This window comes from Pogonomyrmex barbatus, unplaced genomic scaffold (assembly GCF_055798465.1).
Source record: "Pogonomyrmex barbatus isolate J1 unplaced genomic scaffold, ASM5579846v1 scaffold4, whole genome shotgun sequence".
NCBI classification, from domain to species: Eukaryota; Metazoa; Arthropoda; class Insecta; order Hymenoptera; family Formicidae; genus Pogonomyrmex; species Pogonomyrmex barbatus.
The window spans coordinates 4805369-4877457 of NW_028297138.1; the positions used below are offsets into that span (position 1 = coordinate 4805369).

The following is a 72089-nucleotide window of genomic DNA, read 5'->3' on the forward strand; positions in this document are numbered from 1 at the left end:
TAAGACGGCGAACATCATGACTGTTCAAAATATATTACATATAAAGTAAGCAAAAAATATCAGACCGAATAAAATGTCGTAATAACAAGATTTAAAAATTATATAACTTTATATACTTTTTTACATAATATGTTCAGGCACGGCCGAAGACTTAAAGCGCACAGTAACAATTTCGCAGTTCGCCTAATTCGCGAAGCGGCGCCATCCTCTGGAACGATCAGTCCGCGATAATTCGATCAATAGCGCACTGCGGCGCGGATTACTTCCAAAAAGGGAGCGCTGCCGCTTATTGATAACGCGCCTGCCCCATGTCGTCATCCGTTCATTTTCAGCTTCTTCTTCCCGGCTTCTCTCTCGAACACTCGGAGCATTAACAATGCTCTCATGCTCCCGTGCTCCAATTTCGAGACAATAAGTAAAATTCGTGCTCGTGGTTATGCAAGCCGATTCAACGCGAGTATCTGTTTTCGCCGATCGTTCCTCGCAAGCTCTCGAGGAAAGGAGAAACCGAAGCAATTTGACCATGCAATCTCTCCTGCCGCGTACCAGGAGAATTATTTGTATATTGGCCAGTGGCGTTGGAGGGTGCACCACTGCAATCCGACTTGCATCCATCGAGAGAATAGGACCATCATCTCTCTGGAGTGCGGGTCGTGGGGATTCAAGAGAATATACATGTACGAGGGTAGTCTGAAAAGTTTTGAGCCTTAACATGAAGATGACGTTACTCGTCAAAATCATTCTAGTACTACAATAGTATATGCTTTGAAAGACTTTTGTGAAAATTTCAGCCATTTTGGACGCTCAGTTGTTGTTTGACAGTCGTTTGTGTCAGTCGATGTCAGTGTTTTTGTAAAAATGGAAAAAATTGAATATATGCCGTGCCGTGATTAAATTCTTACATTAAAAGGCAATACGCCTGCGTAAATTAAAATCGAGTTGGATGCTGTTTACGGGGACTCTGCTCCATCATTTGCCATCGTAAAAAGATGGACAGCTGAATTTAAATGTGGTCATACCAGCTTGGCTGATGATGAGCGTTCGGGATGGCTAAAAACTGTGATCACCACTGATAACATCGAAAATGTTCACCAAATAGACTGGACGACCGTCGAATCAAGGTTAGAGATAGCAGAGGCTATGGGCATATCGAAGTACGCGTTTGTCATATATTGACTGAAGAATTGAATATGCGCAAGCTATCCGCGCGTTGGGTGCCGCGCTTGCTCACTTTGGACAAAAAACGAATTCGAATGAACATTTCCAAGGCCCTGTTGGAGCGGTTCAAGCAAAACGAGTCAGATTTTTTGCGTAATAACTGTAAATGAAACTTGGATCCACCACTACACCCCAGAGACAAAAGAACAGTGGACTGCAAAGGATGAACTTGCTCCGAAAAAGGTGAAGACGGTTCCATCAGCTGGGAAGGTAATGGCGACTGTTTTTTGGGATAGTCACGGAATTGTGTGTATCAACTATTTTGAAAAAGGTAAAACAATAACGGGAGCGTATTACTTGATAAGCTGAAGACAGACATTGCAAAAAAAAACAGCCGCATTTGAAGAAGAAGAAAGTGTTATTCCATCAAGACAACGCACCTGCTCACACTTTCGCCATGGCCAAAATTCACGAACTGCACTTCGAATTGGTTAATCATCCGTATTCACCAGATCTGGCCCCCAGCGACTTTTTCCTGTTAAGCTTAAAGTTTTGCTTAGAGGACAGAGATTTTCATCGCATATGTAAACGCCTATTTTGCAGAGCAAGACGCCAACTACTATTTGGAGAGGTTAAAGAGGTTAGAGTATCGATGGGAAAAGTGTATCGACTTAAAAGGAGATTATGTTGAAAAATAAAACTATATTTGACCGAAAAAATACTTGTTTCTATGTTAGGCTCAAAACTTTTCAGACTATCCTCGTATATATGTATATTGTAATATATGTATGTATATATGTGTATCATTGTATTGTTGACGTGTTATTCTAAACATATTATTTGCAATAAATCATCACATGCCTCTGTAGTCGAAAGAATAAGATGCCGATAAGCAGGAGATCCAGGTTCGATTCTTGGCTGAGGTGATATTTTTCGCAAAATAATTACGAATTTTTCACGACTGGTTCGTGGTCGGGCTCCGCCGTGACGCACACCCTCCCTTCTTATTTGGATCTAATTGCTCTCACTTTGTCAAACGATTTTCTGTCAATAAAATCGATCGCGTCACGTGGATCGATATCTCGCTGTCGTGCTCCCGCCGCTGCGTCTCGATCAAGATCTCCGTGAGTTCCTGTAAGATTTCTGTACTCATGGAATTGCAACTAAGGCAATTCTCGTAAGATTTCCCCCCCGCGATCCCTAGTGCAGCGGCGTGTTATGTGCGAGATTTCCGTTCGCGCTTTATCGTACACCCGCCATTGCCACGCGGTCGGAACATTCTCGAACATTTTTGTTCATCTTGACAGCATGATTAATTCTGTTATGCAATAAACAATTGATTTTGTGACTTCTGTGAATAGAAGAAGTGGTCATTTGTCTCATTCTTCACCGATCCTACGATTCTTATCGTTTCAATCGAGTAGCGCCTATACTCTCCATCTCTCTCTCTCTTTTTCTCTCCTGCTGAGTGTCGTTGTTCGACGACATTCGCGCCTCTCGAAATCGGAGTGAAATCGGAGTTTCTCTGCTTCGGTTTCTGGTCCTTTGAGCTATCCCGAACATAATATAATTCTTGTAATTATTCTACACATAAAAATATTAAGGTAATTATCGAACAATCGATAATTTACGAGATATTTTATATTTTATGTTAAAATACAACAGAATAAAGTACAGTATAAAATATCTCGTAAACAATGGATTTTTTGACAACTCTACCTTAATACTTTTATATGCAGAATAATGAGAAGAATCGTATTATGTAAAAAAAATGATATAATTCCATTATAAAAAATAATGATGATTTTCATATGATCTTAAAAAATTGATTTCTTTTAAAAATTAATTTTATTTTTTTGAAATTATTTATTCTTTTCCAGATTATATAGCTTTTCTATGAAACTTTTTTTTTAATGTGTTTTTTTTAATGTGTTGTTTTCAAGATGATCTATCAATCCAATATTTTTTGCCTACGCTATATATTACTATTACATTTGTTAGATTTAAACTGTATTATATGTAAAGATAAACCATTTTTTATGCGAGAACATACATAAATATATATAAATATACATGATTACATACGAAATATCTATATTATCAATACTTTAATAAATAATTTATCGAAAATGACTTTTAAAACCAACGTCGGTAAATTGCATCTTCGACATAATTTCTGCAATGTATTATTGCTATTCTTGGTATTTGTTTGTAATAATTATATATTACTTCTGCTAAATCTGAATTGAAATTTGAATCACTAGATTCTTTGCTAGAATCAATTGCTAGCTTTAGAATAGTTTCAAATAAGAATTTCTTTTCTGTACATTTTTGTCCATATTTTGAGATCAAATTAATTAAGCTGTTATACTGTTTATTTTCGCTGCCATCACTCAAAATATCATTCCAATTTAACATCCACATTTGCAGCAATAGCATACTTATTAAAATTAGAACGCTACTGGTAGCATGCTTTTATGGGTGCATTTGGGGAGCACGCTTACGTGCTATGAGACGCTAACGCCAATTTAGACGTTCATGGAGGACTATTGTGGTACTACGTGGTACTAACAGAGTGCTTTCCAACAACGTACACAGGCGATACCGTGTAACACAGTGTCTACACTGGTGCTTTCCATCTATGACACAGAGAGACACAGAACGACACTGCGAAACACAGCTCAATCCTAAGTTTGGCCGTGTCGGACATCAATAGTGCCAACATATCGAGCAAAATTATTTTTTTTAAGTGGTATTAATATACATTCCGATCATTATTGTCATTTTGAATGCGTTCCGTTCCGTATTATTTATCCTTGTTTAATGTATAGTGATAAGGATAAATGATACATCATGCGCATCATGCGAGAAACGGAACGCATCCTTTATCTGCAAAAAAATGTCGTCGCGTTCGAATAATACCGAACTTGGAATTCTTAGATAATCAATATTCAGTTTTTTTTTAAAGAACTATGTAAGCTTAAAAACATTACGTATTTGTTGATGACCCATTATTAATACATATTCTATTGGATTAATTTTTATTACAGATATATTCTTTTGTCGGCATTGTAAAGGAATTATTCCTACATTAGATGATGTTAAGCATCATGCTTGTTTCAAAGGAAAAGAAGTTTTCCTTGAAGGAGAAAAGGAATTATACTCACCTGAAATGAATGAGTTCCATGTAATGTTAAATCGAAAAGATCATAGTTATTTCATAAATATAAAATAAAGCGCTTTGTAGCCAGGAATGAAATAATCAATACATATAATTTATTTAAATTTATTTCAGTATGTATTAATAATTCTTCAAAAAATGCACTGGCAATGGATGAAAACGGATGATAATGGATGATAATGGATGATAACGAAAAAAATGCGCTCATGTTTATGGTCTTCTCCTACGTCACAATTTTTTACGCTCTTTAGTGAGCGTGTTTAGTAACTTATGTGTTCCAATTAAACTCTATAACTGTGTCTTACAGTGTCTCTCTGTGTCACATTGTGTAACACCAAACTCCGCTTGTTGGAAAACACCCACAGTTACGGGCTCCTCGAACGACTTTTGTTGTATTATAAGCGTGGCAAATATGGACGAAGATAATCGCAATGAGTTGATATCGCAACGGATTGCAATTTTGCATGAAATTGTAATAGAATGGAAGTAAATATTAATGGACCTTGTTGATTTTATATCATCATCAGAAAGTGAAGAACGTGAAGATGAATTGGAATATGTTATGCATGTTGCGGAAAGAAGAAGGAAGTTGCCAAAATTAAAAAACTACGTAAATATTGTATCTGCCTACAGTAATCAACAATTCAAGTCACATTTTAGGTAATTTGAAAATAATAAATTATATATTTTTTATTACATGAATTATATGTACCTAATCTTAGCTATTTTTGTACGTGTTTTCGTGTTTATATTTACTAAAAGGTTTATTTGTGTTTCTTTCTTATGGCAGAATGTAGATACATTTGAATATATACTTGCTATTATCGTTTCAAGATTGAAGAGAATAGCTGCATTCAGCAGAGAAACCAGATCAGTGAGCGTTCAGTGATTCTTTATTACGATTGGTTTCTACACTTCCATTCAACGAAGATCTAAAGGCAAGAACTAATCATATTGAAAAATCACTGAATGCTTACTGATCTGCTTTCTTTGCTGAAGGCAGTCAATATATACAGGATTGCCAATGATTTCTTGTGAAAAGCAATTTCTGCCAATGATTTCTCCTGAAATGCAATTTCTGGCGCATGGCAACTCCCGATTCCTATAGGTGAGCGTTTTTCGTTTAAAATTGATATTTTTTAATCTCACAACTGTAATATTTCTTATAATTGTCAAATGTTTTTCTTTCAGGGTCATATGTGAAAAGTTTGATTAGTTGAGCTACTGCTCTTAATGCCATATGAAGAGTAGTAAGAGTTTTATATTATTTGGCACCAACTGTCATCAAATGGCCATCAGGTAACGATGTCAATGAAGTCTGGACTAGATTTGAAACTGTTAGTAGTTTTCCGAAAATTATTGGCGTTATAGACGGTACTCATATAAATATTCCAGTTCTTCGTATTCAATCTGCATCATATGTGAATCATAAAGGACACCATTCTATTCTATTCAAGTATGTCATGTTTGTCTGAAATGAAAATATGACAGCTCATTGCATACTTAAACTAAAGTTCTATATTAATATAATGTAAATTAATGTATAAATACTTTTTTATTTTTTCAGGCAGTATGCAACCATAAAGCACATTTTATTCATTGCTTCGTGGGACAGGGTCTGTGCATGATCAGCGAATGTTTCGATTGTCAGAATTGCAAGAGTGGTTAGGGAATCCTGAAAAATTTCCGGATGATTGTCACATTCTCGGAGATGCTGCATATAAAGATTAGATCAAAATGTCATTGTTCCCTATCGTGACAATGGACACCTCATTCCTAAAAAAACTTCAACTTCTGTCATTCCTCTGCTAGAATAGTGATTGAAAGAACTTTCGGACTCTTGAAGACAAGATTTCGTAGCATAAAAACTGTTCTTGCAATGGCTAGATGTGATTGAATCCCTACGTTTATAATTGTATGTTGTGTGATGCATAATATTTGCTATTAAGAAGAGATGAGATTGACTTTGATGCAATCGATAAGACAGAAGCTAACAATTATTTTTATCAAGATGCTGTACCACTTGAATGAGTAGATATTGCTAAAAGGGATTTATTATAATTTGCGAGAGATTCCCTATGTGAAATATTTAGTGTACAATGTATAATTTTATGATAAATATGTTTTATTTAGATAATAAGATATTAATGTAAACATTTATAATCTCATTAAAAATAAATATACTGCTTCATATTTTTATAAAATATAGTATTTTTTTTCCGTATGTTAATCGACAATATATAAATCAATTCTTTAATTATATAATCATTTAATAATTTTTAAAAATAAAAATAATTTTTATAAACATTGAAAAATAAAAACATGAAAATAAACATGAAAGTAAGCTATTCGCAACAATAAAAATATATCATTTTAGTTTTTATCAAATAAAAATAAAAATATCTGTAATTATTTTATCCTATTTTATTCTACTTACTAAAGAATATTAATTACTGTATCATTATGTGGCGGTCACTGCCACGCGATCGCACCATGACCGTCGCGCGCAGCCCCGCGCAGCACAGTAGTTCGCGTGCCCGCCACTAGATGGCGAGTCGGGGAATCACTTTCTCGTGTTCTCGAAACTGTGCCGCTCTTATATAGATGGGGCTATATAAGAGCGGTACTCAGCACCACTCTTCGCCTCAGTCGCCTGTTAAAGGCTAAGAATTGTACTGCGACGCCCTCCGAGCTCTGGAAGCCAGCTCTGGCCTCAAACTACACGGCAGTTTTTTTTTCTGCTGGGAAAACCGACCAATCTCCGGCCGTACTCCCCACGGCAGTAAACGCGGTAATCCGTCCGTGTCTGGACATATCTTTCTGACGGCCGTTAAAGCCGCAACACCAATCCGTCCTTACCTCCGGACGCATCTCTCTGACGGCCATGAAAGCCATCCAGTTCGTCTTGTCTCCGGGCAATCCTTCCTCCGCAGTTACCGCCGCGACCTTCTTACGCGGCCGTGAACATCACGTCCAGGAAAGATTCTCGCGGCCAGAGACGCCGCCCAATTCGCTCGTGTCCGGACGACCCGATTAGAGCCGCGGCCTCCGCGCAGCCTCTGTCGCGCCGATCTCAGCCACCTCGAGAAGATGCCGTGCAGCATGCGGATCTCCGCAGGCGTGCGTCCTCTTTAGAGGCCAGCCGCGACGACTCGTCTACTCCATCAGGATGACCGATATTGTCTGCCGCCCGGCAGTCACCCGCACCGCGGCCATCCACGTCGCCGCCTGATCACGTGTCGCCTCCGGCACGCACGGACGCAGAAGGACGATCTCCCGGATATCGAACTAGGCGCTCTTCTCTCCGGTTCAAACAGCGGCTCTTAGACCTTTTTGGGTCAGCTTCCTCCCCGAAGGATAGTCCGCCGCGACCGCCGACTCCACAGGAGGATAACCCGCCGAGACCGTCGACTTCACAGGAGGAGCCGACAACGCTCAAGCGACCACCCATTCCGGGTAGCTCTCTGGAGCTCGGTACCATTCAAAAAGGGCCGTGGCGCCTCTGCACCATCGAGCTCGGCCACGTCCACAATCGACCATCGCGCCACGACTCTCGCCGCTTTTACGCGGAAGCCACCACGCAGACCGAGGGCCTGCCGCCGGCCCACGCTACTCCGCGGATACGCACCGCTCGGTCACAACGAGGAGGAGTCGGGGCCCGACAAAGGCGCCAAGAACGGCTCTAGAAGCTTGCGCGCCTGCGCGCAGAAGTGGACACGCTAGACGCACCCACACGTTTTTCTCGCGGGACTCAAACGCAATTCCCGTTAACCAAACTTTCTGTATCTGCCATCATATAGAATATATTATATATCATGGCTTTTGATTAATTCTGCAATTCCTTGATTATTGAGCGTGCGTGCAACCTTCATATCCCGCACGTCCTTCAGCTTGCGCTACCTGCGAAACACAGCGACAATTGGCTACTTATCTTTCCGCTTTGCTTGGCACCGACGCCTGCACTGTTGGCCTGCCACATAGCTGGTCGAGGATCGGACATCATCCTAAAGAAAAATCACCGACTATCATCAGCCTGTTCAGCCAATCGCGGGCGACGCAGTACAACAGGTCGCATACACACACATACACTCGCTCGTTGCTCGCACATCGAGTCTCCGTCTCCTCCCGAGACGCGTAGTACAACACATCCTCATTATACCACCCAACTCCATAATTATAAAAATAAAATACTGAAATTTATCACAAAAATGAAATTTGATATCACAGATTGTTCCATAGTATTCCTATCTTATTTCTAACCAAAAAATCAAAATCAAATTAATCTAAAAGTAGAAGAATTAAAGATTAATAACTTAAATAAGAAAATATTACATATACTTTTAATTTGTCAATAAGCTTGTTTAAAGTATTTAAGATTAAAGTATTAAAATATTTAAGATTCAGTTCGCTGCTTCATTGTCTGCTGATGGCATTTTAGTTTATTTTCTTCGGCAATCCTTCGACTTTTTATAATAATTTCTGCAATTTCTGAAGTCTTTCTCTTGAGTTTAAAGAGCCAACAGAAACATCACTGTCAAGTGAAGAGACATCAGTATTCTCATTCTCTATGCGAGCTCGATGCGAGGAGGAAGCCAGAGCAATGGGATTCATAAAAGGTTTCTTTCCTGATAAAGATTCCATCACTTCCATCACATCCATCATTATTCTGTTGGCGCTACGAAGCGGCTACACGAACGGTCAGAGCGCGCTCATAGCGCCAAAAGTGCGCTTCTTGAACGCAGTCTATGACGTGCTCCCAGTACTGACAATCAATTTTGGAACACAGCCATAATATAAGTAATGGCTGTGTAACGTCCGCAGAAAATTAAAACTTACGGACGTTCATTCGAAATGATGTAGATACAGTCGAGCGGTATTTTAGGTTAACGCATGCGCGATTTTAAATATTAAAACATATAACTTTTCATTTAAATATTAAAACATATAACTATCATTTTATAGTTTTATCATTATATATATATATATATATATATATATATATATATATTTCCTTTTTTTATATAACTTTTATTTATTATTAAAGTAATTAAATTAATAATAAAGCGAGAACTCATTTTCTTTCGTCTTGTGATAAAAGATATAATTTTATTTTATTCCTATTATTATTGCTTTTTTTGGGAAATATAATTTTATAACGTAATTTTCTTTTTCTCGAATCGCTTCTTCTTCGGTTCTCGATGCTGCAACTGTAGAACAAAGTAGAGACAAAGGAGCGTTCGACGATTTTAGTTTATACTAAAGGGGAAGCTTATCGCACTCAAAATATTCCTAATATAAACTTTCCAATGAAGAGCTAGCTCGGAGAGTCTTTCGTTGCACAACGAAAATTTAACTGACGAAAATGTTAAATTTTCGTTTTGCAATAAGATTTATTATTAAGCATTAACGAATATCTCCGAAAAATATTAGATCTTAGCTTTATTTTTCTTTTTTTCTTTTCCACTTATCTTTTCCTATTTTCGCGTAAATAACCGTAGCACGAAATAAAATGTTCAGTCGAGGGGTGCTTTACCCCTCCCCTTTGCATCGGGCTCTATCCTAGAGATACGGCTTGGACGCAGACGCGGCAGTCGTTACCAAATCGTCAGAGAGTGCAGTCACTGTCTCAAACCACTGAATCTTATAATTATAAAGGAAAAGTAAAAGGAAAGGAAAAGGAAATCACTAGAATTCTAATACGTTTAATAACTTACTTCTGACAACTTAAGATAATCATTGCTTCTAATATTATTTGGAATATTATTTGATTTCCCTATATTATATTATTCGATTTGCTAATATTATACTACTGATTTTCTTATATTATATTATATTATTATATTATATTATTCTTATATTATATTATATTATATTATTTGATTTGCTTATATTAGATATGATTGATTTTCATCTCGTTTTAATATCACTACTTATATAAATTTCAGAGATAACTTAGAATTTAATTATCATATTTACATCGTATCTCATTATTATTACCATTTGGTATTTTTATATTGATTGAGCTGCATCATTCATATTATTACATCTACGTCAATCTATGTTCAACGTCAATATCTCTGTTTTTATATATATATATATATTAATATTCTTTAATCATATATCTTTGAGTTTACACATTATTTTCTTATCATTCCTATTTAATATTTTCTGATTTGCATCTCCATTTTCATATATAAATAAGTTTATACCACCCTCATCTTTTGCATCGATCAAAATATTCACATATATGTAAACCTGTATTTCTTATATTATGGCATTATTTTATTCATCACTATATTTCACCATATAATTCTCATTAATATTTTCATTACTATTATCATTATTATTATTATTTTCTTTATTATTATTTTAATATACCTATTTATTCGTATTACATAATAATATTTTACATACATTTAATATTTTATAATAATCAAAGAAATCATTTCTTTCTGTCATATTAAATAACTTTGAATCACAATTTTACAACCAATTACATCAACAATCATAACTTTACAATACAATATCATATCCCGATTATTATATTAACAAATACATAATTATATTAACAAAAACATATTTCCCTGCGATTTCCGCTCGGTCGCGGGTTCCAATCCGAAAATATAGTTTAATCATATCCAGTATCGCCATTAAACATAAATACACTAGATATCCCTTCCCAAATTCCATTAACCGTTCTACGCCATCTCGGGACGTAAGCTGCATTCAGCTTGCAGTGTTCCGATCATAGATATAGTATACCTAGAGCTGTGTTGAGGAGTGAGGGTTGAGGTGCATGTAGAAAAAGATAAACTCTGTTTTATATATAAACCTTATATGTATGGACTGGTAATACAGATATGATTATGTCCGCGGGAGATTGGAGAGAGAAATGTCTCTCTTTTTCTAAAAGTGTCCGGAAATACGCGTATGCTTGACATATACTATACATTAATGCATTCTTATTGGTGTATACTTATGCAAGTTAAATATTTCTAAAAAGGTATATTTCTAAAAAGAAATAATGGTTCGAAAGTGTGTTTGCAGAGTGAATTATTCTGCAGAAAATAATGTTTCTTTTCATTCGTAAGTAATAATGAAGCAGGACTTATTGTAAAGTAACATATATTAAGCATACTTTAATAATTGTGGAAGCATTTGTGCAATTTTTTTTATTTTACAAATAAATAAATAAATTTTATAAATTTTGAGAGCTTTAAATTATAAAATCAATTCAATTATCATATTCTTAATATATTAGGTGTACAAAAAAGTTCTGAGCTTTAGATTTCATACCGAAATAACAATTTAAATTTTATATATCTTCCCGCCCTTTTGCGGTTTTAAAGCGTTGACATTTGGCCTTCTAAAATGTCATACGGTTTGGCATTTGATGCACATAACCTTAAAAATCAGTAATGTTCACAATGGCAATAACAAAAGAGCATATTCGATTTTCCATCCACTTTGCGTTTCATCTGAAGAAAAATGCTGCTGAAGCCACTGCAATGATTTGTGCTGCATACGGAAAGAACGCTGTAAGTCATACTACACGTAAAAGATGATAAAAAAATTTCGCCAAGGAGATTTCAGTCTTGAAGATGAACCCTGTGCTGGACGTCCTCAAAAGATTGAAACAGACGAATTGCAAGCACTGCTGGATATAAATTCTGCGCAAACTGAAAAGGAGCTTGCAGAACAGCTTGGCGTTACGCAGCAAACTATTTCCGTATGTTTACATACGATGGGAAAGGTTCAGAAGGAAGGCAGATGGGTTCCGCATGAATTGTCCGAAGACAACAAAAATCGTCGGCGTGACACTGCACTCACTTTGCTTTCAAAGTTCCGGAAAAAAGATTTTCTGCACAAAATCATTACAGGCGATGAAAAGTGGATTCTTTATGATAATCCTAAACGTAAAAAATCATGGGTTGACCTTGGTCAACCTTCGACATCGACGCCAAAGCCCAATATCCACGCCAAGAATGTTTTGCTCTGTATCTGGTGGGATTGGAAAAGTGTGTTGTATTACGAGTTGTTACAACCGGGTGAAACAATCACGGCAGACCACTACCAACAACAATTGACCAATTTGAGCGATGCATTAGAAGAAAAGAGGCCATTTACTGGCCAAGGACGTCGTAAAGTGATCTTGCTTCATGACAATGCTCGACCACATGTTGCGAAAGCGATTCAGGACCATATCTTTGCGTTAGGCTGGGAACTTCTCCCACACGCGGCGTATAGCCCAGACATGGCGCTTTCCGATTACTACCTATTCCGGTCGCTGCAGCATCATTTGGCTGATACACATTTCGTGAGATTTGAAGAGATACGAAAATGCATTGATGACTTTATCGCTTCGAAGCCGGTGAGCTTCTATGGTTAAGGAATTCGCAAGCTACCCGAAAGATGGCAAAAGGTCGTTGATGCAAACGGGGAATATTTCGCTGATTAATATTTTTTTGTTTGTTTTTGAATAAAGATTGAATTTTACAAAAAAAAGCTCAGAACTTTTTCGTACACCTAATATATTTACGAAAAAAGAAAATAATGTTGGCATGTATGTGTCTCTTTAATAAGCATAATTATATATAAGTTTATTATAATATGTTTTGATTAAATATTAAAATATTACAATAATTTAGATAACATTTTATTAATTATGTGACAATAATGCTAAATATAATTATAAATATATATAAGATAAATATAATTATAAATATTTTAAATTTGCTTTGTGTCTAAGAAAATTTGATCAGTAAGTCAAGAACTATAACATATTAAAATTTCAACTAATTTCACAGAGAGTCAAAAATACGTGATTTTGTGCGGGATTCTTTATATTCGAATAATTAAAATGTAATAAAACTTTTTTTTTGTATAAAAGATTAATATTTTTATTGATATTAAATTTAATTGATATAAACAATGGATATTATAAAAAATATTTAACTTATGAATTTCATTTAAAGGTTAAATATTAATTTTTTTGTGAATTATCTTATTATTCTTATTTTTTACTTTTATTTTTTCTTATTTTTATTCTTACTTTTTTATTATTATTTTTTATTATTTTTTATTTTTATTCTTATTTTTCTACTTTTTTTTATTTTGTAACGAAGCGCCCCTCCGCTTTATCTTAAAATTGCTTTCCCTCGATCTAAGAATGACGTATCGAGAACCGTTAGTCCGGGTGGAGTGCGCAGAGTCGCAAACTAGCGCCAAATTTTAATCGCAAACGGAAGATTCTTTGAATTATCTTGGAGAATTTATACAACGAACACGTGTTTATTTTCACGGAGCACATTCCTCGTGTCATGCCGAATACCGTACCATGAAATCATTACTCTCCCCGTACCGCGCCAAGCATCGCGTCACCGAGCAAATCACATTCCCTGCTCCAATTCTTATTCCTACTCCCGATTTTCCTATCACCCCTGTGGATCTCCCCTGAGATCCACCCAATCCGAATCTGTTCCGTACCAAAATGCCGTGGCCGATCTCGAATAAAAGGAGCTCACTTTCCACAGAGAGGACCTGTTCTGCTCTCGATATCTCGAGCACAGCATCGTGCGAGAGAAGCCGAGAAATATTCCGAATCCGAAAATCAAATCAAATCAAGAAGTACTGGGGCACATCCCAGCACGGCCGAGTACGCTCGACCACGATTTATCATCCCGTCTATCTCCCGGGGAAATCAAGAAGTACTGAGGCACACCCCAGCACGATCGAGTATGCTCGACTATAAAAATCCTCCGTTCCTAATATTTTCCGAAACATTGTCGAGGAGCATCTCGACACAGCCGATAATCTTGTCAGGACTCTCCCTGACAACAATCAAAACACCAGATCTTCCTGGTGGCGTCGAGCACTTTCGACTATCTCCGAGTATCAGGATACTCCCAGGGTCCCGACGAACCCTCCGCCTTAGTCGACGGGATAAAAGTGAATCGGAAACTCCCGATATCCAGCGATCAGATTGACGGCATCCCAAGACGAATAGAAAACGCTCTGCGTCGCATCAAAATCAGCTGAACCGAGACAGATCGTGTAAACCTATCACGCGCATGCCGCGCATGACGCGTGCTCCGAGAAAGTCAGCTGATCGCGCTGACTCGTGCAAAAACACATCGACCACGCCCTGCGCCGCGAAATACACACGCATATAAATAGATATATCGCAGCGCAAAGAATACAAGTTTTATAAATCTATCGATCACATTGTCAAAAAGATCTTTCGCAAGACATCGCGAATACTATTTATTACTAATTATTAATAAATATTTGTTTCACCAAATCTCTATCGCTCTCACTTCCCCACCTGTCTATCCGACTGAATATCTATTCGCGCGCGGAAATGAAACCATTATAATTTTATCTTATTATTCTTTATTTTAATTATATCTTATTATTCTTTATTTTAATTATATCTTATTATTCTTATTTTATTTGGATCGATTATTTGTTTCTGACTTTTTCGTTTTTTATTCTAATAAAATTCATTTTGTTTACGCAGTACTGCAAGCAGAGCATCCAAAGCAGGACTTCCGAAATAGTTGAGCAGATGAGATACACTCCTGTATGAACAAACGACGAAATGCGCTATAGTCACTTTCGTAGACGGAGTAAACGAACGACATCTGCGATAGTGATTGCATAAATAAATGCACCCATTATGAGTGCAATGACGCGACACGCGATGCGCAATATCCAATAAGGATACAGTTTTTCCAAACGTCATATTCGTCGCACTATGATTCGCAATGTCCCGACAAAAGTTAATCAAGTTTGAAGAGTTGTTCGCATACGACAAGCGACACGACTTTCTTCCACATGGAACGCGAGATAGAGATTGTATTTATGGCGCCCTTGCCAGCCGCTTCCGCTCTGCCGTTTGACGCGCCCGCCGCCGAGCGCCATTGTCCTCCGAGGAAGCAGACGCTCACACCACAACTAGAGTGATAACTTCCGCTTTCTTCCCCGTCGGCCACGTTGTGTCGAGTAGCCATTACGTGTCTCTTCGTGCCAGCAATCGAAAACGCGCAGGTAGTCACGTGCGGAGTATGAGAGGGAGAACCAGGTGTCATGGTCGTCGTCGCGACGTTCAGTCTTTTGTAACCGCGCTCAGTGCAGTGTCAAATGGTGTGTCCATGCCGGGTTCTGTGCTGTGTTGCCGCGCTTATCGGCGGTGTGCAGCCACGTGCGGCGTGCCCCACCTGTTGCGCCGGCTTGTTCGCTATCACTCTCGCTCTCCGCCTCCACCTCTCTCGCCTATGCACGAGACGCGAGTGCACCCGTTCTTTCTGTCTCGCTCGCATATGCCGCTTTTCTCTTGCTCACGTGTGATCCGCCGTTCTCTCGCGTGCAATCGGTTATAGTTCTCTCTCGCTCGCGAGCAATTGCATCATCCACGATCAGCGTGCGTTTTATCCGCGTCCTGCGTCTGTTCCATTTCGTTTCGTCTGCGTTTTAGCCTGTTTTTTTACTCGCGTTCTGCGCCTTTCTCATCTGCGTGTCATTCTCGTTCGCGTTGCGTTTCATTGTCGTCCGCTGCGTCTTATCATTCGTTGCGTCTGTCACATCTGTCTAGTTGTGTCCACGTGCATCAGTTTTACGCGTTAGCGTGCGTTTCTGCGTACGGCAGCTGCCTGCGATTTCCTGCGATTCACGAACGTTCTGCGTGGCCATGCAGCGTGCGTTAATCTCCGCCTCTTTTTGTGAGTGATTATCTCAGCGCAATTCTGCGTCTTCAGCATTTTCTAGTCTCGAACATTCCTTCGTATTCGCGGTGCCCTTACGGGCATTGTACGTTCCACAAAAAAATATTTATCACACACATTCTTCATGTTCGCGGTATCTTTGTCGGCATTGTACGTATCCGATCTTTCTTTGTCTTTGTATGATAGCTGTAAGTCATTGTAAATATCGCGTTCCGCGTTTTGTTTGTTAACAGTGCGAATATTCTATTGAGTTGTCGGAAAAGTCATGACATATTTTTGAAAGGTCATTTATTTATATAAAGAACAAAGATCAATCAATGATATATTGCCCATTTTATTCAATAACCTTTTGCCATCTTTCAATGAGTTTCATAATTGTTCGTAGAAGGATCTGTCTTTATCAGCGAAAAACTGAACAAGGTGCTGATTTACAGCCTCATCTGAATTAAACGTTATACCATGCAAGGAGTTTTGAAGAGAGCGAAATAAGTGGAAGTCTGACAGCGCAAGATCAGGTAAGTATGATGGGTGTGGCAACACATCCAAGCTGCAATAATTTTTGATGGGTGGTCAAACTTGTGTGTGGTCTCGCGTTGTCATGATGGAACACAACTGCTTTACGATTAACGAGCTCTGGACGTTTCTGGATGATAGATTCGTTCAAACTGTCCAATTGTCGACAGTACACATTCTAATTGATTGTTTGGTTCCTTGGTAGGAGCTCGAAAAACACGACACCTTTAAAATCCCAGCACACTGAGAGCATAACCTTCCTCTGATGAAGTTTGCTTTTGATGTCATTTGAGACGAACCATCACGTCGGGACCATTTGCGCACCACATTGTTATAAACAATCCACTTCTTATTACTAGTTATCAATCGTTTCAAAAAAGAATTGTTTTCCTTGTTTACGCGCTGTCAAATGAACTTCTTTGAATTCATGAGGAACCTAAATATTGAGCTTGCTTATGTATCCCAACTTCTTCAGGTGATCGTGAACGCTTGAATGATGGATATTCAATGTTTCTGCAATTTCTCGTATTGTGTAACATGAGTTTGACTCGATCATTATTTTTTCGTCATCAACCTCGGCTTCCGAGGAGTGTCGTTGAAGTCAAAATCACCAGCACAGAATTTTGTGAACCATCATTGGCACTGACGTTCTTGTAGAGCATTGTCACCGTAAATTTTACGCAACTTTTTACAAGCTTGACGCGCCTTCTTCCCTTTACGGAAGTAAAACAGTAATATATGGCGAAAATGCACAGTTTGATCTTCCATCTTCAACTTATTATAAAATCTCCAAAACTCAACCAAATCACTCAATTTTTTTTTAGAATGAAACTAGAATTGTCAGCTGTTAAATGACATAGCAGTAACATAGATGCGAATGACTCTAGTACTTCCAAAAATGGATTAGCGCCTGTTACAAAAATGCGTCATGACTTTTCCGACAACCCAAGATTTTCTAATCGTTGACTATTCAAAATAAATGTAACCGAGTCAGAATTCAGCGAGTCCTTGCGACGGTCGAACATTAAAACTATGATAAAATATAATCAGTTGCCTTGAATCTTTCCTGCTTCTCCGACTTTACAGAGATCACCCGCTACATATTCTTTGTGATCTGGTACAACTCTACAGATCTAACTGCATCATATATTCTCTACACTACGGAGTTGGCGATAATACTCACATCGCCCACATATTCTTGAAACATATCACATACAAAAATTCTATAATATACATGAAGTATATTATAAAATTTTGGTGATATGCTTCAAGAATTAAAAGTAAATTGAATTGAACGCAATTAAGCTACATTGTAACAAAAATTGATATAAATAATATATTCACAAGATTGTGAATATATTGTGTATTGATTGTGATTATTTTTTACTTATTTTATCTATTCTTTTGAATCGGGCATACCAAACAGCTAAAAATAGCTTTATATTTGCATCAATTTCTATATTTTTTGTTTGTAGAACGTACAATAAAAGTAAAAATTGTTTTTGCTGTTTGCTGCTCATTATTATTGCTACTCTAAAAAATATATTCTAACATGTAATAATATAAAAATAAATAAAAGTTAATAAACATATTATGCAAAATAATGTAAGACAAATAGGACCAAAAACGAACAAAATAAGATGCTATAAAATGTAAATGTTGTTCATGTACCGCCGTATACATATCGCATCAAAACGCTATCACTCTTCGTGTCTGTGTGAACAGATGAAAACCTTTACTCTTACGATTCGTTGTACATCCAGAGTTGCCAGATTTAGCTACTTTGCGCCAAATTACTACTACTTTTATCTTTATTTGGCATCAAATACTTCAATTGAGCGTTTTGGCTATAAGTTGACTATTTCTAATTACTTAAGTGGAACAAGAAATCATATAAAAGTCAAGATGACTTAAAGTGATGACAAAAACTCATTTTTCGATCATGATGAAAAATTGATGAAATTATGATTGTGGAACTTAGCATATTACTTTAAATATCTACATATTTTATATATTGTATATGTAGATCTGCACATAATAATGTTTTATGTATACACTATGTATATAGCTTACAATTGTTCAATTATATCTCTCACATAATTATATTATAAATATATTATTAATTAATGACATGTTAACAATCTAGTTTAGTATAGACATCTGTGTTATCGAGATAGCGTGGCTTGCGTCCGACAAGATTTCTAGTGTATGCGAGAAAATGGCCACTGCCGCCACATATTTAAAATAGTTATTGCGTGTGATATTCAACAAAATTTTGTAATAATTATTGTTTCAAATAAATTGTAAATTACAAAAATAATATTTATTTTAATTGTTGAGTAATCAGAAAGCTCATTTAACTGTGATAAATAATATTTAAAAAACATACTCTAAACTTAACATATATTAAAATTATACAGGATGTTTCATTTTAAGTGATATGATCGATTATCTCGATCAAATCGATGATTTTATTAAAAAATTTTTCGAACGAAAATAGCTTATAACTATCTCGAGAGCTTTTCAAAACACTATAATAACTATAAACACTTCAAAACACTATAATAAGTTAGGTTTCATTGAGTACTTTCCGAGTTATGAAGCTTGAAAGTTACAGTACCGCCGGCGTTATCCATGTACACATGCGTCTTAGTTGGCTGGATCAGTGATCGGTCTTATCTTATAACTTAACAAGTACTTAACGAAAAGTAACTTTATTATGGTGTTTTGGAAAGCTCTCGAGATAAACTACAAGAGATAAGCTATAAGAATATGTAATAAAAAATAGGGTTTTCATTTAAAAAAATATTAATGACCTTGACCTGATTCTGATAAGGTCACTCAAGGTCAAGTCCACATTTCCATCATGTGTCTCCCTTCGAGCCAACTTTCGTTTGAAAAATTTTTCAATAAAATCATCGATTCGCGAGATAATCGACCATATCACTTAAAATGAAACACCCTGTATATCACGCTAACATTATATATATTTTTATAATACAAAAGGAACATAAAAAACTATGAATGATTGTTGTCATGAAGAGTGCAGAACATAAAAGAGTTTGCAGAACATAAAAAAATGTAGTTCAACATAACAAAAAGAAAAATAAGAAAGAAACAAAATTGTTGAGAATAGGCAATGAGAACTCTTATATTTTGCTGTCTACATGTATGCGGTCGACAAATTATAATACGTCACATCTTTTTTGCGTCACGAGTTGCGCGCGTCGCTAGATGTCTAAGTATCATTATTATTAATATAAAATTAATATAAAAGGTTATAACGCATGTGTTCGCCTAAAGTGTAAAGTGTACAATAAATTATTGTGCAATCATAACTGTTCTATTAATAAATATTGTAACAAAACAACAGGTTATGTTGTTCAGCGGGCCACATGGATAAAGGCACTTATATGCCCAAAAGATTATGACCACGAGTGTTGAAGACACACAGTTACTCCACATTATGAACTGCAATAATTCTCAAGAAATGTGGGACAAATTACATTATGTGTATGAACAAAAATCCCAGACTGCAATACACATTTTGCAACAAAAGTGGTTTTATCTGTCGAAGAGCGAATCAGATAACATAGCAACACATATTGCTAAGATGGAGGATTTGGCGCACAGATTCAAGAGTCTCGGCAAAGTAATGTCTGATTCAATGATAATGACAAAAATATTGATGACGCTCCCTTCGAACTATAATCACTTCGTCACTGCCTGGGAATCCACTCCGATAGCCGACCGTACGTTAGGAAATTTGACGGAAAGATTGCTGGTAGAAGAAATTAGAGCTCAAGATCAAAATAAGGAACAAGATGAGGCATTAGCGGCAGTAAGATATTGGAACAAGACTAATGATAAGAAGAAAGAAAATGAGAAAACGATGTCAAGTAAGAAGCCAGGAATATGCAACTATTGTAAGAAGTGCGGTCATTGGAAACAGGATTGCTACAAATTAAAAAAGGTTATAAGTAAAACTAAAGGCGAAGCACTTATCGATGAAGTAGCGATACTTACCGAGGCAGACCAAATACATAAGGACATTTAGTGTGTAGATTCGGGAGCCACAGACCATATGTCAAATCAAATGGAATGGTTCGATGAATATCAAGTTTTTGAAAAACAGATACCGATCAAGATCGGCAATAGCGAACAGATTTACACAATCGGGAAAGAAACAGTCAATGTACTGGCGTACAATGGCAGCAAATAAAAACCAAAATATCTGTCTAATGTACTCTTAGTACCCAATCTGCCTTTTAATTTGTTTTCAGCGGGAGCTGCGTTAGATAAAGGAATGCAACAGCTCTCGGACTCAGATGATTGCAAATTCATTCGTGACGGGAAAGTAGAAATAATAGGTATCCGGAAGCATAAACTATGTGAGATACAAATCAAGATAAGGAATTTGTCAGCGTCGAAGAAATCTAGACAGGAAGAAAATGTAATTGCTGGCATCGCCACACAAGACAGTTATAAAATCTGGCATGAGAGATTGGGCCAAAATCAGGCTTACGTGCGAGACTATCTGAAGACTAGAGGAATTGAAGTTAAAGTAGATAAGGATTTTACCTGCGAAGGTTGTATATAACGGGATAAAATGCACAGACAATCCTTTCCAAAACGAGTCAACGATGAATCTAGAACAACTTCGCCAGGTGAATTAATACATTCCGACTTATGCGATCCTATAGGAATCGTCCATTAAAGGATCGAGATATTACCTACTTTTTAAAGACGATTATTCCCATTATAGAACTGTTTTCTTCATCAATAGCAAAGAAGAAGTTGTACGATGTTTCAAGGAGTAAAAGCTATGCAAAATGAATTTGAGAAACCAATGAAAACCTTCAGGACAGACAATGATTTGGAGTACACCAATCACCGACTTCAGGAAGTAATTAGCCACCATGGAATCAAACATCAGAGAACAGTGGTATATACACCGGAACAAAATGGTTCGGCCGAAAGAAAAAACCGAACCATTATGGAATCAGCACGTACTTTACTGCTATTGCTGTAAAAACTTGCCAAAGGAACTTTGGGCTGAGGCAGTAAATTTTGCAGTTTTTATTTTAAATCGCACGGGCAAAAGCAGCGTTCCGGATAAGACTCCATATGAGTTCTGATATGGAAAGACACCTGAGCTAAACAAACTGATAATTTTTGGAGCCAAAGTTTTTGTGCACATACTGAAAGAGAAAAGGAAGAAATTAGACTGCAAAGCAAAAGAAGGAATTTTTGTTGGCTATGGTGAGAACGTAAAAGATTACAGAATCTGGTTCCCGACACTAAACAAAGTCGAATACGCACGAGATGTTGTCATAATTGAGAAACATGAAAAGGAAGAAAAGAAGACTGGAAAGGAAGAAAAGAAGACTAAAAGGAAAGAAGAAAATACTAAAAAGGAAAACGTCGTCTATGTTCCTCTCACTCTGGAACTAGATGAACAAATTGCTTAAAACCAAGAGCAGAAAAATGAACCGCAGAGGGAACGTCCTCGCTCAACTTCATCGGAAGAGGAAGAAGGTTTATGTCGATGGTTTATGCGGAAGAACTACCTGCTCGACAGCTGAGATCTAGGGAAAATATCAAGAGACCTAGCAGGTATGATGACTAATGTGATCCTGATTCAGTTTTGATAATCACCTTACAGGAACCTGAATCCTTCGAGCATGTAAGAACTGACCTAAATAAGAGAAAATGAGTTGAGGCAATGGACGATGAAATAAATTCTTTGATGAAGAATATGACCTGGATACTCACCAAACCACCTGCTCACCAGAAAATCTTAGATAATAGATGGGTGTAAAAAATAAAAAGGGGAGCAGACGGCGATGTCACAAAATTTAAGGCAAGATTAGTGGCAAAAAGCTTCACTCAAAGATACGGTGTGGACTACGAAGAAACGTTTAGCCCCGTCGTAAAATTTGATTCAATAAGAATTATTTTGGCCTTGGCAGCAAATGAAACTCTGCCAGTTTGACATCAAGACTGCCTTCTTAAATGGCGAGCTGACTGAGGACATTTATATCAGCAGCAACCCCAGGGTTACAACGATGGAACTAGTCGAGTGTGCAAACTGCACAAAGGGCTGTATGGCCTAAAGTAGGCATCCAGATGTTGGAATCACAGCTTCACTCGATTTCTGGAGAAGAATAACTTGAAGCCTACCAAATCAGATCCGTGTGTTTTTATCAAGACCGGAAGGGATAACACACTGATACTTGCAATATACATTGACGATGGACTTATCACAGCTACGAATGAAGAAATGGTTCGATAACTACTAACCTTACTAAGTACCGAATTTGAAGTTATCACGAACGATTTAATCTTGTTTTTTAGGATTTCAGATAGATATCATGGCACGATAGCTTTTTGACCAAACAGGGTATGCTCGGAAAATATTGGAAAGATTCGACATGGCCAACGCAAATCCAATCTCAGTTCCTGTAGACAAGCATCAGGAACTGTGTGTTCAAATCCATGGGGATGATCAACTGCCAGCTACTCATGTACCATACAGAGAAGCCGTAGGCAGCTTAATGTATCTAGCTGTAGGAACACGCCCTGATATAGCCTTTGCGTTGAATAAGTCAGTACCTAAATGATACGTATAAGATACGATTGGAATGCGATGAAAAGAATTTTAAAATACTTAAAGGGTACGGTAGATTATGGATTAAAGTTTTCGAGTGAAAATAACTTAAGATTGTTAGGCTACAGTGATTCAGATTATGCAGGTGATTTACAAACCTGCAAATCGATTACTGGTTACATATTCACAATAGATGATGCAATAATAACGTGGAGCTCGCAAAAACAAAAGGTGATTGCCTTATCGACAACCGAAGCAGAATATTTAGCAGCAGCGCAGGCAATTAAAAAACTAATATGGTTAGATAGATTGCATAAAGAAATCATAACTAGCTGTAAAGAAAAACCTATTCTATTATATATAGAATCCTAAACTATTATATATAGATAATCAGAGCTCTATTAGATTATTGAAAAATCCGAGTTCCATAAAAGATCAAAACACATTGATATTAAGTACCATTTTGTCAGAGCAAATTTCAGATTGGGACTTTTCGAATTAGAGTATATATCAAGCGAAAACCAAAAGGCTGATATCTTAACAAAGTCATTGCATCGCGAGCGTTTTATATATTTAAGAAAACTGTTAAATATTGTAAAGTGCGATCAGGAACACATGTGATTTTGATAGATTAAGAAAAAGATATTATTCTAATAGTATAAAATAAAAAAGTGATTTAAAAAATTAAGATAAAAATGTAAAGAGTACTCATTGAGAGAGAATATTGAGAATAGGCAATGAGAACTCTTATACTTTGCTGTCTACATGTATGCGGTCGACAAATTATAATACGTCACATTCTTTTTGCGTTACGAGTTGCGCGTGATGTCTAAAGCGCCATTATTATTATAAAAGGTTGTAACGCATGTGTTCGCCTAAAGTGTATCATAAATTATTGTGCAATCATCAACCGTTCTATTAATAAATATTGTAACAAAACAACAAAAATATAAAAAAAATAATAAAAATTATTACAAAAATTTAAAAAGTTAATTGTTCTAAAATAAAATGAGTTTGGTCAATTGATAACGTTGATTAATTGGAGTAATTTCCTTATTCAATTTATTCGAGTATGAAAACATTCTTATTGTCAAATATTGCCTACATATCGCAATTATTAATTAGAACACGGTGTGGAGTATTTATTCCAATTTCTAATTCGTCGAAACATTTAGTATCTAATGGAAATACATTTGTATTTAATACAAATTTTCTTGTTACTCTAGTAACAACTTCATTATATATATATATATATATATATATATATATATATCTCTTTCTAGAATCTGCATATGGCTGTCTTTTGTTAAAACGAAAAATTTCAATATTTTGAAGCCATTTTTTTCAAATAGTCTTCTTTTTTAAGTAAAAATCTAAAATATTAAAAATTTTGTTTTCACCATAATCTATAAAATTGCATTACCATTTATATTTCATGAAACATTTATATATTTATTATAAATGTAAAACTTACTTAAATAGACTAACATCATCTTTTTTTTATTACGACACTTTTTGATATAACAAGATACTGGCATTTTTACAGAAATTTAATGGCCGTACACATACTGTAAGATTCAAACAAGTATCACGTCATTTAATGGCCATACCAGGACTGCCGCCATTTTTTCGCATACAATCGGAAAGCGCATGTGACATAAGTCCAAAGTCCTAATTAGCAGTTTAGTTTAGTATAAACATCTGCTCGATAATGACATGTTAATAATCTAGTTCAGTATAGACATCTGTGAGTAGTCAATGAAATGTAACGTCATTGAGTGATTGATAAACATTGCTAATCGCAGAATAGCGATGGTACAACATGCGATGCATGATAATCCAATGAGCTTTCCTTAATCTGTCGACATAAGCTGTGTTCATTGGATTGTTGCGCATTGTCATGTTGTCTGCAGCCGACAAGTCGCTAATGCTGCTAAACATGGTATAATGAATCACTCTCATTTTTTGTTCATGATAAGTTTTGTTCAACCAATCAGTGATTAAAGGTTATAGTGGCAGTCATGGCAGCTGTATTTATTAACATCGTGTTGCGACATTCAATAATAAAAAAATATTGTATTTTTCAGTGATTAATATATCTTTTGGAATAATATGGGAAAATATGTGAAAAATAAACGTAAAAAAATGGGAATCAAATGACTGGGCAAAAAGTTTATAATAAATAAATAAATAAATATATATATATATATATATATATATATATAATTAATATATATATATAGGGTGTCCCAAAACTTCCGCATTTGGAATACACTACGTGATTCTTTATGCTAAAAGAAACAACTTTTTCCTTTAGCAAAATTGCGTGCAATGAATAGTTTTTATAGTGGATCAGATTAAAAGTGACGAATGAACGCGCGTATGTGCATAGCGATCAGGGCTGACGCGCGTTTCTCAGGCCGGCGCAGTCTGATACTTAATCTTTGATCTTTGACTTCACGTACTATATTGTTTAAAATATGATAAAAGTTAACAAAATAAGTATTGTTTTCATCCTTTAATGATTTAATAAAAAAATTGTCTGATTTCGTAGCATTATCTCGAAATAAAAATAAATGTAAATACACTATGGTGTATAAACTTCAGCATTCTATTAATTTAATTACTGCAATATAATAAAAAAATATACTGAATTTAACGAATTATTTAGACACTATTATAAAAAAATCAATTTTTTTACTTTTTATGATTACGTACACACACACACACACACACACACACACACACACACACACACACACACACACACACACACACACACACACACACACACACACACATATTTACAAAACATACAAATATATATATAGAATGGGATCGTCCCAATTGACCACGTTGCGATTGGTCACGTTGCGATTGACCACGTTGATATTGACCACGTTGCAATTGACCACCGTCCGATTGACCACAGTCCCGATTGACCACCGTCCCGATTGACCACCGTCCCGATTGATCACAGTCCCGTTTGGCCACAATCCCGTTTGATCATTGTCCCGATTGACCACTGTCCCGATTGACCACAGTCCCGATTGACCACCATCCCGATTGATCACCGTCCCGATTGACCATTTTGAAATTGATAATATTCAATATACTGTTCTTATCACTGTGTTTAATAGCATTTTTTATTTTATATCAAGTAATATGTGTAGTCTATTGCAATACGCGGGATATTCGTGTTCTCCTAACTCTTTCGAATTTTACATATTGCAATCATACATAATAATTAACCTCAAATCTTGATAATATATAAAGAAAGATTAGCTTTCCGGAGGTTATGATATATATCAGATACATTATATAATTGTCATTATGTCTATATTATTAAAATAATTAATAAGTTAATCAAAGTATTTGTATATATATATATATATATATATATATATATAATATAATATAATATATCTGACATATTTCATAACCTCTGGAAAACTACTTTTCTTTACGGAGCAACGCATTGCTCAGTTAATGCGATCGACTCACAGATGGATAGCAGATTCAAACCAAGTTTCCCATATATTGCTTCACTATTTTTGATAGTTTCTTGTGGAAACTTATATCCAAATTAAGAGAAGTACTTAATTGCACAAGAGATTAAAAGAAAAGCTAAATAAATAGCTTGTTGAACATAGTGTGCAGTTGGAATCGACCGGATTTGTTGCATGAGTTTTCAGAAAAGCTCGATGAAAATTTGTGGATTGTGTATGTCTTTGGAATCAAACAATTCTGTTGGAATTCTAAAAGGTTTTTCATAAGAAGTTCTGCAGTTGATGCGCGGATATCTTCTTTAAAGCAAAAGTGTAGAAGAGTACTATTGGTAATGCGTTAACTTGGCAATCTGCATTAGCTTGGCATATGATTGTTACTTTTAAGGATTTAGCCAGCGTTCTATTAATCCATTACATTCAGGATAATATGCTGTAGTTCTGGAGCGTTTTGTTCTGACGAGTTTGATTAAAGCGTCGAATAAGATTGTCTCGAACTGCGAGCCTTGATCAGTAGTAATAACTTTGGGCGAATCGAATCTTGAAATCCAATCCGTAAAAGAGAATTTTGTAACAGTACCTGCTGTTGTGTCTGACGGAATTGCCTTGGGCCATCTAGAAAATCGGTCTATTAAAATTAAACAAAACCTAAATCCTTGCATAAGTAGCAGTGGTTCGATAATCTAAACATGATCAAAACGAACATCTGGCATTGGAAGTTTCTCATGACTTAGCTGGTTGTGACAAGTGATTTTCGCATGTTGACAGTGGAGGCCTCCTTTGTCCATGCTAAGATATTCTTGTTTATTCCAAACTTTTATGCAATTTGTTATTTGGTGGCTCTTCCACTTAGATGCGACATTCTGTGTACTATATCGACAATGAAGTGACGCAAAGAAGCAAAAACAAATAGTTAAATATTATCCCGAGAACAATCGCAATAAAGACTGGCGTTAGTTTCCGGTAATAGCAACTTATGAAGTTTAAGATTAGATGAGGGAGAATTTCCGTCCCCGCAACTTTGAAGTTCTCCGTCCGATGCTTGTTCACATGCCAATTCCTCGGTGTCAACGATAACTAGCATTGTAGTGAATATACTCTGGATAGTGTATTTGCGACTATTTTGATCGCCAGGAACATGACGGATGTCTATAGTAAATTCAGAAATACGTTAGTTGACTATACTGTTTAGATGACGCATGATTGAGCTTTTAAGAGAAGTATATGTAACGATGTATCTTTCCCAACGTCGCGGATTAGCTCAGTGCCAGGATTCGGGAAAAGGAGAAGAACCGAGCTTACTACACATTGATTAACAAAAAGATCACATTTATTGAATCACCAATCAGAGAGTAAGCGTGTGCGTTAGTGTGTGTGTGTGAGTAGTGTCGTGAATCGCGACAATGATGATAGTTACAGAGAGATACAGGACTGAAAGAATAATGGTCGGTTTGCAGTGCAAGCAGGGTACAATCGTGCGGAGGATCGATTTGCAACGCAAGCGGGATACAATTGTGCAGAGGATCGTATAACGGTACAAGCAGGATACGATCGTATGAAGAATCGTGTAGCGGTCGGTATGCGATCCAAGAGGAACTTACATGTTAGGTGATGCTATCTACATGCAGACTATTATATTATTTACAAGTCGCCAACGATACCCAAAGCCAGAGTGATCACACGCGCGCACACACGCTACCGACACCGGGAGCTCCTGGCTTCGGAGAGATAGCACTCTTCTCCGCGGTAGCCGTAGGAAGTCGGGAAGACCAACGTCGGTAGCACCCTGGCTTCGACGACGTAATACCTTTCTCGTTCGAGATGGGAACTAGTCTGGTGCCGAATCATCCACTCTGGCTTTATTTATCTATACGCTCAAACATTACGTAATGACATCATCCGACAGAAGCGTGATTCTGAGGAATGCCGGTTGGGATGCGCATACTAGCGTGGATGGATATTTTAACTTTTGCGTACCTCTCTACGCACTGTTGGGATTTTGCGAGGATTACAGACGCGTGATAATCAACGCTCGTCACGAATTGATCTTGATACGATCTCGTAATGACAACAATTGCCTGATGGAAAATTCGGCGTTGGATCCCGTAGTCGACTTATTCAAGATACAATGGCGAATCCCGCACGTGTTATTGAGCGAGATAAAAAAACTATCGATGCTGCGCACTTTGGAGAGCGGACGATACTTGAGCATCGCTTTTCGCTCGTCGGATCTGTACGAGTTTCCGCTGTTACAGCGTACAACCAAGCATTCGTGGGCCATCAAGACCGCTACTCAGCTCGAAAAACCGCGATACGTCATCTTTGCTCTGCAAATAGGTCGCAAAAATGTCATGGCTGAAGACACGAGCCGATTCGACGACTACAACTTAACCAACGTGAAACTCTATCTGAACTCGGAATGTTATCCGTACGATGATATGAATCTTGATTTCGACAAAAACAGATGGTTCGTGTTGTATGAAACGTACGCGCGTTTCTGCAAGGATTACTACGGATACGAGTATCTCGAGCCGAGTCTCACCGTCACGTCTTTTCTACATAACGGTCCATTCGTAATCATCGATTGTTCTCGACAAAACGAATCGGTCAAGAGCGCAACCGTGAACGTGAGATTGGAATTTGAGACTAAGGAGAACGTACCGATGAATACCACCGCGTACTGTCTCATTATACACGATCGCGTGGTTCACTATAATCCGTTGACCAATGTTGTACGCAAGATCACCTAAAAGCATCGCTGGCACATGAGAGAGAGAGAGAGAGAGAGAGAGAGAGAGAGAGAGAGAGAGAGACAATAAAATCTATGATACATCAAAATCGACCGCAATCTCGAAAAATTGCTCGTCATGGTGGTGCCAACGTTCGTAGATCTGCAAGGTTTTCTCGTTGGAGGACAGTTTGTTGTAAAGGAATTTGCCGCTCTCAGAAAACGGACCGTTCTCTCTTACTATATTTTCGCAAGCCCTATACCATGGCATTTCCTCGCAAGTACTGACAAGTCTCGCGCACGCTGGGTGATACGTCATCACCATAGACTGCGATGGGGCGACGGAACGATTTCATACAGCAAAGCTAAGAGTTTGATTACAAAGGCTGTGCATGGAACGGAAGAAGACGACGACGACGATGACGACGACAATGACAACGATGCTGTCGTATATGTCAAGGGACACGAAAAACGACAATGGCTGTGGAATTTGCTTTTGGACGATGAGCGCGTGTACATCGAGACTCTGGATGCTGATTACGAAGACGTAGATTCTCTAAACAATCTGGACGCTGATAATATTATGCGATGCGGATATCACTATACTAATTGCGCATTACAAAATGTATTCAAATTATTTAATGGTGGTCAGATAACCATGAATAAAATAAATATGATATATGAATTATGTTTTTTATTTCTTTCCCATGCGTTGATAATTTTAACGATCGACATACCGCTTCTTATCATATAACGCCGAGAAGTTTATCTTGCCGGGGTGACTCGCGCGCGTCCAGCAGGAATGTAGGTCAGTGTCAGTCATGGACATGACAAAGAAATTGAATCACGATTTAAAAAAGTGAAAAATTTTTTTAATATTTATTTAATGCAAAAGAATAACTCATACAATGCACTTTTACTTATTGTATATACATTCATTTGTGGATCTTTATTACTTATGTAATTATTCAATTATGTAATTATTCAAAATAATGAGAATATCCTGTAAAAAATGTTCACCACACTTCTTCATCTTCATATGGATGTACACCAAAGAATCTCTGCAAATCAAATACGTCCTCGCGAGTAATTTCTTCCCATAAAAAGTATAAATACTCCTTGTGTTGGCGACGCTGATACCGTATCCACTGCCGATGATTAATATTCATAAAGCCATTAATTTTGATATCATATATGCATAAATACTACAAAAAATAATAAAAAAATCTCAATTTCACACAATACATTACATATCAAATAAAGGAAAAAAGACAAAAGAGAGAAAAAAGAAAAAAAGGAGAAAAAGTTACGCACTCCATTCGGGTGGCGTATCTGAATTTTTATAAGATTCCGTACTTGTACAGTTTCCACAACTGAGATGCCATCGAAATATAATGTCAAATTACAAAAATATTGAGTTTAATATTTTTTACAATATTGAGTTTAATATTTTTTACAATATTGAGTTTAATAATATTTTTAAACATTAGAAAAATACATGTGAATAAATATACTTCAGTTGGATAAGTAATTTTTAATAAATCTCTAATATATGCCAAATAATCAAATTCCTGCGATGTCTTTTCACTTGCCATTTCTTCTCATTGAACGTTAGACACTACGCGATATTTTTGCGTTTTTTTTTGTATGCACGTCAGCTTTTCTTTCTTTCTCACATTAGACTTCCATCTACTGTGATCCTGCATACCCCATGACCCATTATATATCATCGACAATTTCTTTGTCTAAATCAGAACATCATCATCATCATAGGTCTCCCCGATTTGTTTATAGCAGCCGGAGTATCGGCGCTTCTCTTGACTCGCCGCGACACGTACGTCGATTTCTACGAAAAAAAGCCATCATAGGTCTCCCCGATTTGTTTATAGCAGCCGGAGTATCGACGTTTCTCTTGACACGCCGCGTTCAGTCTCATGCAATGAGTCTTGTGGAGGCATATCATTGAAACGTCTTCGTGGCCTCGATAATAATTTTGTGCGCGAAGAATCACTGGTGCGCGAAAAACAATTGCTTTTGCTTTTGTGAAGAACTTTGAGTGCAACGTCTTCGCAATGGCATTACCACGCGTCATTATCTGCGCAAGATTCAACGGGGCAGAATACCGTGGTAACTTTGTGGTATATGTGGAGGAACAACTTATTTATTACATTGACAACAACCCTCTCGTTGGTGTTGCGCAACTGCCATGGGCAATACCCTTGTACGAATATATTCGTTCATTGGCTTCGGCACAGGAAGAGGAGGAAAAGGAGGACAATTATTTAGAAGTCCCCTCCGCGGGTTAATCCCGCGGTATGTGGATGAAGTCCCCCTCCTGCGAATAATCTGGAGGGAGTAAAATTATTTCATGGATTATTAACATTTTTCTTTTTTGTGTGTATTTTGTTAAAGTGACTGAGTGCTTTTTTTTCTTGGATTTGTTAAACATTTTTTTGTGTGTATTTTTTTACGTGACATTTTTTTCTTGCACATTTCTTTTTTGTACTTTTTAAATGACTTTTTTAAAGTGACTTTCTACCTTAACCTGGTGAGTCTTTTTTTTAATTTTTTTTCTTTTTTATTTTTTACTCGGCGGCGGCGGCGGCGGCGATGGACGCGACGGCGCCCCCCCCCCCTCTGATGTCATATCCACGCGCCCTGTCCAATTTTTTATATCATCTTCGTTATTTATCTTTTCGTAATTATTTATCACGGTGCTGAAGGCATCAATCGTCGATTCAATCGCACGCTGTTTACGTTCAATGGTACTGGGTCGTCCAACACGCGCCGTCCCCCTCTCCCCCCTCTCCGGAGCTCCTTGGTTACGCGCCGTTCCTCCCGCACACCCGCACCTCCCTCAACGCTTCTGAGTTAGAATCGGTGTAGTATACCTACTGTAAATGTTGTCAAGTATTTTATATTTTAATATCTCATATTTTATATTTTATATTTTATATATATTTTTTATAAATTTTAAAAATTGCAATATTTATTATTATTCTTAAAAATTATTAAAATTAAAAAATTCATCACATTTTACAGTATTAAATAAATTGTAAAAATATGTTGTTATAATTAATTTGATATAGAATACATTTATAATAATAATGCAAAATATTAAAATTAATAAATTGTTATTTATGAAAGAAGTTTAAATTTCTTTTTAGTTGATATTTAATTTGAAAATGACAGATCATGTTATTTCCACTAACGATAGATTTCTGAGATCATTTCGAGTAAAAAATCTTAATATCTATGAAATACAAAAATCCTAAAAATGTCAATAGTTTTCAAATGAGAAGTTTAAAGTTTATTAATCAAACTGTATGAAATTTGTATACCTAATGTGAATGATATATTGCATAATAATAGATATTTTCAAATATCAATTTTATTCTCTAAACTGAATAATTCTACATATATTATTGATGGAATCGCTTCTTATTTTTATTTTCTTACGCAGCTATTAATTAATGCTTAATTCATATTAATTAATAGCTTATAAGCTATTAATTAATTAATTAATTAATTATGAACATGATAACAGTAAAGTAAAAAATGTGTTAAAATGCGATATGCATCGAACTATCATAGCTGTCATGTATAAATACTATAAATACCATAAATACCATAAATACGAGGGTAGTCTGAAAAGTTTTGAGCCGTAACATGAAGATGACGTTACTCGACAAAACCATTCTAGTACTACAAACATATGCTTTGAAAGACTTATTTTCATCAAAACTTGCTACAGAATTGACAACAGCAATTGCGACATCATAAAATTTGGGATCATATAACGAAGCAAAATCAGTAATTTCACTTTTTATTCTGAGAGTTACTAGATAACATCCTAACAATCGAGACCGAATCATGTCGTGTTGATGCTGTAATCTATACTTTAAGCAAAGCTTATTCCCATATAGAATTATTAATTGATCATATCTTATTGCACGCGTTATTTCATCGTCTCGTAATACAGGGAAGACAACTGTTTTGAGAATTTTATTAGCTATTTCGTGAATTTTTGTAACAATTGTACAACCCAATATCATTATTGATTTACTATGTTTGCTATTACGTCCAGTGCAACGACGAAAATGATGACGAAGAGACAATTTTGAAAAAAATCCTTTACATTTAACATAAGGTAAGAAATCGCTTGTAGATTTATGTAATTTTTTGTTTAGTCGCCTACAAACGATAAATTCTCCATTGTTTATTGCTTTTTTAGTGTTAAATTGAAAATTGCCATTTCGTCGAATCGTTTCTATTATTTTTTTTTCTCGGAATTTCCTTTCAGTAATATTGTAAATTTTTTAACTTCCTCTTCATTAGAATACACGGTTTTTAAGTGTTTCTAAGGGTTTCTAAGCCGTGGTATTTTACTCTGCGGTTTTTTGCAATAAAAACAGTAATTTTTTTTGTGTACGTTTGTTTTCCTGATGATTCTGTGACATACATTTCGCTGTCGTCACGTTTTCGTTTCTGGTGAATGAATTGGATATGTCTAGGCCACTAGACGTATTGGATTTATTAATAGAAACGTTTTTTCTATTATTTTTTGTGTTATTATTTTCACCCGAATAAGCTGATGAAGGACTTGCAGAACGTGAAGGAGCATATTCAGAAGTTAGAATATAAAAAAGATAATACAATTAAGATTTAGAAGTCTATGCATCTTTTCTCCAAAACATGTTTTATTAGATTCTTCATTTTTTAATGCATTATATAAATACAAAATTCTGATATTGAATAGAGGCAAAATAGTAGTGTTTAGAAAAAAAAAAAAAAGAATGTAAATATTTTATCATTGTTTTTATTAATATAAAAAAGTACTACTGTATAACATATTAAAAGTAAATATTATTGAATATTATTGATTGAACTAACATATTAAAAGTAAATATTATTAAATATTATTGATTGAACTACACATCAATTTCAACATTATTAAAATTAATTTGTCTAAGCAAAAGAATAAATTGCCAAGACAGCATAAAAAATAAACTCTAAAATAGAAGTTTTATAAAATTGCTATTATTTTTTGTAGCTTATCTCTCTAGAAAATGTTCTAAAAATAATAAAGATAATAAATAGTTTATTTCATTAAGATAATCTAAATAAATTGAGTTATAATGAAAGAAATTTATAATAAAGAAATTAAATAATACGTCATCTAAGATCTATAAGAATATTATTAGATATTCACGTTCATCTTCATCAGCATACAGGTACTTGATTTAGTCATATCTGACATATCTGAAAAATAATTTTTGAGTATCCGATTGAGTATCTGATTTCTTTATTATTGTTTTAATATTCTTAAAATATAAATTAGTGGATGACTGAATGTTATTCGTTAATAGTGACACACGATTTGAAAAATTATTATCTATGAGATTCAAATATACAAAAAATAGAAATTTTAAAGAAAATGCTAATGCATATGACATGTATGGTGACTAACATTATATATTAGATATTAATTTTATAATACTTTTCTTTTAGAGTTTATTTTTCATGCTGTCATGATAACTTATTATTTTTGCTTAAAGAAATTAATATTAATAATATTGGAACTGATGTAGATTTCTATCAAATATTATTTATTTTTAATATTAATAAAAGTACATAAAATTATTAATTCAGTGTCAGATATAGATCTGCCAATTAACGATTAATACATAAATATTCTAATCTAAATTATAGATATAATATAGATTTAAAAGATTCTTTATTGAAAAAATTATAAAAGATATATTTCTTATTTGAATAATTAATCTTTTTATCTTTTAAATTTATCTTAAAAACATATTTTGCTCCTTGTCGAATAATTAATTTTCTTATTTATTCGACAAGGAGCAAAACATGTTTTCAATAACTTTAAAACAATATATGTTTTTGCAAGAATATGAAGGCTAATTTGATCAGTTAAAATATATTTCACAAAATGGTACTGAATGCATACTCACTTTTATTCGTGTTAATACAGTCTAATTTGTACTCATTGCAGTTTGTATTCTCTGTATCAACTAACATATTCAAACATACATCTTGTTTATCAGTAAAAGGTACATTCAAACATAAGGCATCTTCTAATTCTTTATTATTAAGAAAATCTGTGAAAAGAGATAAATCTATATTTTTGAAACATTATATATAATTTTATTTTGAAACAATTATTAAAAAACAAATGATTTACATATCTAATATTTTTTTAAGTCAAAATGAATTATTATTATTTGTGTAATACAATTCAATATATATATATATATATATATAATAAATATATGTTATATAATTATGATTTATTTACTTTTATCTACATTGAGATAGTCTTCAAGTTCATTTGAATTTTCCATTGAGTAGCATATTAAAAGATTCCTATTGATCCTGAGTAAAGGGCATTAATTCTAAAATATCTTTTAAATTTGTATTAAGAAAATCTGAAAAGATAAAATTTTATCTATATTCTTGAAATATTATATTAGGTGTACAAAAAAGTTCTGAGCTTCTTTTTGTAAAATTCAATCTTAGGTAGTAATCGTAGGTAGTAATCGGAAGGCGCCATGTCTGGGCTATACGCCGCGTGCGGGAGAAGTTCCCAGCCTAACGCAAAGATATGGTCCTGAGTCGCTTTCGCAACATGTGGTCGAGCATTGTCATGAAGCAAGATCACTTTACGACGTCCTTGGCCAGTAAATGGCCTCTTTTCTTCTAATGCATCGCTCAAATTGGTCAATTGTTGTTGGTAGCGGTCTGCCGTGATTGTTTCACCCGGTTGTAACAACTCGTAATACAACACACCTTTCCAATCCCACCAGATACAGAGCAAAACCTTCTTGGCGTGGATATTGGGTTTTGGCGTCGATGTCGAAGGTTGATCAGGGTCAACCCATGATTTTCTACGTTTAGGGTTATCATAAAGAATCCATTTTTCATCGCCTGTAATGATTTTGTGCAGAAAATCTTTTTTCCGGAACTTTGAAAGCAAAGTGAGCGCAGTGTCACGCCGACGATTTTTGTTGTCTTCGGATAATTCATGCGGAACCCATCTGCCTTCCTTCTGAACCTTTCCCATCGTATGTAAACGTACGGAAATGGTTTGCTGCGTAACGCCAAGCTGTTCTGCAAGCTCCTTTTCAATTTGCATACAGTTTATATCTAGTGCTTGCAATTCGTCCGTTTCAATCTTTTGAGGGCGTCCAGCACGCGGTTCATCTTCAAGACTGAAATCTCCTTGGCGAAATTTTTGATACCATCTTTTACATGTAATATGACTTACAGCGTTCTTTCCATATGCAGCACAAATCATTGCAGTGGCTTCAGCAGCATTTTTCTTCAGATGAAACGCGAAGTGGCTGGAAAATCGAATATGCTCTTTTGTTATTGCCATCGTGAACACTACTGATTTTTGAGGTTTTGTGCATCAAATGCCAAACCGTATGGCATTTTAGAAGGCCAAATGTCAACGCTTTAAAACCGCAAAAAGGCGAAGATATATAAAATTTAAATTATTATTTCGGTTGTATGAAATCTAAAGCTCAGAATTTTTTTGTACACCTAATATATAATGTTATTTGGAAACAGTTCTCTGATAGAAATATTTTGCTGCAATTTTCCTTCAATTGACCTTTCATTATTATCCTATATATATAAATTTTCATGATGTAATATTTCAAAAAATTTTAACAATATTCTTTAATTTCCCTTATATTACATTAAATTTTATAAGGACAGACATGATAATTTATTATAAAATCAATGAAAAGTGAAATGAAAGTTATTAAAAAATTTCTGAATATATTTCAAAATAAATGTTAATCTTAAGAAATTTATTGTAATACTGTGAAATATAAGGAAAATTAATGCATACAGTTGAAAAGTAATAAAACATTTTAAAATAATAAAATGGAGTTAATTGAGAGAGAATTTCAGCATAAAATACTTCTGTCAGAAAATTCCTAACTGATTAAAAATCAAATAATTTATGTAAATATATGTTTATTTTATATAAAAAATAACTTTTAACTTTATAAAAATTAACTTTTTTTCCAGAAAAGGAGTGTTTCTCTTACCCGAATTATTATTCTTATCATTCTTGTTTAATAAAACTTTTGGTTTTTCTTGATGCAAATCTTTTTCGACTATTTTCACTTTTATGGATTTTAATATTTCCGATTTAATTATTCGAGGTTTCCGATTATCTGTTTTGTATTTTGAGCATAGATTTATATCTTGTAATTATATTTTAAGTATGTTCCAATTCAAATTTCTTTGTATTTCAGAAAAATGTTCCATATTTTCTGTAAATACATAAAAGAATTTCAGAAATCTATTCTTTTCTTCACACAGTGTTAGAAATATTACAAAATGTAATATTGAATGTAACAATTTTCAATGTAACAATTTTTAACATGATGAAAAAAATATTTATAAAATAAAGCAGATATAATTATAAAGCAGAATTAGAATTATAATTATAATTGATGTAACTGTCTTTTCTTATAAAATTAAACCAAGAATTATAAATATTAACAATTATAAAATTAATATTATTTTGTGAAAATTAAATATTGAATAATATGACTGATCTTTGACAACATAAAATCGATTTTGGATTCATTTTCTGTTTTCCTAAAATAGATTGACGAATTAAAATGATACTTTTACAAGATTTTTTTATAATAATAATTAAAATGTTTAAAAATGTTTAACATATTATTAAAAAAACTATATCTTAAATATTGAATCTATTCATAATTCCGTAGCGAAATTCCGACAGATGTCGTTCGCAGTTGTTTTTCCGCTCGCACATGTGTCAAACATATGAAGTATCGTACATTAAGTGAAAGCTGAAATTTGTGCCGACATTTTAAGAAAGTATTCATCAAGATCCGTGACGTATACGAAGTTTAATTATATTTTGAACATGGAAGGAAAAAACGTGTATTTTCGGTGTATTTCGGTGTTTTTTATTTCCGAAAAGGCAAAAACGCGTCGCAAACTCACAAAAAGATATTTGTCGTACGGAGAGAATGCCGTAAGTGAAAGTGTGTGTCGGAAATGGTTTGCGAAATTTCGTTGCGGAGATTTTGATCTCCAAGATGCTTCTCACTCTGGTCGGCTAGTCACTACTGATGTCGATCAAATCAAGGACTCCAACCGGCATTTGACGATTACAGAGATTGGCATAATCTCAACATTGATCAATCAACTGTTTCGAGACATTTACTCGAAGCTTGGGATGATAAATAAGCTTGATGTTTGGGTGCCGCACGAACTGAGCGAAAAGAATTTAATGGACCGAATTTCAGCTTGCGATTCGCTACTTAAACGCCATCAAAACGAACCATTTTTAAAGCGGATGATCACTGGCAATGAAAAGTGGATTGTCTCAACAATGTCAATCGAAAAAGATCATGGTCGAAACGTTCAGAGGCTGCTCAGACGCAAAGGCTAGATTACACCCAAAGAAGATCATGCTTAGTATCTGGGATTGGAAAGAAATCGTCTATTATGAACTCCTGCCACCCAACAAAACGATTGATTCGACCAAGTACTGCTCACAACTGGGCCAAATTAAAGCGAGCAATCGATCAGAAACGGCCTGAATTGGCGAACAGAAAGGGCGTTGTGTTCCACCAGGACAACGTTAGACCCCACATTTCTCTGATGACCCGGCAAAAATTATTGCCGCTTGGATGGGATGTTTTGGTGCACCCACCGTATAATCCGGACCTTGCACCTTCAGACTATCACTTGTTCCGGGCGCTACGAAACAATTTGAATAACAAAACCTTTAGTTCCCTGGATGTCTTTAAAAATCATTTGGATGACTTTTTTGCCCAAAAATCTCAGGACTTCTATGAAAGAGGGATAATGAAGCTCGTGAAGAGATGGCAGAAAGTCATTGAACAGAATGGAACATATTTAGTTGATTAAAATCGCTTTTTTTGCTAAATATTTTGCGTTTGAAATTTAGTCGATTTTCGCTACGAAATTATGCATAGACCCAATAGTTAAAGAATTATATTAAGTATTACATTAAGTAAAAAATTAAGTAATATTATGTAAAAAAAATATATGTATATATTTTCCTTACATAGACAAAATAAAAAAAAATTATCAATAAGCCCTATAGCAACAATAGTGCTAATAGTATATATGCTTACCGTTAATAGCCATTATGAATGCTTTTGTCCGCGATTTTTATTTCTTTAACATGCATTTTTTAGCATAAATATCATTTAATAGACACACATAATATGTCATCAGAAACCATTACTAAAGCAAACATTGCGATTTATATTTATTTTTACTTAGTATGCATGGTATAATATTTAATACTGTTACATATATTAAAATTCTTTATATACTAAATAATGCACTCAATTAAGCCGATATCAAACTACAGATTGAGAATTAATATAATTGGAATTTCCCCATTGGATCAATCCGAACAAAGTTCACTAAACATGAGATTGATTTTCTTCTTTCTGATTGGTTAAATTCCAATCTAATCTCAATCTCAATCTCCGTCTGATACCAGCTTTAGCCTTTTCATAATATCTTATTCAAAAATAGAATATACATAGTAAATACATCATGGTTTCAGCATCTTATAAGATGTTATGACATATTTTCTAACCTCTGCAGATTTCTCCATCTTAAAATAAACTATTATTGTTCTTATCAGGTTGTAATTCTGTTGTAAATTCTTCATTTTTATAATAAATTGCATACATTTAATATTGTACTGTTGAAAAGCAGCCCTGAAGAATTTATAACGATTTGATAAGAACAATAATTTATTATATGATAGTAAACCGAATGTTAGATAATATATCATAACAACAACGTTTGCAAGACAAAAATGCTTATATAATATTATAAAAATGCTTATGTAATATTATATTATATGATTATCATGTGTGTTCTTTGATATCCTTGAATAACTTGCCTATGAAAATTGATTGGGTGTATGGATCCTATATATAAAATTCTTATGTTGTACTATGTATGTTACAATTTCTTCAACATTATTTGAGATATAAAATTCTATTCTGCAAAACACATATGTATTGTATATGTGATATGTGTCCTGGAAGGTCCGTCCTTCGTCTGAAGGTCCGAAGGTCGGACGGAGCCGAAATCAACAGATATTCAGTGGTTACACTCACATGTTGTTTATGGATCCTTTTCCATTGGATTAAGAAGGTAAAACTTCAAGATTAGATATTGCGATGATTATGGGTGGTAGTGATGTTAGGGTGATTTTTATTTGGAGAAAAAGTTTAAATTTAGGAATAAAGAGTGAAGATTATACTTATTGCATCACAATTAGGATTTATTTATAATTGAAATTTTGGTATATACACTTTGGTAAATCCATTCCAGAACTTATCTTATTATGGAGTGCGATACGCGATTACAATGGTCTAAATTACATTGTTCGTAAAATGGCGAACTGATCAGGCACTAACTCTGAGTAAGTGCGCGAGATTATCGTTGTTCGGGATTTTTATATGTTTCTAAAAATACAGAAGTAGAGGTGACCTAAATTCCAATGTTGTGACCCTATAGGTTTGAATAAGGTTTGTTACCAAATGTCCTTGGCACAGTTTGCTGATATTACCTTTCTTTCACCTTTGAGTCAGCTATAACTCGCGTGTTTAGAACCTTCTAATTGTCCTTGATATAGTTTTCTATTGGTTAGCTTGGCCTTTCGCTGTGAATCAGTGATGACTCGTGGTACTAAAATATTATGGCCTTGACATTTAACGCTGGCCTACTTTCGCTTACAGACTGATCATGATTCATACTTGTGACTATTCGATTTATTTTTGCTTTCAGAGAGTTATACTTTGTTATAACAATTTTTATATAGGTAACAAATATATCATTTACTCATTTATAACATTTTTAAATATTGATCTTTATAATGTTGCTTTTTGATATACTTTACAACAATAATTATAATATCGATTACATGCCATATGATTAGTATATCTAAAAGATATCAGTATAACTCTCTTTAGCTTTGTAATACATTATTTATTGAAGGCTATGAGGTACAGATTTTATTGTAGCCATAGGTTTAATGTTAATAATAAAATAGAAGCAACAATTATAAGCATAAGTTTAGGATGAAGATTTCTAGAAGTTAAACCAGTTTATAGGGAGATTTAGTTGCTGATTTGGGTTTTTGAGGTAAGTGTATGTAAGTTTTTAATTATTCATATATCTTTAAAACGGTATATCTTTAAAACGGTAGGAGTTAGATAAGTATGTGTAATGACATGAGTTGCAAGATTTCCAATGTAATATCCGAATTCCTCATAATATTTAATTGTTTATATAATAATTTATTTATTTATAATTTTTATTAAATAAAATTTAAGTCGTAGAATTTCCCTTCTAAGACATAATATGTTTCTATTAACATTCTCTACATGATTTTACAAAAGAAATTGTACCTTGTAAGGAAACGTATATATGTATGTACATATATACTTGTATACACACATATACGGATATACACATAATTTTGTTTATAACTCAGGAAAGATGATAGACACATACTATATTTATGTTTTCGAAAGGGTTTTCATTGAAGAATCAATCTATACAGAGAAAATATATTCTTATGAGGACATCGACAAAATTGGTATTTGGAATTTGGGAAGTGCAGAGGTTTCGTTTATTTAAATTAATTAGGTGTAGAGGTTAAATGAAAAATATAATTTTGATGTAAATTTGTAGGGAAGAGTTGAAGCTTTGTGACGGTATATCATAATTTTAGCGGTAATAGTTTAGGAGATAATAAAAAAATTAAAATTTGAGATCCGCAAAGAAAGCAATTCACAAGTATTGAAGTATTTGTCAATTGCACTGATTGCAGACATTTTGAATTATCCGGTGTCTTTCTTTTTGGATTTTTATAACAAGTTATTTTGAGGTGTTTCGTTGAAATGTTAATAATAAAAAGTGTTTGACTATATCAAAGATATAATATAAAAATATTATTACTCTTTGTTAATTGTTTAATTTAAAATTATTTATTTCTTTGTTTTAGGAAATGAACAATCGTTGAGTAAATGTTTTTTCATGGATTTTGTTATTTTGTCATTACCTTTACAATGATATATAACTTTTCTTATCAACATCCTTCTTATTAATTTTATTAATTTTTCTTATTAATATTAATTAACAGTAGGTATACTAGGCGGGTTCTAACCCAGAAGCGTTGAGGGGGGTGCGGGTGTGCGGGGGGAACGGCGCGCAACCGAGGAGCTCCGGGGAGGGGGGAGGAGGGGACGGCGCGTGTTGGGCGACCCATTGAATGTAAACAGCGTCGACGATTGATGCCTTCAGAGCACCGTGATAAATAATTACCAAAAGATAAATAACGAATTGGACGCGTGGACATGACGTCAGAGAGGGGAGGGGGGGGCGCCGCCGCCGCCGCGCCCGCCGCCACCGCCGAGTAAAAAATAAATATCTCTCTCGTATTATCTCTTCCGTTGCGGCTCTCTCTCTTATGGAGAATATTATTGTTCTAATTATTTTATGGTGGGGAAGAAAGAAATGAAAGAAATACATGTTTTTTTGCATATTATATATGTTTATATTTTTAAACAAATTGAATACATTTTTAAGTGTGAAATTTTTTTATTCACATGTGTTTTTCTTATACACTAAAAACTAAAGCTAACAGCTCGCAATCGACGAGTTGGCGTCTATCGAAGATATCGCAATCGCGTATCGCGTTCGGCACTTCCTCGGGATCTGTTACAACAGACGCGATGTTGGAGAATCGCGTATACTTGGTATCGATCGTATCGACGAATCTAACGAGTCGATCGAACGTCACATCGATACATTCGTTCAGAGCAAACATTCGACGTAACGTCGATTCGATCATCGTTACGCGTACGTTCAAAGATTCAAGACGTACGAGTGTAACGTCGTTCATCAGACAAATTCTGACGGTTAACGGTCCGACGCTTATAAAATTGTCTTTGTAATCGTTTAGCAGCAATTTATAGATATTCCATCGCTGCTCGTAGAGTCCCTTCCACGTTTCGAGAGACAGTATCAATTCCTGTCCCCGATGATCTCCCAGAGCGATCTCCACGTAGCTCGGTGGACCAATGTTGATTCCAATTTCCAGAAATTTGTAACCCGTGGCCGTCAGAGTGTAACGTCTGCTCAGTAAGCGCACCGCGCGACGCTCCACCGAAATACTGTGGAAATTAAATATATAATATTGCACAATATTGAAAAAAGAGAAAAAAATAAAAAAAATGCAGGTGAAACTTACGCGTTACATTCCTTCTTTTGTTTTTCGCCATTGTACGGTGCACTGTTTCCTTTGGCGGAATACATTGCGTGTTGTTCGAATGATGGAGGAACGGAGTACCATTTTTGTCGTGCAGATCGTTCGATGGAGGAGGACTGATCGCGTAAATTTTTTGACATGGCAAACCGTTAATCCCCCCACCTTCCCCCCCTTTTTTTCTAGGAATTTCATTGTTGCAATCAAACATGTAGCGACATGTTCGCAAAGGAGCGCGATGACGTTCAAATTTTGTTTTCTAGGAAGAGCTCGTGAAAAGATAGCTCTTCGTAGAAATCGACGTACGTGTCGCGGCGTGTCAGGAGAAGCGCCGATACTTCGGTTACTATAAACAAATCGGGGAGACTTATGATGGTTTTTTTTCGCCGAAATCGGGGTACGTGTCGCGGCGTGTCAAGAGAAGCGTCGATACTCCGGCTGCTATAAACAAATTAGGGAGATCTATGATGATGCTCCGACAAGGGACAAAGAAATTGTCGATGATATATAATGGGTCATGCGGTGTGCAGGATCACAGTAGATGGAAGTCTAATGTGTGTGAAAAAAAATAGTTGACGGTGAAAATGGATAATGTGTTAAATATAAAAAATGTGTTTAATATGGATGAGGAAGACTTTGTGAACATAGTGGACGAAGTGTTTGAAAATGAAGAAGAAATAGAGATTGACAATATTGACAATATTGACATTGATATTGAAGACGAAGAGCACGCATTGTCTGACGATAGTAATTACATAAGTGATCAAAGTGATGATCTTACGGATTATGCAAAAAAAATTGTCACCGGAACTCCTTGCGTTGAATAATAATAAAAAGTATTGTTCAATACAATTTTATTATTCAACGGGTGGTGCACTAACTCTGTGTGCCGAATGCATGGTTCGTCTGGCGGACACTGACATTGGAGTATTGTATGCCGTTAGGAAGCACGAGATAGATACTCTCAATGCGCTAAACAGCCGATTTTGCTCCAATTGCCAACAGTCCGTCTGTATGATAATGCCATGCAACATGTGCCCAATTTGCACAAATTGAAAAAAGACAACATTGTGAACGAGGCATATGCAAGTGGAAGAGTGTGATGTGATATAAAAACAATATGGAAAGGTCATTGGAAGAATTAACAAGTTCTCCGTTATGGGATTCAATCTCTCATCTATCAGTGAACGTGGCGGTGTATTTTATAAAGAGACACTATACCTCAACTCCCCATTTCCCGATTTCTCGTCCAAGAGTTAAGGGACGCTACAATTCGACTCTCTGCTTCTCCGCTCCTTCTGAGAGAGCGGAAATAATTCTGGAAGCGTGCACATATTATCATTATAGAGGACACGCATACAATATATTACTACCTCTCTCGCGGCAAAAAGTAGCAGAGATAATTCCAAGAAGCGATAATCATATATGGTTGTTCTATTCCCATCAATCTCCGGACATGGCGGAAATACAACGCTTTGTATACTGGCTTCGAGTTAAAGCAGCTATAGAGAAAAGAAAAAAAGAAAGTAAAAAAATGTAAAATTGTTTTTATAAGACAGTACAACAATTTAAAAAATCACGATTTTGCAATATGGAACACCTAGAGCGAGTGGAACGCGAGCTGCTGGAGCAGTGCAGCCAAGTCGCTACCTTGGTGGAGTGTTTCGCGTGGTTGCAACGATGTGAGGAGTGCATCGAACAACTCGAGGAACTTAGCCGTGTTAAGCGTCCTCGACTCACCGTTGCAAATAGACAATCTGCGGTGGCGAGGATCGCGCGACTCGCGGGTGCAAAAGTACAACTAGAAAGACGTTTCGTGCACGTTGGCGGTGAGTACGCGAGCACCAGTAGAGACAATGGATCTCTCGTTTGGCGAGAAATCGATACGGCATTTGAAAGCCGTATATTGACTGGTGCGGTGATCAATGTGGACTATATCGAGCCGCGACAATTTTTAGAAGACGCTGGTGGTGTAGTGCTCGAGCGAGTGCGAGACATTGTACAAAGACACGATAGTGTGAAAGTGAACACTGCATTTAACGGCGAGTTTGTGACGGGCGATAAACGCGCAAACAAAAGTATAAACACTAAAAATAGTGAACTCTTTCGAGTGTCAAATTTGGACGAGTGGTACGAGCAGCACGTCATCGAACCCACGTTGGCGTCGCTCGAAGAATTCCAAGAACGTGACAGTGGATGGGCGTTGTCGCGAATTCTAAATTTGACTATAAACGTGAACAAATATAATCCAATGCACGCGGGATGTTACATCGAATTACCGCGGGAAATTATGTTAAAGCGAGCGGTGATCAATGTACGATCCAATGACAATGCGTGTTTCGCGTAGTCGGTGGTCGCGGCTCTGCATCCGGTCGAAAGGCATACAAATCGGGAATTGTCGTACCCGCATTATACGACAGTGTTAAATTTGCAAGACATTACGTTTCCGATGACGTTGAACCAAATTAAGAAGTTCGAACATCTCAACGACATCTCAATTAACGTCTACGGTATCAAGGAAAAGGAAATTCTCCCGATACGGCTGACATCAAGGAAGATGGAGAAGCACGCAAATTTATTGTACGTGCAGGATCCGCGCGACGACAACGCGGGGCACTTTGCGTACATCAAAGATCTGTCCCGTCTTGTGAGCTCGCAAATAAACAAGAAGAAATGCAAGAAATACTTTTGCGACCGGTATGTATTTTAACAAATTTTATTATTTCTCTTCTAAAATTGTTTATTACATACTAAAAACCATATTTTCCGTTTGCAGATGTCTACATTACTTCAGTTCGTCTGAAAGATTGCAGTCACATACAACGGACTGCGAAAAGATGAACGATTGCGCCATCCGACTGCCGAGCGAGGACGACAAGTGGCTCGAATTCAAGAATCACACGAATAAGGAACGACTTCCATTCATCGTTTACGCGGACTTGGAATGCGTACTACGGCGAACGGAACCGGCAGAGAGGGAAGATGCATCGTACACCTACCAGCAGCACGAGGTATTTAGCATCGGATGCTACGTGCGATGCTCGTACGACGACGCGTTATCGGTATATCGATTTCGTCGCGACGAAGATTGCGTTGCGTGGTTCGTTCGGCAACTCGAAGATTTGGCGCATCAAGTAAAAATTCTATTATCCGCGAATGTCCCCATGGAAACGTTGTCGAGAGAGCAGTGGGAGGCATATCGTAGCGCGACGCGTTGTCACATTTGCGAGAAATCATTTACGTCGGACGACACGCGGGTACGCGATCATTGTCATCTTACCGGTCGTTACCGTGGTCCCGCGCACTCAAATTGTAATCTAAATTATAAAGATTCGTATTGCATTCCCATAGTATTTCACAACTTATCCGGTTATGACGCGCACTTTATCATCACGGAAATAGCTACGGCGTTCGAAGGCAGGATCGACGTGCTGCCGATAACAAAAGAAAAATATATTTCGTTTACAAAACACGTTCAAGATACCATCGAGAGATCAGATTCGCGAAATTGCATACGCTTGCGACTCATAGATTCGTACAAGTTTTTAAATACCAGCCTTGATAAATTGGCATCTTTTCTAACGAAAGAAAAATTAAAAATTTTACGTTCCGAATTTTCCACGGTCTCAAACGAAGATTTTGATTTGTTGACGCGCAAAGGTGTCTTTCCGTACGAATACGTGGATCTCGCGGACAAGCTGCAGGACACGCGCTTACCACCGCGCGAATCGTTCTATAGCTCGTTGACCGGTGACACGGTGTCGGAGAACGATTACGCGCACGCTGCGAACGTCTGGCAGCGGTTCTCCATCCGAACGCTCGGCGAATACAGCGATCTATATCTCAAGACCGATGTCTTGTTATTGGCCGACGTTTTCGAAAATTTCCGCGAAAGTTGCGTCGCGAGTTATGGACTCGATCCCGCGCATTACTACACATTGCCAGGTTTCACGTGGGACGCCATGTTGAAACATACGCGCGTAAAATTTGAATTGCTCACGGACATCGATATGGTTATGTTTATCGAACGCGGTATACGCGGCGGTCTCAGTCAATGTTCCGGCAGATACGCGCAGGCCAATAACAAGTACATGCGTTCGTACGACCCGTCGAAACCGTCATCATACCTTATGTACTTTGACGTAAATAATCTGTACGGATGGGCGATGTGTCAACCGCTGCCCTATGCCGAATTTCGATGGATGGAAGACGTTGAGAACTTTGACGCGAGCGCGATCGCTCCGGATTCGTCTACGGGTTATATTCTCGAGGTCGATCTCGAGTATCCGCATCATTTACACGATCGACACACTGACCTACCTTTCTGTCCGGCGCGCGATAAACCACCCGGCACGCGGCAGGATAAACTTCTCGCGACGTTATACGATAAGAAGCAGTATGTCATCCATTATCGCAACCTGCAGCAATGTACGCGCCATGGTCTTCGTATCGCAAAGATACATCCCGTACTACAATTTGCTCAATCCGCCTGGCTCCGCGATTACATCGAACTCAATACACACTTTAGAACGTACGCGAAAAACGATTTTGAGAAAAATTTGTACAAATTAATGAACAACGCGGTATTCGGTAAAACAATGGAAAATGTGCGCAATCACGTCGACGTTAAACTTTTGACCAAATGGGACGGACGGTATGGCGCGGAGGCAATGATCGCGAAACCAAATTTCCACAGCCGCAGCGTCTTTGCGGAAAACTTAATCGCCGTCGAAATGTAAACTCGAGGTAAAATTCAACAAGCCGATTTACGTGGGTATGTGTATACTCGACATATCGAAAATCTGCTTGTACGAATTTCACCACGAATACATGTCACCGCTGTATCGCGAGAAATGTAAGATCATGTACACCGACACGGACAGTCTCGTGTACCACATCGAGTGCGATGATGCGTACGAGGCGATGAAACGCGATATCGTTAGATTCGATACGAGCGATTATCCGACGGACAACGCGTACGGGATGCCTCTCGCGAATAAAAAAGTACCCGGTCTAATGAAGGATGAGAATAACGGTGCGATAATGACGGAATTCGTCGGACTCAGAGCGAAGATGTACGCGGTGAGGGTGGACGGTAGAAAAGACATTAAAAAGGCGAAAGGTGTAAAGAATAACGTCGTAACGCGAACAATAACGTTCGACGATTATACGCGGTGCTTGAACGAAGAGATCGAAATGACTCGTCGCCAGTCGTGTATAAGATCCAAGCTACACCAAGTATACACGGTGTCCGAGTCGAAAATCGCTCTGAGTCCGTACGACGACAAACGATACATCGTACCGGATTCGACGGAGACGTTACCGTGGGGACATTGGCGGATTCCGTTGTAATATATATATATATATATATACATTTTTATACAATGTACATACATTTTTATATTTTTTATATAGTTTATATGATGCATATATGCACGTATGTATGTATGTATGTATGTATGTATGTACGTATCTATGTATCATATCTATGTATGTATGTATGAACGTATGTAATTTCTTGTAATTTTATACTATTATATATGTAGTATAGATGTATGTATTTTTTGTAGTTTTTATATGTAGTTTTTACAATAAAATTTAGTTGTTCAAATTTAGTTGTTCAAATTTATTTTATATATACTTTATAATAGCAACCGAGATCCTGCTTGCTGAGGAATTAGCTTTAATTCTCTCTTCGATTTATTTAATGTATACTCGGCTTAATACATATAGTTTTACATATGTTCTCGTAAGTTACATACATGTATAGTTTAAAAAAAATGTAATGGAAGAAAAAAATAATAAAAACTCTTTGTATACATGTATACAGTGTATATGTATTTTTTTAAATACATTATAAAAATAAAAAAATGAATTAAATCACACTGCTTTTGTTTATCCATGAGTTATGCGATCTATCGAATCCCAGCCACTTAACGTAAACCTTGTCTCCCTTCCTGCGTAATACTTTCTCCACGAGATACACGTCCGGATGAGTCGCGCGATGCAATTCGTGCTCGTAGAACGCGCCCGCGACCGATTTTCCGCGATAATCCTCGAGCAGATAAGTTACGGGATTAGTACGTTGCACTTTAACGATCTTAAACACCTCGGTGGTCCAATTTGGCGTGTAACCTTTTTCGAAAAGTGTCTTGTACTTGCTCACGCGTACCGATTCGCCTACTTTGAATTTTGCTGGACCTGCGATCTTTATCGCGCTGTATACCGTATCCAAGAGTCTTTTGGCGATCGCGGGAGTTACGTCAACGGGTCGCATGCCGATAGTGCGATGCTTGCGCGCGTTGTAATCTGACACGAGACGCGGTAGCGCGTCGACCCACTTGTAAGTGCCGTTGAGCGTAAACATCTTCCACATGTCGTTCTTAAGCGTGCGATTGAATCGCTCGACGATCGATGCCTTCAACACCGTATACGTGGAATAATGATTAACGTTGTGTTTTTTCAAGAGTTGTTGCACATCGGCATTGTAAAATTCCTTTCCCATATCCGTTTGCAAGTTTCTCGGGCATCTTCCGCTCTCTCGAATTATCTTAGCGATAGCGTTAGCCGTCTCGCTTCCGACCTTGCTCTTGAGCGGTACGGCCCAGGCGTACTTGCTCAACGCATCGATGACGGTGAGTATGTAGTGATGACCTCTGTTGAAACTCGAGTACGCATCTCGACGATGTCAGCCTGCCACAGATCGTCGTATCCCCGAATTATGACACGTCTTCGTGGAAAATTTCTCCTCGCCGGAGCGTGCAATTCCTCAACGAGTCGTCGCCTCTCGGAGCTAATATTTTTTTCACGTCCATCGGATCGCATGTTTCAACGATGTTTAATAGTAAAGATAAGATATACAATTTAAAATTGTTTTTTTCCTCACTGACGTTAATCGACTGGCTCGTTTCATCGATACGCGATTAATTTATAATAATGCCGGCTTCGCGAAGTTCCTCGATGATCGACAGCATCTCGTTGTTGTGAGCGTTGTTACCAGCTCGGTGCGAAGCGTCGAGCAATCGGAGTCGATCCACCAGTTCGTTGGGATCGTCCCAATGCACGTAATCGATCTTGTTGTCGTTTAACTTCATGGCGGTTGGTATATTGCTCACGCCTGCACCCTTTTTACGCCCGCTATTTCCATACGTAGATACGAGCGGAGCGATGATGTTAATATACTTGGATCCTCTATTGCCCTTGATGGGATTATGGGCGCTGTGACCACGTCTATGAGCATTTGTTGTTAACAATATACTTTTATACGTTTGTTTGTCATCCTCGGTAAAAACCGCGTCATCGGGAAGTCTCTTGAAGATCAATTCGTACAATCCTGGTGTACCATTGTATCTCACATTGTCTATGATTATGGAGTCATTTTTGTCAACGTCAAATTTCTTGTCACCAAGCACCACTGTCTTTATCGAAATAAACACCGTATACGCGATCAAATGTATCGTTTTTTCCATTATCATCGAGAAGAGGGCTTACGTACTTTTGCCCTAATGGTCCCAGCTGATTATGCAACGCTTCTCGACCTTGTTGCGTTTGCAGACTCTGTTTGATGGTTGTTTCGAATGACGGTTCACTGGCGTCTTTTGTTTCGAAAACATCTTCCTTTTGCAGAAACAGCGGTGGTTCTTTCGGTGGTTCTTTCGATGGTTGTATCGGTGTAGACTCGAACACGAGTGAATCTGACGCGGCTTTCAATTCTTTCGTTGTACGTTGTTTTTTAGACTGCGGCGTTAATTTCAACCATCCAACATCCGTCCAATATGAATCCTTGTCAGTAGTAGTAATATCGTTATCGTTGTCGTCATCGCTGTCTTCACGTTTTTGTTTTTTCTTAATACCGAGATCCTTTGCTTCTCTTTCAATCGATTGAGATTCCTCGGTTTTTTCAACAATCTGTTTTAGAGGTTCGACGATGGGCTTGAAGCGTTTCTCCAACGCTGTATCTTCAGCTATTTTACAAATTTTTAAAGCGCGATATTTTTTGCGAATCGAATCGCTCGTTTTCGCAATCTGTTTCGCTATTTTCTCGCGATCTTTGGTGTTATCCATGTTGCCTGCTCCACGTATCGACATCGATTAACCACGTTACGGTACCGCGAACGTATTAAATTCCTTTCTGTATCGCCCATTGATAAGCGGACTGTCCTTATTTATCACTAGAAATCCATACTCGCGCTGCCAACAATCGCGGCATAACGCACAGAATTCATCGTATGACATGTCGGTATTCACGTGATCGTTGTAAACATGTTTCAAGTTGGTACCATCCTGTTTGAACAGAATCAGCAGGTTCGCATTGTCGCGTATCAAATGTTTAGGTATCCTCGCGTACGTCTGACAGAGATAGAAGCAATCGACGTTCGAGTGGCGGCCCATCGAAAAGTATTCTCTCACAGCATCTTGCTTATCGCACGCAACGTCGTCGAAGACGAAGATCGAATTGGGACGTGCCTCGCTCGGTGGAATGACGTCACTGTTGTTGGAGAACGTAAAGTAGCCGATTTCTTCTATCGATGTTAGTAAATTTTCCAAGTATCGATATTTCGGTTGTTGCAGCGATTTCGAGTATACGTACACGTTCTCGAATCGTACACCGTGCGGACTCTCGAGCAAGCTTATGAGAACGTTGGTTTTACCACAATTCGACGGCCCGCAAATGATGACGCGTATAGTACTCGGTAACATTTCACCGTGCTTGCGCTCCGTCGCGATGTCTCCCATCATTCGCGCTCTCTCGTCACAGTTCGCGACGCGTATCGTCAGCGGCTGCCGTACAAATTTCATGTTCGCACTGCGTTATCTAGGCTTCGATCGAACGCCTATTTATAGGCGCGCGAAACCACGAATCGCTCAGTAGCAAAAATGTATCTCGCGCTGTCGCATCCCTCCGATATTCGGGATTTGAGCGCTGAGCAGTTGCAATATATACCGAAGGTCGTACTGTTACGCGTGTGCGGTAATTATATCGATCACGTGTGGGACAAGCTTCCGGAGTATATAAAGGCGGATTTGGAGGTTCAAACCTATCGTCGCTGCGTCGAGCATTATAATTAATCGTGGGATCGAGATCATATAGACGGTCCTGCACCGAAGATAAAAGATTGTGGCCTATGCCAGCAACAGCGTCAAACGAAGGCTACATTGGAGGTCTGCTCAATCGAGCAATAAACGCGCTTCCTTTCGAACTACATATCCCCGGCTATCAGTTTTGCGGTCCGGGTACTCGGCTGAAAAAGCGATTAGCCAGAGGTGAAACGGGCATAAATCCACTGGACGCGGCGTGCCGTGAACACGACATTGCGTATTCTCAGAGCAACGATCTCACCGACAGACACGCGGCGGACAAGGTACTCGCCGATAAAGCCTTAGGACGCGTCATCGCGAGAGATTCGGCTCTGAGCGAGAAAGCTGCAGCCGTTTGGACAGCGATGAAAGCCAAAACCAAGATCGGCATGGGTATGAAGACGAAGAAAAAAACCGGCAAAAAAAAGAAACGAATACTTCCAACGGCGAAACGAGGTGGTGTGTTACCGATTTTGCCAATTTTGGGCGCTCTCGAGTCCTTAATCGGCGGAGCGGCCAGCGTGGCGAAAGCGATAAACGACAGGAAAGTCGCGCAACGTCGCGCGATGGAAACGCACGGACAGGGACTGTATCTCGTTCCGTACAAATACGGACGAGGACTGTATCTCGCCCCGTACAAAGGCGAACGAGGCGTAACAGCGGAAAAAAGAAAAAAAGAAAAAAAACGCCAAAGAGACGATAAAAATACCTACGGGTGTAACCACCAATGTACAATTGGACCAGCTGGCGAAGCGTATGCGCGTACCGTACTTTAGAGGTGTTTTCATGCGTGACGCATTACCGATTAGCGGCGCGCGTCGAAATGAAAACGGTATCGTAAATCTGGACGACACGACGGGCCCCGGTACTCATTGGGTAGCGTATGCAAAGAGAAACAATCGCGTTGTGTACTTTGACAGTTTTGGTAATCTTCGACCGCCCAAGGAACTGATATGATATTTCGGAGACGATGCTACGATAGAGTACAATCGAACGTCCTATCAGACGTACGATCAGAGCGTCTGCGGACAGCTGTGCTTGTGGTTTCTTCTCCAAAATGGTCGACGCGCGTGAATTTATAAAATCCAACAAAATGTCGCGGCGTCTCAGTATTTGTCGAACGCTTTTTCCATCATGTCGCTGACGCTTACGCTGAGCGGGAAGAGCAGCGTTCTCGCGACAAATTACTCTCCAGCCATAGATTTGAGCGACGATGACTACGAGCTTGGTCTAACAATTTTGGAGACTTATCACACGATACCGAATGTAAACGCTTCGAACAATACATTTTATTTTGGCAAAGACGATGCAGAAATTACGATTCCCGAGGGGTCGTATGAACTGCATGCCATAAATGAATTTTTGAAACGTGAGATTTTACGGAAACGTCCGCGACGCGACGCGCCCGAGGGTAACGCTGGTGACACCGCGCGCGGCGATGACGAGATTGGAGAATACCCGATAGTGCTCCGCGCAAATTACAACACGATGAGGTGTGAAATTAAATGCGCCTACAGAATAAACTTTAACAAGCCTCGTAACATTGGATCGCTGCTGGGTTTCTCGAGGCGTATACTGCAACCGCGAAGGTGGCACGAATCGGACGTGTCGATCAACATAATGAACGTAAACATTATCCGTGTAGAGTGCAACGTGACCGCGGGCGCATACAGCAACGACAAAAGTGTGCACACGATACACGAATTTTCACCGAGCGTGCCGCCAGGATATAAGATATCGGAAAGGCCGATGCAGATCATTTACCTGCCAGTCATCGTACGGAGCATTACGGAGCTAACGATACGCATTGTTGACCAGAACGGACGATTGCTCGATTTCAGAGGAGAAGAGATCATCGTCAGATTGCACGTACGACGGCGACAGCGATAACGCGAGCGTGACATTTGAGATGCTCGTGTTGAACGAAGCGAAGCATACGCAGAGAGATAACGCATCTTGTTTTACAAAGAAAACATCGATCGACAATATTCGCTCATTCGGCTGCGTCAAGAAGAGGAAGAAACTTAACGCGTCGAACGTTAATTTTTTACAAGCTTTAGGATTCGCGGTGCGCAACTTGTGAAATGACTGATATCCTAAATATCGAAGACGAGCCAATCTTCGACGATCGCATCGTCAAGATTGAGACTCATGCGTACAACCCGTTCGCCAATACGACGTTCGGGTACAGCGATGAGATAAGAATACCTATACAGCAACAGGATCTGTACACATTGCCGTACGAAAGCTTTCTATATATCGAGGGAAAACTAACGAAGAACAGAGTTGTCGAGGGATCTGATGTGGTGCTGGGAAATAATTTTGTCGCGTTCCTGTTCGATGAGATTCGATACGAGCTTGATGGTGTGGAGATTGATCGTAACAGAAATGTGGGCGTAACCAGCACACTCAAACATTACGTAACGACATCATCCGACAGAAGCGTGATTCTGAGGAATGCCGGTTGGGATGCGCATACTAGCGCGGATGGATATTTTAACTTTTGCGTACCTCTCTACGCACTGTTGGGATTTTGCGAGGATTACAGACGCGTGATAATCAACGCTCGTCACGAATTGATCTTGATACGATCTCGTAACGACAACAATTGCCTGATGGGAAATTCGGCGTTGGATCCCGTGATCGACTTATTCAAAATACAATGGCGAATGCCGCACGTGTTATTGAGCGAGATAAATAAACTATCGATGCTGCGCACTTTGGAGAGCGGACGATACTTGAGCATGGCTTTTCGCTCGTGGGATCTGTACGAGTTTCCGCTGTTACAGCGTACAACCAAGCATTCGTGGGCCATCAAGACCGCTACTCAGCTCGAGAAACCGCGATACGTCATCTTTGCTCTGCAAACAGGTCGCAAAAATGTCATGGCTGAGGACACGAGCCGATTCGACGACTGCAATTTAACCAACGTGAAACTCTATCTGAACTCGGAATGTTATCCGTACGACGATATGCATCTTGATTTCGACAAAAACAGATGGTCCGTGTTGTATGAAACGTACGCGCGTTTCTGCAAGGGTTACTACGGATACGAGTATCTCGAGCCGAGTCTCACCGTCACGTCTTTTCTACATAACGGTCCATTCGTAATCATCGATTGTTCTCGACAAAACGAATCGGTCAAGAGCGCAACCGTGGACGTGAGATTGGAATTTGAGACTAAGGAGAACGTACCGATGAATACCACCGCGTACTGTCTCATTATACACGATCGCGTGGTTCACTACAATCCGTTGACCAATGTTGTACGCAAGATCACCTAAGAGCATCGCTGGCACATGAGAGAGAGACAATAAAATCTACGATACATCGAAATCGACCGCAGTCTCGAAAAAGTGCTCGTCATGGTCGTGCCAACGTTCGTAGACCTGCAAGGTTTTCTCGTTGGAGGACAATTTGTTGTAAAGGAGTTTCCGCTCTCAGAAAACGGACCGTTCTCTCTCACTATATTTTCGCAAGCCCTATACCATGGCATTTCCTCGCAAGTGCCGACAAGTCTCGCGCACGTTGGGTGATACGTCATCACCATAGACTACGATGGGACGATGGAACGATTCCATACAGCAAAGCTAAGAGTTTGATTACAAAAGCTGTGCATGGAACGGAAGAAGACGACGACGACGACGACGATGACAGCGATGCTGTCGTATATGTCAAGGGACACGAAAAACGACAATGGCTGTGGAATTTGCTTCTGGACGATGAGCGCGTGTACATCGAGACTCTGGATGCTGATTACGAAAACGTAGATTCTCTAAACAATCTGGACGCTGATAATACTATGCGATGCGGATATCACTATACTAATTGCGCATTACAAAATGTATTCAAATTATTTAATTGGTGGTCAGATAACCATGAATAAAATAAATATGATATACGAATTACGTTTTTTATTTCTTTTCCATGCGTTGATAATTCTAACGATCGACGTACCGCTTCTTATCATATAACGCCGAGAAGTTTATTTTGTCGGGATGACTCGCGCGCGTCGAGCAGGAATGTAGGTCAGGGTGTTGGGCATGGACATGAAAAAAAATTGAATCACGATTTAAAAAAGTGAAAAATTTTTTTAATATTTATTTAATGCAAAAGAATAATTCATACACTTTTATTTATTGTTTATACTATAATATTTATTGTATATATTATATATATTATATACTATAATATTTATTGTATATATTGTATTGTATTGTATATATATATATATTTGTGGATCTTTATTATTTATGTAACTATTCAATTATGTAATTATTCAAAAATAATAAATGAGAATATCCTATAGACACTGTTCACCACACTTCTTCATCCTCTTCATATGGACGTAACCCAAAGAGTCTCTGCAGATCAAATACGTCCTCGCGAGTAATTTCTTCCCATAGAAAATGTAAATATTCTTTGTGTTGGCGACGCTGATATCGTATCCATCGCCGATGATTGATATTCATAAAGCCATTAATCTTGATATCATATATGCATAAGTACTGCAAAAAATAATAAAAAATCTCAATTTCACACAATTCATTACATATCAAATAAAGGAAAAAAGACAAAAGAGAGAAAAAGAAAAAAAGGAGAAAAAGTTACGTACTCCATTCGGGTGGCGTATTTGAATTTTTATTAGATTCGGTACTTGCACAGTTTCCACGACTGAAATACCATCGAGATATAATGTCTGTCAAATTACAAAAATATTGAGTTTAATATTTTTTACAATATTGAGTTTAATAATATTTTTAAACATTAGAAAGATACATGTGAATAAATATACTTACTGCTTCAGTTGGATAAGTAATTTTTAACACATCTCTAATATACGCCAAATAATCGAATTTCTGTGATGTCATTTGCCATTTCTTCTCGTTAGACACTACGCGATACTTTTGCGTTTTTTGTATGCACGCTTTTCTCTCTCTCTCACATTAGACTTCCATCTACTGTGATCCTGCACACCGCATGGACCCATTATATATCATCGACAATTTCTTTGTCCCTTGTCGGAGCATCATCATAGGTCTCCCCGATTTGTTTATAGCAGTCGGAGTATCGGCGCTTCTCTTGACTCGCCGCGACACGTACGTTGATTTCTACGAAAAAAGCCATCATAGGTCTCCCCGATTTGTTTATAGTAACTGGAGTATCGGCGCTTCTCTTGACACGCCGCGTTCAGTCTCATGAGTCTTGTGGAGGCATTGAAACGTGGCCTCCATAATAATTTTTGTGCGCAAAAAAGCACTAGTGCGTGAAAAAAACAATTGTTTTTTGCGTGAAGAACTTTGAGTGCAACGCAATGGAATTACCACGCGTCATTCTCCGCGCAAGATTCAACGGAGTAGAGTACCGTGGTACCTTTATAGTATTTGTGGAGGAACAACGCATTTATTATATTGATAATAACCCTCTCATTGGTGCCACGCAATTGCCATGGCTAATACCTTTATACGAACATATTCGTGCATTGGCTTTGGCACAAGAAGAGAAGGAAGAGGAGGAAGAGGAGGAAAAGGAGGAAGAGGAGGAAGAGGAGGAAGAGGAGGAAGAGGAGGAAGAGGAGGAAGAGGAGGAAGAGGAGGAAGAGGAGGAAGAGGAGGAAGAGGAGGAAGAGGAGGAGAATAATTATTTAGAAGTCCCCCCCGCGGGTTAATCTCGCGATATGTGAATGAAGTCTCCCTCCTGCGAATAATCCGGAGGGAGTAAAATTATTTCATGGATTATTAACATTTTTCTTTTTTGTGTGTATTTTGTTACAGTGACCGAGTGCTTTTTTTTTCTTGGATTTGTTAAACATTTTTTGTGTGTTTTTTTGTTACGACATTTTTTTCTTGGACATTTCTTTTTTGTACTTTTTAAGTGATTTTCGTACTGACTTTTGTACTTTTTTTTTAAGTGACTTTCTACCTCAACCTGGTGAGTCTTTTTTTTAATTTTTTTCTTTTTTTTATTTTTTACTCGGCGGCGGCGGCGGCGGCGGCGGCGACCCCCCCCTCCCTTCTCTGACGTCATGTCCACGCGTCCAATTCGTTATTTATCTTTTGGTAATTATTTATCACGGTGCTCTGAAGGCATCAATCGTCGACGCTGTTTACATTCAATGGGTCGCCCAACACGCGCCGTCCCCCCCTCCCCCCTCCCCGGAGCTCCTCGGTTGCACACAGTTCCCCCCGCACACCCGCACCCCCCTCAACGCTTCTGGGTTAGAACCCGCCTAGTATACCTACTATTAACTTTTATATTTATTAAGATAGAACAAAATATGATATACAAAAGTTTCTTAGTTCTTTAAGTAATATTTGATAATACAGAGAAATTGATTGACAATATAGTTTTATTTGTTTATAATATTGTTAATAAAAATTGATAATTGTATATTGATAATTGTTTTATTACATTTTTTTGCAATACTTAAGCGAGGTTAATACATTTCTTGTATTTATTTATTTCTTACTCGTTATTTACTATTTTATATTAATTTATTAAGATATTATTGTTAACATTGGCTTAAATAAGGATGCGACATTAAGTTCTATTTTTCAGGTGAGGTCCAGACACATTGCCGATTGATTGATTAAATAAAAAAATTTTTGATAGGTGGTTCACTAGAAAATTCTTAGACATCGGCTGATGTGAGTGGTGTGTCCGATTGAAAATGTGCGCATCTGGGATTCTCCCTATTTTTCTTGCTAATTTATTAAATAGTCCAAAAAAGTGATTTAAGTTCTATTTGATTAGACAGATTCTAGGGAAAAATTATTAGGGATTAAGGCTGTAGTAGTTTAAGGTTGAAGTAAAAGGCGATCATTTCGTGCATGTTTTAAAATAATTTTAAGTGGTACAGGATGCGTTCCTTTATTCACTCCGAGTACTGTCAGTACTACAAATAGCGTTCCGATATAGAGAGCAGTGCACTACAAAGTACTGTCTTAAAGTCTATGACGTCATTGATTTTGACGTATTTCCTGTTGCGGCTATTGCAACCAGCGAAGTAAAGGGGTGCCACAGGCGCCAGTGCCTAGAATTTTTCTACTGTTCAAGCGCTGTGAGTGGCTAGTGATTAATTGGGATGTGGTCAAACGGGTGTCACCCGAGGTAAAGCAGTCAAAGTACAAAGATGGTTGCTTCCATGGAGACTGAAATAATTGATGCTAAAGAAAATAAAGCGTATAAAAAAGATGGTATAAGAAGGGAGGGTGTGCGTCACGGCGGGGCCCGACCACAAACCAGTCGTGAAAACTCGTAATTATTTTGCGAAAAAATACCACCTCAGCCGTGATGCACATCCTCCCAAATAAGAAGGGAGGGTGTGCGTCACGGCGGGGCCCGACTACGAACCAGTCGTGAAAACTCGTAATTATTTTGCGAAAAAATACCACCTCAGCCAGGAATCGAACCTGGATCTCCTGCTTACCGGGCAGGCATCTTATCCTTTCGACTACCGAGGCATGTGATGATATTTATCGCAAATAACGTGTTTAGAATAACACGTCAACAATACAATGATACATATATATATATATATATATATGTATATTTACAATATACATATATACATGTATTCTTTCGAATCCCCACGACCGATACTCCAGAGCGATGTTGGTCTCTCACTCGATATATAATATGAAATAATATAATATAATGAAATTATTATATTATATGACATAAAATTATTTATTATTATTAATTATTATTAATTTATTATATATTAATATATTATTATTAATTTTTTTATTATTTGTTATTTATTTTTTTATTATTATTATTATATATATATTATATTTAATATATATAATAAAATTATATTTTTTTTAATATTAAATAAGCCATTATTTCAGTTGGAGCTTCAGAAAACATATTGCAACTGCGTTCCGTTTTATAATCTTAAAGCAGTTAGAAAGCGCACGAAACGGAACGATAGCCGCAGTACACTTCCATACGTCATAGCATGAGCATTCGGAGTGAATAAAGGATCGCACCCCTTGTCTCTTATTATACGTATAGGGAAGGATCTATTTGGCACCATTTTTCAACACAGTCAACCATAAATAATTTATAAAATTTTGAAAAAATTTTACTGAACACGACTAGAGGTACTTTCTTGGCGCTGGGATGTGACACATGTGCATTGTATATGTTAACTTCTTTATATTTGAATTCTTATCAAGATTATTTTAAATATAAAAATTTTATATGTGTTTATATATATATGTATATATATATATATATATATATATATACATTATATGAATATGAAATTTGCAAAATAATATTTATATCTGAAATAATATTGATAAAAATAACGTAACAGCATGCATGGTATAATATTTACTATAAGAATTAGACGACCGTAAGCGGTCATGAAAGAGATTCGGAATATAAACAGCTAACAGAGAGGAGCCGTCGTGGTCGTGCAGACTAAGTGTCGGATTGGTAGACGAGGGATCCCGAGTTCAAATCCAGTCGGTCTCCATTAATTTTTTCCGAATCTAATAGATATCTTTCAGTACTTTTACATATATTAAAATTCTTTATATACTAAATAATGCACTCAATTAAGCCGACATCAAACTATATATTGAGATTGAGATATAATTGGAATTTGTGGCACCCTTGCCTCCGGTCGCTGCTCCGTTGCCTCGCGAGCTCACCACCGAACGCCACCGTCCACCGAGGAAGCAGACGTTGGTGCCACGACTAGTGTGGTGACTTCCGCTTTCTTTTCCGTCGGCCATTACTACGCGCATTGTGTCGAACGGCCATTACGTGCTAATCAACGGACACGCAGCAGCCCCACGTCTGGTGGAGAGAAGAAAGAGAGAGACTCCGGCATCTTCAGTGTCAACGCGTTACTGTGTCGTGACCGGTACGTGACAGCGACTGTGCAGTGTAAAGTGTCGTGTACGCGACGAAGACTGGAGTGTCAAAAGTTCTGTCTCGCCGGCTCCGTGCGACCACGTGCGGCGCGCCGCACCTGTTGCGCTGAGTGCTCGCCGCCTCTCTCACTCTGCGTGCGCCTCCACCTCTCTCGCTTGCGCCCGACACGCGAGTGCACTCGTGCTCTCTCTTTCTCGCTCGCGCATAATCATGTCTTATCTTGCTCTCTTTCACGCGTGAGAGATGTCTCTCTCTCTCTCTTGCTCGTTGTGTTCCGTCGTTCTCGCGCTCGTGAGTGATTAACGAGTTGTTTCTCTTTCGCTCGCGAGTGACGTCTTTATTCGTGTTTTCGCAGGCGTTTGCAGCCACGTCCTGCGTTTGCCCGCATCGCCTAGTTCCGTCGTTTTATTCGCGCTTACAATTGTGCCGTCATCAATTTCCGCGTGCGCTCCGTTTTACCCGCGCCCGCGTCCCGTCTTGTTAGCACTCGTGTGCCGTCTCGTTTTCCGTCCGTGTCGCGTCTCGTTCTAATCCGCGTTTTCCGAGCGTTTCGCGAGCGTCTTGCGTGCACACGCAGCGTGCGTTTCAGGCGCTCAGCCTTTTTTTTGCGAGCGACATATATTTTAGTGCGTTCTTTCTTTTCTTCATTCCTTGCGCTTTCTCGTCTCTAGTATTTAGTTCTCGAACGTTCCTCTATGTCCGCAGTGCCCTTGCTGGCATTGTACGTTACGTGAAAATAACATTGTCACGCGCTGTTCTCGTGTTCGCGGTGCCTCTGCTGGCATTGTACGTCTTCGATCTCTTCGTTTTGTGTTATTAGTTTTTAAGCGTTGTAAATATCGCGTCTTTGTTCGGTTAATTGTGACTTTTGTTGTGATTTTGATACGTTCTAGATTAGTTTAACGATTGTGTGCTCAAGAATAAACGTGACCGAGTCAGAACTTCGCGAGACGTTGCTGGCGACAGTCGGATAACAAAATCGTAGCGCGACTTAGTTATTCTGCCTACTCCTATCTTTCAGACCTCTCACGGACTCGAGCCTGCCTTCCTCGGCAAGGCAGTGTCAGCATAGCCTCACTGGTAGAGCAATAAATCCGCTACAAATTTGACCAATCCGAACAAAGTTCACTAAACATGAGATTGGTTTTTTTTTTCTAATTGGTTAAATTTCAATCTAATCTCAATCTTAATCTCAGTCTGATACCAGCTTAACAGCATAGTATAATATTTAGTATTTTTATACATATTAAAATTCTTTATATACTAAATAATGCATTCAATTAAGCCAGTATCAGACTACAGATTGATATTGAGATATAATTGGAATTTGACTAATCAGAACAAAGTTCACTAAACATGAGATTGATTTTCTTTTTTCTGATTGATTAAATTTCAAATTAATCTCAATCTCAATCTCCAGTATGATACTGGCTTTAGCCTTTTCATAAGTATTTGATTCAAAAGTAGAATGTACATAGTAAATAGTAAAACGTCATAGTATTCAGCATCTTTATCTTGCAAGCTGTTGTTATAACATACTTTCTAACCTCTTCTCCACCTTATAGATTTCTCTACCTTATAATAAATTATTATTGTTCTTAATATCAAATTGTAAATCTTTTTATAATCAGTTGCATATATTCAATACTGTATTGTTAAAAAGCAGCCCTGAAGAATTTATAACGATTTGAAAAACAATAATTTATTATATAGTAATTGAATGTTAGAAAATATATCATAACAATAATGTTTACAAAGCAAAAATGTTTAATATTGTATGATATGATGTGTTGTATGATATCATATGTATTCTTTAGTATCTTTGAATAACTTGCCTATGAAAACATTAATTGCACTCTATATGTAAAATTTTTATGTTATACTGTGTATGCTGTTACAATTTTCTCAACATTATTTGAGATATAAAATTCTATTTCGCAGAACACATGTTGCGACGAAATAGCGGCTAAAATCATATCACAAGACGCTGCCTCTTATGTATCTCAAAAAGACACATGTCGCGGCTCTCTTTGTATTCTTGCCCTTGTTTATATCGTCGAGCCTACGTTTCGCGGCTCGAGGAACTTCGCGACAAGGACAGAACGCCGCCACAGGATCGGGCTGTGATTGGCTAGATTGCAGCTCCCGATTTTGTTATATATATAAGCTCGCATCTGAATACGGGCAGATCGAGTTTGACGAGCGTAGTACACGGATCCGTGCGATAAGAGATAGTAACGCGAGGCCGAGTCCTCAGATTCCATTTCCGCAATAAGCGAGGCCGAGTCCTCATTCAGTTCTGTGTTACGCGAGGCCGAATCCTCGATCCTTACCGTGTGAGAATAATATATTCAAAAATAGTATTCGGGGTAACCTCCCGTCTACATCGTGCCTGCAACGATTTGAGGGCGCGACAACATATATGCATTGTATATGTGACCATTAACTTCTATATATTTGATATTTTTATCAAGATTATTTTAAATAAAATTTGATGACTGTTTCTATATATGTGTACATAGATATTATAGAAATATATAGTTTGCAAATAATATTTTATATCTGAAATAATATTGATAAAAATAACGTAACAGCATGCATGTACAATATTTAGTCATGATATATGCGAAGAATTTGTGCATATGTTCTATCGTTCGAACTAGAATGCGTTTCGCTCTAAAATTGTTATGTTTGTGGGCATAATTTATCTTAATTTAATATTTGGTTGAATATTTTTAATTAATGCAAAATGTACTTATAATCGCATGACAGATTACTTAATTTAGTAAATCATCATATGTAACAGCACATTTTATTTTAATGAATGAATTCTTGGATGTTTTCTTGATTTATATATATATATTGATTTTATGTATTAAAATATATGTGTCGACGTTTAGCGAAAGGAATAAGCTGATATCGATACAAATTGTAGAAATTACAGAAACTGCGGAATATTGATGGTTGCTTAAATAATCTGTCATGTTATGATCAAATATGTATAGCAATATAGAGTTATGCTTTCAACTTTCATATTGTGTGACATATTATGGTGCATAAAACAATAGCATATTTTGGTTTAGTTTCTTATGGTTACATTTTTGCAAGGTGCATATGTCAATGAGTTATTGATTTTATTTTCTGTAAAATTTTGCAAATAAGTTGCAATAACTTTTCAATTATTTTATGGAAAATACGAGAATTGATAAATTTGTTGTTCTATTGTAAAAAAGATTTAATTACCTTAATCTTTTACAGTGTGCAAAGGTCGTTAAATTAATCGGTTTACATAAATTAGTTGTCAAATACGTCGATTAAAATATTTAATTGCTTATATATAACTGAATTGGAACATTACACATCAAAATGATAAACGACGTATATGAAAATTAGTCATGTTATTTATTTCATTAAATGTATAGTTGCTTTTCAATAAATATTACAATCAGTAATGTAAATAGCTATATAAGCTCCAAAAAATGTTTCATAAAAAGTAACTTTTTAGACAAATTAATATAGACATTTTAATTACTCTTATAAAACATCATATGTTTTATAAAATATTATAGTTGATTGCTTTTTTATAACTTCTATTGATATTTGCATATTCTATATACTAAAATGTCAACGCATGTATTTTCTTCATAAAGTCTTAAAGACATCTTTAAAATATCTTTAGGCAAAGTTTTTAGAAAGCCTTTTAGTACAATACTAAAAATGACTTTTGGACGTCTTTTGATGAATTTCTTTTAAGATATCTTTACAATTTTTGTAGACACATACGTGTTATCTGAGATGTTTCAATGTATATATTATAATATATAAAATAAGCACATATTGATACATTAAAATATATATGTCGACATTTTAGTATATAGAACATGCATATATTGATAGAACTGATCAAAATGATAAAAAAGCAATAAGTTATGATATTTTGTAAGACATCAGGTTTTGTAAAATTAATTAATTTGTCATATAATTAAATATAGTGATATATATGTTTCATATATTTATAGAAACATATATTATTAATACAAACAGTAATTATTAATTAATTATTAATTAAATTAATTAATTAAATATTAATCAAATATTTCAGTTTTAGTATGTCATGAATAGATTATCTTCATAATCCAAGAATGAGTATTCAATTATACTGCGCATAAATAATGGCATTAGTTTATAAAACTGCATAATCGATTAATTCATTAAACAATTATATATATGTTTGCAAATTTTCCTAAAAAGGGAAAGTTTGAGATTAATAGTTCATCAACAGCTTTATTATATTTATTTATATTAGTTTTCTGCATTCTCCAGGATCGTTTAATACACATTCTAGGTCATGATAAAAAGAAATAATTGATAATGTGATAAAATTAAATTTGCAATCAGCCCTGTTGCTTTAAATATTATATAAATAAAAATGTTATAAAAATAAACACTCCCATAAACATGTCAAATATTTATATTTAATTGATAATATTTGATAGATAACACATTATCTGATTTGAACAGATTTTTAAGTCTTTCGAAAATTTAAAAAATTTATTTTATAATTTTGACATTAAACGAAAATAAATAGTTTCTAATGTATTGATAATAATTGTTGAAATATACAATAGACCGGTAAATATTTGCCGATCATTGCCAAAAGTCGTTAAAGTATTACTAATTTATAATAAAAATTATCGTCATACTAGTTGATTGACTAATTGATATACATGTTATAAGAGGTAAGTAATATACTAGAAAAATAATATAAAATTCATATATAACAAATCGTAAGTAATTTTGATTACAAAATTACCTAGAAAATTATCTAAAAAAAATTTAATCAAAAATTTTCAATCCAAACATTTTATTTCTTATTTGTTAGTATATTTTCTTTATATTTTCTAAACTTTGATTACTGATAATGATATTAATGTCTCAAGACAAGTATTAACCTAATTTTAACTCAAAAAATACATATTGGTAATGTCCCCAAAATGAATGTTATATATCTGCAAATGTATAACTGTACAGAGTCCCCGAAGATAACAATTCCTCATACATTTAATATAAATGTATACAAATGAAAAAGTCATACTATGTATGCTTCAGAAAGCGATTTCGCATTTATGTATATTAAAAAAACAGTATATTAGTAAATGTCTCCGAAAACTACAATTAATACACATATATATATATATATATATATATATATATATATATATATATACATATTTGCTGTTCGGCGCTGTATAACGGCTGCCACAATATTGAAAGATATCGGCGCTATATAACGGCTGCCATTGAAAAATACCGGCTGCTGTTAGCGCTGATTTTGATTATCTATCGGTAGTACGAAAATGTCTGTACACTCAAAGAACTTTAATGCCAAAAAAGAAAGGTATCATTGTTCGCGGTGAATGGTTGACAGATGTACATATGGATTTTGGATAACATCTTTTACGAAGTTGTTTAGAATATATGCCTGTGGAAACATACAATTATCTGAATACAATTATCTGATACTATCACAAGTTATATCGATAGATAAAAAACATATATAAATATTACATAGTTCATCTGAATGTTTATTAGATGGACATTGGGTATGTAGTTATTATGATAGAAAAAATATATTTATATATGATTCTTTAAATAATAAAACTTTACATAAATATCATGAACAATTTTTAAAAAAATTATTTCCAACATATGATTTTCAGAAACGTCCTGTCAAATTTCTTATTGTACAACGTCAACCGAACTATAGCGACTGTAATGTTTTTCGCTATAGCTTTTGCAGTTTCATTATTATTTAATATTAAACCCGATAAAGTAAAATATGATCATAAGTTGATGCGTTCTCATTTGATAAAAATTCTTGAAACAAATGTAATTGAGCATTTTCCACAAGATCCAGAATGTTGCTCAAAAAGTATTCCATTATTAGTAATACGAGCGAGAGAAGCTGAAACAATTCGAACAATAAGTCAATATAAAACGGAACAGCAGAAAGCGAATCGATTAAGAAGATATCGCGATGTTTATGCTACTAAACAAGAATTAAATAAAATACAGTCAACGCTTCAAAGTACAATAAAGAAAAGACAGTTATCGCAAAGCGTTTCTAAAGAAATACAATTATTTACGCAAATTAATAATATTCAAACTGAACAAAATAAAAGTGAGTGTTCTCAATATAAAGATCAACATTTATACCCAGAGGTTTTACAGTTAATGCAAAGTGTTTTAAACAATGTGGAAGTACTAGTCAATAATGTTCAGACTGAAAGAAAAATAATTAAATGTTCTCAGAATAAGGAAAATCAAGAAAATTTAGAAAATAATCTTACTAAAAAACGTCATCAATGCAAACGTCATCAATACGAACAGGATTTGGACATGCTGCAAAACGTCATCAATATCAACAAGATTTAGAAAATAATCGTGCTAAAAAACGTCGATACGAGCAGAACTTAGAAAATAATCGTATTAAACAAATGTATCAATACAAAAAGGATTTAGAAAATAATCGTGCAAAAAAACGAATACGTTATTTAAAAAATTTCCAGCACGAACGAAATAGACAAAAAGAAGTAAATTATGATCGTAAATGGTTATATAATAAACGATATTATGAAAAAAAAAATTGAAATCCACTCTAGAAGTAATCGCGATGTTGCCAAAAATATTATTTAAAAATATGAAAAGTTTTAGTCACGAAATAATATTTAATTAAATTTCATAATCCTAAAGCTATTGAGGAGATTTATAACAAATTTGATATTAAAAATCATGTTGAAAAACGGTTAGAAACCGAAAAAATTATTCGTTGTTGTATGCATATTCGAGACAGTTATATCCACAGTATGTATAAAATGTTAGCTATACTAAAAAAAAGATCAGAAGTGTGTTTGAATCTTGCTACTAAATGTAAAACAATTAATTATAAATTAGTTGTATTTTGTGGCAAACAACTCGAGGCATACAACTTCGTCTGAAAATTATTTTATTGATTCTATGTATCGTAACATTACTTTATCACAATCTGTGAACTTAAAAGATCAAAATACAAATGTATTACTTTTGATGAAAGGATAAACAAAAAAATCATGATTGTGCAACGAATTATGTAAAACCGATCATCCGCTTCTAATTGATTGTTATGAAACATTCCTTCAAGTAATAAATACATGTACTTTCAAGAAAATGCTGGAATTATTACAGAAGATTCATAAATGTACAATAAAAGAGAATTCGAAATTAGGTCACACACATATTTGTTACATGGATACAACTCTTTGCAAATATTTCTTCCCGTTCAATTGTTATCACCTCATTTTCCAAAGGTCAGGTATTTTAAACGTTTAATTTATCATATGACTAATTTCGATTAAAAAATGTTAAATTTAGAGATGGCTTTAACTTCTACTGCTATTTAGATATGTTAAATTATAACTTTGGCACAGCCAAAGAAACAGCAAATCATATGTACAAATATCAGCACTGGTAATGTTTTGAGTGATGAAGATATTATTTATAAATATAAAAACGCATTTAAGGCTTTAACTAAGCGCTCCATGGACACACCTCGATATGTTTGTGTATCGTGTGAAAGACTTTGTTATAAAAGAAATGTATTTAAAATTAATAAATTTGAAGGACAAATAAATATTCCAATTTGGAGAGATTTAATGTCGTATATAAAAAAACAAAATATTAATTCACAATATATATGCGATTATTGCAAACGCAAATTCCATAAGGGATTAATGCCTGCATACTGCGTTTTAAATAATCTCATTGTTCATGATGTAATAGCCCGAAGTAATAGTATTCTCTTAAGACATTCGAAAAAATTCTCATACAAAGAGCTAAGGCATTTCAAACTGTCATTGGAAAATGGGAATTGTTATTAATAAAAAATTACTTCAAAGGCAAATGATACAAAAAGTAAAAGATAGAACTTTTCATTTACCACTTCCTTTACAAAAAACGTAGAACAAATTATGTAAGGATCCCATAAATATAAATTATGAATTATACATTTTAGTTAGAAGTATTCCGATAAAATCCAAGATTATTTGGGAAGAAATGGTAATATTAAAAAAATATTTGATGTTTTAATATGGTTAAAACGTAACAATCCTCTTTATCGTCATATTATACTGCCAGAAACTCACGATACATTATGTTTAGAGAAATTGAATAATCCAGAATTTCAAATACAAGAAACGGAAAATAATGATGAATTTATTTTGAATGATGATCATAAATTATTGAGTCCAAAAGATACAATGGAAGAAACGAACAATAACATTGAAAACTGTTTTAAATAATCAATACAAAGCAATGTTAATTCAGATTGTTGATAACAATGGTGGTCATTATGACTAATATACTATTTATTTATCCTTTATATGAAAAAAAAATATATACATATGCGAATCTGCTACCAATTTATATCAAATGTTAAAAATTCAAGATTTACCCTTAGATAATCGTGAAAATGATTTAAATTTGTTGTATTTCCCAGATTTATATCCCTTTGATATTAATGGACAATGTTAAACTAGACCGATTAAACTTCATGTTCATGAATTTATCAAATGTCGTTTGAAATCTAAACATCCACAATATAGATTAAACAATAATATTTATTTTATTTATTAAATAATGCGAATATGCGTCAATTAAGTCGTGGTATTTATCATAAATTGAATATAACTAATTTGCGAGATCGTTACACGGCTTCAGAATATTTAGAAGCAAAAAGATTTATTAGAATCTGATTTAAGTACTATTTTTTCTACTTTAAGAAATACGGAACAATATTGACGTAAACCAAGAAATGATTTAAATTGTATGACACAACATTACGGTCCTGCAACATGGTTTTTAACATTGAGTCCTAGCGAGTATATGTGGGATGAATTAGGTGAATATTCGTGAAATAAATGGATGGTCTAATGAGTCTTTTTTATCTACCAGTGTTTTTATTGCTAGAGATCCTGTATCAACATCAATATTTCTCGACAATAAATTTCGGGCAATGTTTGATTTTATTTATTCCAAAGATCATCCGATCGGAGAAGTAACACATTACTTTTGGCGAGAGTGTCACGGTAGAAGTATTCAACATTTTCATTTATTACTTTGGGTTAAAAATGTACCAATTATTGGTGAATTTTCTCCAGAAGAAGTGTGTACATTTATTTTACAACATATAACTTGTAAATTGCCAGATAAAATTATTTCACCATTATTTAGACGAATCAACACATATCAACAACACAAACATGATTATTGTCTTCTAAGAAAGTAGGACGTAAAGTTGTTCGTATATGTCGCTTCGGTTTTCCGCGTCCTGTCAGAAGCATTTGTTATGAGAGATGTCGTAAGTTCAATAGCAGGTAGAAAACAATTAAAACATAAAAGTAGACTTTATGACCTTCCTCAAACCGATATCGAAATTGGTATAAATGATTATAATTCCATCCTTCTTACTGCGTGGGAAGGAAATATGAATAGGTATGCTAGGCCGGTTCTCACCCAGGCTCCGAGCGAGATGCGGGTGTGCGGGGTAACTCGGTGACGCGGGGGTAAAGAAGGGGGAATGCTTTGTCGATGATTTGGAATGTACTTTTGAGGGGGGAGGGGGGGGTCTTTTTTTTCTAGGAAGAGCTGCTAGAAAAGATATTTTTTGTAGAAATTGACGTAGGAAAAGAAAGGAAAAAAAGTGCCGATACTCCGGCTGCTATAAACAAATATACATGTCGCAACGTGTTAATTTCGAAAAATCCGTTATTCAATGAAAATAATGTATTAGTCGGTAAATGGACACTTCTCCTTTCTTAATTTTTTTTCTTGTTTTTTTTTAATAAATACTGAAATGTGCTCATTTCTATTTGGCAAGTCCAAGTTCTCATGTAGGAAGCAATAAATTTTAGCGGCGAAAATGGGAAACTATAAAAAATGAACTATAGAAAATAAAATGAATTCAGTAAGAAAAGAAAAAGATATATTACCCTTTTTTTATTGATGTTACCAATGTTAAATAATATCCTATCATAACTGGAATATTATTTTATTTTAAAATGGGAAATAGATTTGTTTTGATTGAAATCATATTTTTAAATGTGAAAATTTTATTGACATTTTTGTTACATCGTCTTTTTTCATACATACTAAAAATTAAAGCTAACAGTTCGCAATCGACGAATTGATACCTATCGAAGATATCGCTATCGCGTATCACGTATGGTACTTCCTCGGGATTTGTTATAATAGACGCAATGTTGGAGAATCGCGTATACTTTTCATCGATCGTATCGACGACTCTGCCTAGTTGATTGAACG

At 36.2% G+C, this 72089-nt stretch overlaps 3 protein-coding genes and 4 pseudogenes across 3 annotated transcripts; 4 read left to right on the forward strand and 3 right to left on the reverse strand.

Annotated features, from left to right (window-relative positions):
- Positions 1-23009: 23009 nt before the first annotated feature.
- Positions 23010-24860, forward strand: LOC148935726 (uncharacterized). The gene is made up of 3 exons (XM_089080613.1): positions 23010-23182; positions 23299-23464; positions 24732-24860. Exons 1-3 carry the CDS (start codon positions 23010-23012, stop codon positions 24858-24860), a joined length of 468 nt encoding a protein of 155 aa, XP_088936739.1.
- Positions 24861-32581: 7721 nt separating this feature from the next.
- On the reverse strand, positions 32582-34043 carry LOC148935727 (uncharacterized; annotated as a pseudogene).
- Positions 34044-44574: 10531 nt separating this feature from the next.
- Positions 44575-46375, forward strand: LOC148935728 (uncharacterized). The gene has a single exon (XM_089080896.1). The coding sequence runs from the start codon at positions 45355-45357 to the stop codon at positions 46108-46110; it is 756 nt and encodes a 251-aa protein (XP_088937022.1). The 5' UTR covers positions 44575-45354; the 3' UTR covers positions 46111-46375.
- A 10537-nt stretch (positions 46376-56912) lies between these two features.
- LOC148935729 (uncharacterized) lies at positions 56913-57712 on the reverse strand. The gene is made up of 3 exons (XM_089080614.1): positions 57641-57712; positions 57457-57540; positions 56913-57349 (listed from the first exon to the last, which is right to left on the reverse strand). The coding sequence occupies exons 1-3, from the start codon at positions 57710-57712 to the stop codon at positions 57158-57160; spliced, it is 348 nt and encodes a 115-aa protein (XP_088936740.1). The 3' UTR covers positions 56913-57157.
- A 9403-nt stretch (positions 57713-67115) lies between these two features.
- On the forward strand, positions 67116-68379 carry LOC148935730 (uncharacterized; annotated as a pseudogene).
- A 190-nt stretch (positions 68380-68569) lies between these two features.
- LOC148935731 (uncharacterized) lies at positions 68570-71891 on the forward strand (annotated as a pseudogene).
- LOC148935732 (uncharacterized) overlaps positions 71818-72089 on the reverse strand; it is a 971-nt pseudogene continuing 699 nt past the window's right edge.

What these genes read in the sequence shown, in the direction of transcription:
- LOC148935726 (XM_089080613.1), top strand. Translation starts at nt 23,010, where the DNA reads ATGGCCAACGCAAATCCAATCTCAGTTCCTGTAGACAAGCATCAGGAA. An exon ending in ATAGCCTTTGCGTTGAATAA is followed by an intron (nt 23,183 to 23,298) that starts GTCAGTACCTAA and finishes AAATAACTTAAG; the next exon opens with ATTGTTAGGCTACAGTGATT. An exon ending in AATATTTAGCAGCAGCGCAG is followed by an intron (nt 23,465 to 24,731) that starts GCAATTAAAAAA and finishes GCATTTTTACAG; the next exon opens with AAATTTAATGGCCGTACACA.
- LOC148935728 (XM_089080896.1), top strand. Translation starts at nt 45,355, where the DNA reads ATGGAACACCTAGAGCGAGTGGAACGCGAGCTGCTGGAGCAGTGCAGC.
- LOC148935729 (XM_089080614.1), bottom strand. Translation starts at nt 57,712, where the DNA reads ATGACATCACAGAAATTCGATTATTTGGCGTATATTAGAGATGTGTTA. An exon ending in TTACTTATCCAACTGAAGCA is followed by an intron (nt 57,541 to 57,640) that starts GTAAGTATATTT and finishes GTAATTTGACAG; the next exon opens with ACATTATATCTCGATGGTAT. An exon ending in AAATACGCCACCCGAATGGA is followed by an intron (nt 57,350 to 57,456) that starts GTACGTAACTTT and finishes TATTTTTTGCAG; the next exon opens with TACTTATGCATATATGATAT.